Raw genomic sequence first — 71,281 nt, forward strand, 5'->3', positions numbered from 1 at the left:
TGAGGAGGAAGGAGAGGGGGATGAGGAGGAAGGAAAGGGGGTATGTGGAGGAAGGAGAGAGGGGATGAAGAGGAAGGAGGGGGGATGAGGAGGAGGGGGGGATGAGGAGGAAGGAGGGGAGATGAAGAGGAAGGAGGGGGGATGAGGAAGGAGGGGGGGATGAGGAAGAAGGTGGGATGAGGAAAAAGGGGGGATGAGGAGGAAGGAGACGGGGGATGAGGAGGAAGGAGGGGAGATGAGGAGGAAGGAGAGGGAGGGATGAGAAAGAAGGAGGGGGGAATAGGAGGAAGGAGGGGGCAATCAGGAGGAAGGAGACAGGGGATGAGGAAGATGGAGAGGGGGATGAGGAGGAAGGAGGGGGTGATGAGGAGGAAGGAGAGGGAGGATGAGGAGGAAGGAGATCGGGGGATGAGTAGGAAGGAGAGGGGGGATGAGTAGGAAGGAGAGGGGGGATGAGGAGGAAGGAGGGGGGATGAGAAGGAAGGAGATGGGGGATTAGGAGGAAGGAGAGGGGGGATCAGGAGGAAGGAGACAGGGGATCAGGAGGAAGGAGACAGGGAATGAGGAAGAAGGAGAGGGGGATGAGGAGGAAGGAGAAGGAGGATGAGGAGGAAGGAGAGGGAAGATGAGGAGGAAGGAGAGGGGAATGAGGAGGAAGAAAAGGGGGGATGCGGAGGAAGGAGAGAGGGGATGAGGAAGAAGGAGAGGGTGGATGAGGAGGAAGGAGGGGGGATGAGGAGGAAGGAGGGGGGATGAGCAGGAAGGAGGGGGGATGAGCAGGAAGGAGGGGGGATGAGTAGGAAGGAAAGGGGTTATGAGGAGGAAGAGGGGGATGAGTAGGAAGGAGATGGGCGGATGAGGAGGAAGGAGGGGGGAATGAGGAGGAAGGAGAGGGGAATTAGGAGGAAGGAGAGGGGAATTAGGAGGAAGGAGAGGGGGAATCAGAAGGAAGGAGACAGGGTATGAGGAAGAAGGAGAGGGGGACATGAGGAAGACAGAGAGCGAGGATGAGGAGGAAGGAGAGGGTCACTTCCAAGAGCAAGGTCTCCACTTTCCTGTTGCCCCACACGGACTGCCAGCCTCTTGGCTGGAACACACTTGCTGCCCTTTCCCCACACACACACATTCTGTATACACACATACCGCCTGCACACACTCTGGGCATGTCATTATACACACCTGTGTCGTCTGCTCACATCAGCTGTCACTCGTCTAGCCAGCAGACATTATTTGTGTGTGTGCACGCACACACACACACACACAGGGGACACCCCATCTGCACACACACTCTGTCTGCACACAATAGGCATGCCATCCACACACGGGTATACTGTCCGTATACAAGTGTGTGCACACACATACACATCCTCTCTGCATACCTGCTGTCTGTGTCCTGAGGTCACACGGCTGGGACCCCAGCACCTAGAAGAAAGAGTTAGGGGACATATAGTCATGGGAAAGGGTGGTGCTTGAGGCTGAGACCCAGGGGTGGCCAACCTCTGGGTCCCTCCCCAGGCCCAGAGACAGGGAGGCAGGTGAGGGGGAACTATGCCCCTACCGACCCTCCAGGCGCACTCCAGGTGTGGGGGAACTCTAGCCTCTACCAACCCTCCAGGCGCACTCCAGGTGCGGGGGAACTCTAGCCCCTACCGATCCCCCAGGTGCACTCCAGGTGTGGGGGAACTCTAGCCCCTGCCAACTCTCCAGTTGCACTTGCCGTTCCCTTTCTCACCAGGCCTCCCCCAGCTCTGTCACTCATCCCCTGCTCCTCTGTCCCCTCAGCCTGGTCACCCTAGTATCTGTCTGCCCATCCCCCAGCCAAACGGGCTCTGGAAGCCACGGTGTAGACCGATGGCACCACTGCAATCACACGGGACCAACCCTTCCACAGCAAAGAAGAGAGAGTTCTGAGACCAGCAAGGCCTGGTCCTCCGTCCAGGTGTGCCCCCCACCACCCACCTCCAAACCAGCACTAGGCCGTTCACACAACAAGCACTCCCTAGAGACTCGCCAAGCTGGGTAAAACCTCTAGATACCACTTGTCTAAAGTGGCATGGGACCAGCTCAAAACTTAAAGAATCTTGCACCCATTATCCCCCCTCACCAGCCTCCGGTCCTGGAAGGAGCCGGACAGTGAGTGGCACTTGCTGGTGAGTACAGAGAGCCCAGCCAGAGAGAGAAGGACGGGAGCACAAGCCAGTATGGCCCAGCGCCGGGGCTCTCCCCAGACAGAGAATCTCAATCAATATGGCTTTTTATTTTTATTTTGAAATGGAAAAATGACATTTTGCAACATTACTGTGAAAAATTAAGCTAGATCTGAAGCATCACAGATGTTTTGCAAATAAAACCAGAGCTTTCTGTGGCTGGTAATTGCTGAGTTTAAACCCGGAGGTACCCTGGCCTGGCCAGCAGGCCCCAGGGGGAGCAGTCTGTGTCCACCTGACCCTGTGCTTCTGGGGAAGCGTGGCCTGCCTCCAGAGCCTGGGGGGACAGTAGCCACATGTACACGAGGCCAGGCAGCCTCAGCTCCCCAGGCACGGTGACCTTTTGTCAACTTCGGACAGGAACACAAATCTACCGTCACTCTATACTGGCTTTGATTGGATCAAAATCCCATCGGAAAACAGGGGGAAAGGCAATAAAACCGCCAGAATTGATATTAAACCACTGACATTTCACAAACCGCGTAGTGCTGGCAGCTGCCAGTCTATCAGCAGGAGGGACTCGAAGGGGACAAGTCAGGCATGAAGGTCATGGCAGTACCAGAGAGCTCCACTCAGGCCCCACATCAGCACCAAGGGGAGAAGGGGCCTAGACGGCCACAGCCCCCGCAGGACCACCCCAACCCTCTGGACCTGGTCGGTCCATTTGCCACATGTGCTCTCTGCAGTGGGGGAATGAACTGACCTCAAGCCAAAGATGATGTCAAATCCGGAGCTTGTGACTGTCCTCAAACCCCAGTACTGTGCCTAACACAGTCCCACAGTGCAGAGAGGCCACCACCTAGGATGAGACCAGGACAGACCAAGGTTCCTCTGAGAGAACAGCCTGGGCCTGAGGACCCACCAGAAGATGTGAAATGGCCTCAGCTTCCTGCAGCCCAGCACCCACTGACCCCTGCCGTGTGCCAGGCAAGGTGACTAGGCAGGTACAAGGATGACCAGAGCACAGCTCCTGCCCTAGAAGGGCTCAGAGCAGGCATCCTTTTTTCCAGGTAACCCCACCTGGGCAGAAGCTGGGAGTGGGCTGAAAAGAGACCCTGCCAGGGCCCAGCCCCCTCCCCGAGCACACCGCCTCTCACACGGACATCGGGCCTCCCAGAGCCTATCAACTCTGGCACAGACCTGCATGCACATAGAGCCAGCCCTGTGCTGGCCTTCGAGGGGCAGTGCAAGAAAGCGTTAGCTCCCTCCAGTACTCAGGGAGACCCAGAAAGCCACTCTAGAGGTGGTGAATCCTGCCACCTCCCCCAGCCCCCAAGCCCTCAGCAGACATCGCAACACAGTACGCTCTCCTGCTAAGCCCAGGTACAGCCTCAGACTCCAGGAGCTGGCCTGAGATGAAAGCAGGTCTGGGGCCTTCCTGAAATAGGAGCTTAAAGCCAGACACGAAGGCAGTTCTTAGTGTAGAGACAAAAACAAGGGCAGTCCAACATGTTAGGAGGAAGCAAGCAGGAGGAAGGCTTCCTGGAGGAGGAGAGACTGCAGCTGGCCAGGGTGCCAGGAGAGCTGTGTGAACAGGCAGGCGAGCAGGTGCAGGCCCGAGCCAGGCTGGCAATCGGGGGGGTGTGAAGTGGGACGGAGTCCACATCCTGTGCCCTACCATGGAGCCCCAGGTGAGGCCCTAGACCTTCAGGGGCCACTCAGCCCAGGAGAATGTCAGTGGGATGGAGGATCCTCTGCTTCCCCCACCCTTCAGAGCCACCCCTAGGGCACAAAGGTGAGCCACCAAGAGCCAGGAAACTCCTGTGGCCACAGTGTCACCAGCTGGCCCCAGGACCCATTCTCAGGGATGCTCTGGTCAGAAGCCTCTAGATGGTGGCCCAGGAAGATGGAGAAGGGATGCCGAACCTTGGGGTTTTGGATCAGAAGCCACCCTTTAGTGTGACTGGCATTTCCCGAGCCACTCGGGATCCGGAAATTCAGGGGACACAGAAACATGAACATTGACCTGAGTGAACCCCATGACAATTTGCAAAGCTACTTCTTGGGCATCTGCTGGTGGACCTCACACCAGCCCTGGGAGCAGGGAAGGAACCCAGTGCCCTCTGAGCAGAGGGTCCAAGGCTTGGTGTGGTGGAGAGACTCAGCACAGATCCGACAGTGGCAGTGTCTGCATCCAGGCTTTGACTACCCCTTCACTGCCTCCATTGCACCGTGCTCCCTGCCGTGTGCTCCAGCTTCCCTGACGACATCAGACCAACCCTGCAGGAGGCTAGTCAGTCACAGGGGACCAAGGCTGGCAGGACCCAGCACTGGGAGGCCGCCACAAATGCCCCAGGCCCCCATAGCATCTCCACTGGAACCATTAAACGGCATCCTGCCAGCAGGGATCCTTCTCCATGGGTCTGGAGAGCACAAGAGAGCCAGAGCCCTGACCCTCCGGCCGACCCTTGGTCATGATGAGCCGGCTCCATGATTTCTAATCACCAGCCTTGCCATTAAGGTGAAGGAAGCGCACGGGGAAATAGCAGAGTTTATCTCCAACAGATCGATCTGCTGAGATCCGTCTGGCCCCAGCCTCTTAATTCTCCACAATGTCAAAGCAATTTTTGGTTAAGTATACAGTCTGTCCTCTACCAAATTAAACCAATAGATCTAGTGGGAGATAAAACCCCAAGTGTATTGAGAATATTAAAAATAAAAAAATAAACTCTCCATGGGTCTTGGCAAATGATTAAATAACACACACACACACACACACACACACACACAGAGGCTGTAATAAAATCAATTTGGGGGTGCTCAGCTCTACCAGTCACCTCCAAGTTTTGGCCATTCCTCTCCTCTTAGTAACACCACCCCTCCTAAGCACCTGGGTTCAAGAGTGGCTGGGCAATGCCCTCAAATACCCCATGCTGCATCCTCACAACACCAAAGCTAGCAATGCTTATGCATCAACATGTGGACTGTTGTTGTTAGGGCCACACCCCAGGTGCTCAGTGACTGGCTCTCAAAACCAATCCTCCCATTCACCCACTGCAGGCAGCAATGCCAGTACACCCATTTTACAGATGAGAAAAAAGAGGCTCTGCAAGACCAAGGCAAGGCCAGGATCTGAGCCAACATCCATCAGACTCCATAGCCCTGGACCCCACTCTGCTTCGTTCTGCTTTGCTTTGTTTTGCTTTTTACTTAATTGTCCATTTGGCCATACATGGCCCAGGCCGTGAGGCAGGATCTTGCTTTGATGACACTCATCAGAGACAGCGTCTGGGCTTTCCCTGTAGAATACAGAGGCTGGCACCCCAGGGAGGGCAGAGGAACCAGGAAGGGTGGGGCAAGGCAGGCTGGCCCCAGGACTTGGGCACGGGGGCCCGCTCTGAAACCCTCCCACCTTCACTGCACCAGATGCACTGCTATTTGCTGGGGCCAGCTGTGCAGGCAAAGGGGGTGGCCAGCAGAGGAAGGTGGGAGGTAAGGACACATTGAGTGGTCTCTCCTCAGAGCCAGGACCCAATAAGGAGGGGTCTGTGGCAACCACCTGGCTTCTGCCCTCATCTCCCAGCCACCGCACCTCTAGGGGATGGCAGTTTCCCAGCTCCCATCGCCCCCTATGCTGCCATCAGGGTCAGAACTCCTCCTTGTCACCAAGCCCAAAGCCTTACCCTGTCCTGTCCCCCAACACCACTGCTGCTGATCCTGTTATCTTGGAATTTTCTCTTTGTCCCAGCGAAGTCCCCAGATCTCCTGCCTCCACCCCCTTGCATAGGCAGCTACTTGTCTGGGATGCCGATGTACCCTAACCCCTTCCCACCTATCTCGGCCAGATTCTACTCTGCACTTAGGCGGAGCTCAGGAAGCCTCCCCAGGCAGGACCCACTGCTCACCTCTTCAGGTGGCCCCTGCTAGGGCTGAGATCACTATGTGCTTAGCTTGATTCCCCATGAGGCTCTGAGCCTCATAGCCAGGGCCACGTCTTGTTTAGCTCTGAGACCCGCTCTTCTAGGTACAGGAATCCTTGATGTGGCTGCAAAGCCCCAGCGTCCCTTGCCCTGCCTCCTATCCCACCGAGCCCCCCTTGCTCACACGCCATGCTCTACCCCCACGTCTCCTCCCATGGGCTTGGCGCTCATGTGTCCTCTGCCAAAAGCACTCTTCCTTCCCCAGGTCTGCTTGGCTGACGGCCCCAGACCTTCCCCCACCACCAAAATTCCCACTACGTGCAGGTGTGCACCGAGCACTGGGTGAAATATCATACTTAGTTTTTGTTTCTTCTCTGGGGGTCTGTCCCCACCCACTCCTGGGTGCAAATATGAATTCCCTGCAGGCAGGAAGCCCGTCTGTCTTGCTTATGGCAGCATCCCCTGCACCAGCATATCGTGGGACACGTGCTAGATAAATGATCAGTCTTCAGGACATGTTGGCTAGAAAAATGTCTGGGGTGAAACAGGCCCTGACTGGAGTTTCTCCCATTGGGTTCCCCTTCTCTAGACCATCCCCAAACCCAACTGATCCTGCCTGTGACAAGGAAGCAAACAGCCCAAGGCTCTGAAGATGCAGTGTGATGGCACTGATGCAGCGATGTCAGGCCAGACGCTGGGGCCTGGCAGCTGTGAGTCCTCTTGCTGCTGCTGGCCAACCCCTGGCTGACCACGAGCAGGCCTGCTTTGCCGAGTGTGAGTGCACATGGGAAAGGGCAGGCTGCCTCCCTGATGGCCGTGGTGACAGCAGGGGGCCCTCTCTTGTCTCCGTGCAATGCAAGGGCTGGCACCTGCTACCCTCCTCCTGGAACTCAGCACTCCAAGTTGCTGAGGACGTGGGGCAGGCAAGGGCCACAGGAACCCAAAATGTGAGCCATTTTACTTGCTCCTCCTTCCGTCTTAGGGGCATCAATCACTGCTTCCCTCTCCAGCAGTACCCAGCAGTCCCCGTCAGGGTCCAGGCAGGGCCAGGCCTCCACCCCTCGATGACCTGATGTGTGCCCTTGGAGGGGCGTCTTCCTGGGACCGGACTTCAGGCCATTATCCCTGACACTGGTGGCGTGTGAATGACTAAACTGGCCAAAAATAAAAGCCCCCATAAATCTCCTATTTTCCTATAAGCTGTCGGGTACACAGAGTATGCTAGGATTATTGATTGAAAAGTTTATGGATGGGCTGCATCTTAAAATACATTACCCAAAATCAATGTTGCCGTACATGGTACAGGGAGGACAAGAAAGGTCAGCCGAGACAAGAATACTGAAACCCCAACTCCAAGAGGACCTGAGCATTAAAATTAATAAATTTGGAAAGTGAGTTCCAGGAAAAACACTCACTTAGGGCTGTAATTTAAGGGTGCTTTCACAAGAGGCTGGGCAGTCTTTTTAAATAGCGCTTTTTAAAGTGCCTCTGAGAGTCCAGTGAATCCATCCACAAAATGGTATTGACAAGCACCCCAGCTCACAGCCCTATAATAACAGCTCATAATAGGTAATGAGTGAGAGCCCCGAGGCTGGGCACACAGTAGCCAGGCCCTGGCAGACACAAGCCCCCCGGGCACAGCCAACTGGGCAGGGCAGCCAACCCATGGCCCCATCAACCACATTACAAAAGGATCTGCCTCCAGGTCCCTGTGCACAGCAACCCCACAGGCATTTTATAGCTGTGGATGGAGGGAGGGGAAAACCGTGTTAATTCCCATTGATGACTAATCAGGACTAGAAACAAAGTGATCATGAAATACTCTCAAGTCCATCGCTTCACATAACCACAATTCACTGCAAACAGGTCATCTTTGTAGGAGCCGGAGAGATACCACAGTAGGTAGAGCTGAATGGCTGTGTCCGCAGAGCTTAGTGTCCCTTTGGGAGAAGTGACACGCATGTTCCATCCCAGCCACCTTCTTTAGAGTCTCCAACTGAGAGACCACATCCCACCAGGACATAGTGAGAAGGAACTGGCTCCCCTGCAGGGAGCGGGAAGCCAGGCTTGGCAGAGACTGGCAGAGAAGGAACCCAGTGCCCTCTGACTGGCAGGAGCCACAGTCTGTTCTTAGCTCACTAATCCTCCAACTAGCCAAAGGGCTAGTCGAAGAGACAAAATCCCTGCCCTGCCCACAGAAAACCCACAGCAAAAGGGAGGCAAAGTGCCCCTTCCCCAATGCTCCTAGCAGGGTTCCCAGTCCGAACATTTACTAGGCTCTAACTATGGGCAGGCCCAGCTGGGAGTTAAAGACACAGAGAAAGCCAGTGTAGTGGCTCACTCCTATAATCCCTGTGCTTTGGGAGGCAGAGGCAGGAGGACTGTTTGAGGCCAGGAGTTTCAGACCAGCCTGCACAACAGAGCAAGACCCCATCTCTACAAAAAATATTAAAAATAAAACATTAGCTGGGTATGGTGGTGCATGCCTGTAGTCCTAGCTACTTAGAAGGCTGAGACAGGAAGATGGCTTGAGCCCAGGGGTTCAAGACCAACCTGGGAAACACAGCAAGACCTCACTTCTACAAAAAAATTTAAACAAAATTAGCCAGGTGTAGTGGGGCATGGCTATAGTCCTAGCCACTTGGAAGGCTGAGGCAGAAGGATCGTTTGAGCCCAGGCATTCAAGACCAGCCTGGGCAACAGCAAGACCCCATCTCTACAAAAAAACATTTAAAAAATTAGCTGGGTATGGTTGTGCATGCCTGTAGTCTCAGCTACTTAGAAGGCTGAAACAGGAAGATGGCTTGAGCCCAGGGGTTCAAGACCAACCTGGGCAACAGAGCAAGACCTCACCTCTACAAAAATTTTAAACACAAAATTAGCCAAGTGTGGTGGTGCATGCCTGTAGTCCTAGCTACTTGGAAGGCTGAGACAGAAGGATCACTTGAGCCCAGGGGTTCAAGACCAGCCTAGGCAACATAGCAACACCCCATCTCTACAAAAAAAATATATATTAGCAAGGCATGGTGGGCTAATCCTCCTGGTGTCAGCATGATAACTCTGGAGGCTGAGGTGCTTGAGCTCAGGATGTTGAGGTGCAGTGAGCTAAGATCATGCCACTGCACTCCAGCCTGGACAACAGAACAAGACCCTGTCAAAAAAAAAAAGCCACAGTGAAGGTGGGTCAGCTGCTGTCATCATAGTCTACAAGGCAGGGCAGAAAACAGATAGACCAAGCTGAACAGACAGGAAAGAGACTACAAGTCTAGCTCAGGCTGCTCCTTTCTACCATCAGTCAGGGGCAGGGCCTTGCTTGCTCTCCACACCAACTCAAGGCATCAGGACCAGAGGCTCACCTGGAGTAGGGAAGAGCTTAGTGTTTTGGTTAAGATCCAGGACCCCAGAGTAAGACAGGCTTTGGGTTGATGCGTCACTCGGCTACTTACTAACTATGTGACCTTGGGCAAGTTCCATAAGCTTCTGAGCTTCATCCATAAAATGGGGTGAAATCACAATGTCTACCCCTGGAGTTGTGATTGAGATAAAACGAGCTCATTCATTCATTCCACAAGTATTTACTGAGCTCCTACTCTGTGCCCGACCCTGTTCTAGGCGCTAGAGATACATCAGTGAACAAGGCAGGCAGAGTCTTAGACACCTGCAACAAGACACTCAATAAATAAGGATGTGGTCCCATGTGTTGGAAGATGGCTGGTGAAATGGAAAAAATAAAGGAAGCAGAGTGAGGGCCTGGGAGTGCTGGGTGGTGGGAGGAGAGGCAGTGTAGACTGCAGTGTTAAATATGGTGGTCCAGGTGAGCCTCATGGAGAAGGTGACTGCTTGACAAAAACCAGAGCACACGGAGTTAGCCAAGCAGGTATCTGTGGGAGAAGCGTGTCAACCAGATGGCACGACTGGTGCAAGGGCCCTGGGGTAGAAGCATGCCCAGTGTCCTGCATTGTAGGAAGGAGAACAGTGCGGCTAGGGGAGTGTGAGCTATGCAGAAGACAGAAAAGATGAGGAGATGAAGGAAAAGGGTGAGCAGGAAGCAGAAAGGCAGATGGCTTGACCTTGGCAGCCACTGCAAGGCCACTGGTGTTTATGCCCAGTGAAATGGAAGCCACTGCGGGGTTTTTCAGCAGTGGAAGAGGGATCTGATTTCCCTGAGAAGGATCTCTTTGTCATGTTGAGAACTGATGCCTGGAAAGTGTCTAGTACATGGAAAGCATGTGAAAACATGTATCTGTCACTCTTAGAGCAATACCAACTCATGCAGTGGGCAAGAAACACCCAACCCCACAAGGCGGTACAGGGATAAATTACTTCCAGATAATTCCCTCTAGCTACAGGGATTCTCCCACGGGCATCGCTGGTCTCTAGCATTAGCCTCTGCTTGTATCTGGCATCAGGAAAGAAGACTGCTGCCTCTCCAGGTGGGCCACTCTGCAGTGGGCTAGCTCTTTCTTCAGAACCCTGCTTGGAATCAGTCCCCAAATGAGCCTGCTTTCCTGGAACGCCACCGTGGTCCTGAATCTGCATAGAGCGGTGCAAGTCTGCCCTCTCCCTTCAGAAGCTGAGGACAGCAATGGGGCCTGGCAGGGTCTTACATTCGGGGGTCCAAAGTGGTTTCTAAGGGCACATGGGATTTCCTAGGAAAAGCTCCTGCCATGACAGAAGGAGCTGGCAACTGCCTCTGTGGAGCCCCTAGGGAGGAACTTGAGGGAAAGGAGGGAAGTCCTACAGGACCCCCTTCTTCCCTCTGCCCCCAGCAGGAGACCTTAGAAAGCAACGGCTTGATAGATGAGCCACAGTGAGCCAGGGGGTGGGAGTGACTCCTGGGCCATAGACGAGGAAACTGAAAGGCAGGCACTGGAGGCACGAAGGGCTGGCCCGGGGCACCCGCTGGCGAGGACAGCCTTGGAGAGGGCCTGCAGCTCCTCCCCTCTGAGCTGTGCTGCGCTGGCCGCCTGGACCAGGGTGGCTGCTGGAAAGTGTTTTCCCTCTGGGTTTCCTTCTCCTTGGCTCCCAGGGAATCCTCTGGTGGTGCCTCCGGGAGGCTGGTAGCCGGGGACGCAGGCACGTGAATCCACCGGGCTGCCCCACCCCAACCTGAGGTCAGAGCTGAGGCGTAGGGGCCGGGGTAAGGGCAGAGGTGCCGAAATGCACTAGTTGGGGACTCCCGGGGGAAGGAGAGAGGAGAGACCCAAGGCGAGCCTTAGGACTCGCCCCTATGACTATGACTACGCGCTGCGTCCGAACCACATGTCCACCCCGCATTTGCCTTCGGGGACCAGACCGCGCTCCCTCAGATGGCTGGGGAGGGGGCAGGCTCCGGGTGAAGGCTGGGGGAGGTACCGGGATGCCGAGTACGCCAGAGCAGGCGGGGGATGGGTTCCGGCCTCCTGCCGCCTCGGCATCTCGCTTTGCACCGGGAAAAGAAGGGGCCACGACCCGCGAAGAGCGCGTGGAGACGCAGGGACCCGCGATCCAGGGGCAGGAACCCCGCCCCCTCCCGGAAACCTCCCGGGCCCTGAGTCGTGCCCGGCGCTCCCCACCCCACCCCCGCGGCCCCTGCCGTCACTCACGGCCGCTGCCGGCTGGCAAGCGTGTGCGCTCTCCGCGCCACAGGCACTTGCTCGCTGGGCGCTGTGCGCTCACTTCTCCCTCGCGCACTGCAGACTCCCGGCGCTGCCGACGCCACCCAGCCTAGTCTCCGGCTGGGCACAGCGTTCTGCCCTTCTCGCGGCCCCGGGCGCCCACCCACACGTCATGGCCCAGGCCTGGGCCAAACAGCGGGGCAGCTGGTTGCCCAAACTGGGGTAAGGAATTGAGGGCTGGGAGCTGCAGAGAGGACCGCGGGACACACGGGGAGCAGGGATGAGCGGCCGTCTCGAGCAGTGGAGACTGGGAAGAAGCCAGGGAGAGTTTGGGTGGGAGGACTCCCAACCCAAGCGGGTGCGGGGCGGGGCTGTACTCCAACCAGAAAGACAGTGGTCCCTCCGAGCGACCCCCGAGGAGAGAGGGGGCGCGCTCTGGGGAGGGGGCGGGGCGGGCTGTGGCAGGAGAGGGGAGGGCGGGGGCGATGCAGCAGTGGAGGCGGCTTGGCGCCCAGCCACTGACCGCCCCCTCCATTCCCCTCCCCTCCCCCTCTCCCCGCCTCTCTCCGGCTCCGGGTCCGCCACGCCGGACCCGCTCTCCCCGCGCTGCGCTGGGTCGGACGCCAGGTCTGCGCGCCGCGGCTGAGCGCCCACTCGCCCTGAGGAAAGAGCCGCGGAGGAACCGGCGGGGGCGGCGGCGGGAGCCGAAGGAGGTGGCAGTCGGGAGCAGAACCAGAAGGAGACAGGGAGGCAGAAGCTCGCGGCTCCGTGGCGCGCACTCCCTCGGCCAGGGATGGGTCCCGGCGCGGCCCAGCCCCTGCCCGGCCCGCCGGGCAGAGACTGAACCGCGGATCCCCACCGTCCTGTGGACGACCGGACAGAGAGAGGCACTGGACCGATCGCCAGCAGCCTCCCGGTGGGACCGCGTCTCCCGCACACCCCGCGCAGCGCCCCCCGCCGGAGCCGCACCGGGCAAGCCGGCGAGGGAGCGGGGCTGATTGGCGGCCGCCGGCGGCCAGGGGAGGGGGCGCCGCGCGGGGCCATGGCAGGCTCGGAGGCGTCCTAGCCCAAGCCGGAGCCGATCCGAGCCCACGCGGCCGCCGCCTCTCAGCTCCCGGGCCCCCGCCGCCACCGCGCCCCCCGCGGGAGATGGAACAGCGGAACCGGCTCGGTGCCCTCGGATACCTGCCGCCTCTGCTGCTGCATGCCCTGCTGCTCTTCGTGGCCGACGGTGAGCGCGGGAACTTTGCTGCCGCGGTGGGCTCGGGGGGGTCTTTGCTGGGGCCGCCACCGAGAAGAAGAAAGAGAACGAACCGGGAAGCTTCGCGGTCTCCTGCAATCCCGCTGTGCAGCCCGGGCCTGGAGGGGTAGGGGGAAACGAACGGCGAAGGGTCGCCGCAGCAGCAGCGCCGCGCCCGAGTCGTTCCCAGTCCCGCCGGGGCCCCGGCTGCGGAAAGGATGCCTGCGGGGAGCGGGAGTTGGCGCGCCCCAGCCAGGCTCTGGCGGTGCGGCCAGGCGCCGGGGAGAAGCACGAGTCGCCCCTGCCGCCCTGCCCCATCCGGAGGGAAGCAGCAGGCAGCCGATGGCCGGTCCCTGCCTCGGCCCTGCAGCCGTTTCCCCTAACTTTGCTAGCCCCTCCGGCCGTGCGCCACGGAGCAGCTGCGGGGTGGGGGGCACAAGGCCAGCGAGCCAGAGACTGACTCGCTTTTGGGTTGCCCCAGGCCCCCGCCCTACAGCTGGTCACGCCTCTCTCTCTCCCCACCCCCAGCTACATTCACAGAAGTCCCCAAAGATGTGACAGTACGGGAGGGAGACGACATCGAAATGCCCTGCGCGTTCCGGGCCAGCGGAGCCACCTCGTATTCGCTGGAGATTCAGTGGTGGTACCTCAAGGAGCCACCCCGGGAGCTGCTGCACGAGCTGGCGCTCAGCGTGCCGGGCGCCCGGAGCAAGGTAACCCGCCGCCCACGCGGTCCCGGCGCGCGCCCGGCTCGCGCCCGGGGCGGCGAGGGCTAACCCGGGGAGGGAAGCAGCCGGCTTCACTCGCGCAGGGCGCCGCCCTGTGGCGCGGCCCATCTTCCGCCTTCGCATCCCAAAGCATCTTCAAAGTCAGCAGTGGTTACCCCCAAACCTGTCAATTATTTTGACAGCATCGCTGTTCCCGCCACCTCCCAGAACTCCATTCACGCCCAGCCCCTAAAGAGCCACACCTCAGCCAGGTCGCTTGCTCGTGCTTGCTGGCTGCGGCCCTCTGATGGGTGCTGGGTAGTGAAGGAAGCCCCCTTGGTCCCATCAGGCTCTCCCCGCCCTCTGCCACTTTGAGGACCCCAGGGCTCCCACGGCTGCGTTCCAGAGGCCAGCAGAAAACCGAGTACCAGAAGCCGGCAGGACCTCCAGCCCTCAGGGGCACAGAGGGGCCACTTCTCTGTAGCCGAAAACAGGCCCACGCTGCCTGTCTGCCTCAAAACCCACACTCTCTTACACACTCTAGTGTGCATGCGTGCACACACACACCTACATTCTCCCAGGGTCCCACCCAGAGTTTCTGCCACTGAGATTCCCGCTGGGTCCTGTCCAGACACAGCGCCCCTCCCTCCAGTTCTTCACGGTTCCCAGTGAGCTGGGGGAGGATTTTGAGCCACGCGGCAGGGCCTAAGGATGCCCAGAGGGAAGGAGAGGGGCTTTCCTTCCCACCCTGGTGTCCATCCAGTCTCCCCAGTTCAACCGGCAGGTGTGCACCAGGGCAGCCACCCGTTGGTCAGGCACCATGCTAGCTTCAAAGCCCGCTTCCTCCTGGGAAACTCCTGGAAAGCCGGACGTCCTTCGTGCCCTCAACCCCCACCCCCCGGGCGGTTTCGGTCCTAGCCTGCCGGAAGAGGGTGCCCTTGCCTAAAGGCGGATCCGAGTTCCCCCAGCCAGCAGGCCGCGAGCCTCATGTCTCTCTCTCTCTCCCTCTTTGCGTTTTAGGTAACAAATAAGGATGCAACTAAAATCAGCGTAAGTGTGGAGCCCAGCGAGGGCCGCGGGAGACCCCTTCTGGCCGCCTCGCGTTCCGCAGCTCCCTCCCCTTAGCAAGCTGCGGCGGCCGCGCATGTGGGGCCGCGCAAGTAGGGCCGCGATCGCAGCCTTGCATTGGTGGCTGCTCGGCGTGTCCGGGCGCCATCTGTCGCCAGTTGCAGGGTCTGGTTCTCTTTTGTGTAAATCAAGGGTCCAAGGCTTGAGTCCCCTTATTCGGCTCGGCGCTGACCTGTAAAACTCCCCTTGGTCCGGTCTGCGCACTTAGGCCCTCTCGCGCCTGCCAGCCTCAGCTCTGCGGGCATTCCTCCCAACACCGGGAGCGCGCGGCTGCTCGCCCTCGCCGCGACCGTGGCGCCAGCTTCCCGCCCCCTCTGCCCCGCCCTGAACATCCGCTCTGCGCCCTCCGCTGCAACCGTTTATCCTCCGCCTGGATTGCGGGTCTGGGTGCGGGGTGTTGCAGGCTTGCAGGGGACGGGGTAGGGGGTGGTTGTGCCGGGCTGCGAGGGGCCCGGGTCATGGGGTTGGTAACTCTGGGAGGAGATGCGCCCAAGCTTCCCAGCTGGAGCGTAGAAAGGCCTGGAGATGACGAAGCCTCCTCGTGGGCTGGGTTCAGAGGTGAGGGCTCCCTGGGTGTTTGTTGAGAGCCATAGAGCAGTACTTCCCCAAGTCCCCACTGGGGCGCAGGGGAAGAGCACTTCGGTGGGGGGCTTCTGGAGATCCCGCGGAAAGGCGGGTTGGTAGCAGGTGGCCAGGGAGCCGGGCAGCAGCCTCAGCGTTGCTTGCCTTCTTGGGAAAGCGGAGTGTTAGCTGTAAAGGGCGGGGTCCGGTGACAGGGTAGCTTTCCTTAGGACGCGATTCAGGCAGGCCCTCCGTGCTCCGGGAGGTGTGGAGGGCCTGCTGGGGCGGGACTGTCGGTTGGAGCGCGTCGGGGCGGGAAAGACGTGGGGCAGTTAGGGAACAAGGTATCCAGCCTGGGGTTTCCTGAAGGTGCGGGAGGAAGGAGAGGTGGGCTCTGCCCTTCTAAAGCGCCAGCTACGGGAAGACAAACAGTGTTCGTTTGTATGGGCGGGGCAGATGCAAGGCGGGCGTTTGGTTAACATGATGGGGACGTGGGGACACAGTCCAAAGAGCTGGCTGCCCGGCGTCCACGCAGAGTTGGAAGCCCTATGCCACGGGGTAGACGCGGGTGAAAGGGAAGCTGGATCGTGGTGGTGGGCAAACCAGGATCCGGGAAGTGTTGGGGTGCGCGGACGAGGGGGCGCGACGGCCAGGGCGGCCAGAAGAGCAAGTTTGGGAGCTGCCCAGCCCGGCCTCTAACCCTGCTCTCTTGCAGACCGTGCGCGTCCAGGGCAATGACATCTCACACCGGCTTCGGCTGTCTGCCGTGCGGCTGCAGGACGAGGGCGTGTACGAGTGCCGCGTGTCGGACTACAGCGACGACGACACGCAGGAGCACAAGGCCCAGGCACTGCTGCGTGTGCTCTCGCGCTTCGCGCCGCCCAACATGCAGGCCGCCGAGGCAGTGTCCCACATCCAGAGCAGCGGCCCGCGTCGCCACGGCCCAGCCAGCTCCGCCAACGCCAACAACGCGGGCGCCGCTAGCCGCACCACCTCCGAGCCCGGCCGCGGCGACAAGAGCCCGCCGCCCGGGAATCCTCCCGCCGCCATCGATCCCGCAGTCCCCGAGGCCGCGGCAACCTCCGCGGCCCACACGCCCACCACCACAATCGCGGCAGCTGCTGCTGCCTCGTCAGCGTCGCCGCCATCGGGACAGGCGGTCCTGCTGCGCCAGAGGCACGGCTCGGGTAAGGGCGCGCGGAGAGGGGGCGCACGCGCGGGGATGGCGCAGGGCTAGGGCTGCGCAGGGACGACCCGGGGGGTCTCCGGACCCGGGACCCGCGCCCTCGGCGCATTTGCATATGCATACTCCTTCCTACTAAGGTCGGGAGCGCACTCCCCTAGGGCTCTCTTCCCGCGGTTTCTGTCTTTACTCCTGGCCTCTGGAAGCGTTTATGATGTCCATTTATGAATGGGGGAGGGGGCTGCCCTGCCAGCGACCTCAGGGTACGCTGGAGGCTGTAGTGTGGGGAGGCGACCTCTTTTGGGTTTGGAGAACTGGACCCTGAGGGCTGAGCTCCGATGGCGGCAAGGGGCCAGTACTCTGCCAGCACCGGTGGTGGAAATGAGCTATCGCCAGATGGGGGCACTGGCACCTGGTGGAGAGCGGGAGGCGGTTAAAACTTGAGTTGCGTTGGTTTCTATTTTGTGTGCTCGATTGAACAGACTTTGTCCAAGGGCGTGGAGGGGCCTGGCTGTGTAACCTACGCTCTCTTTGGCTAAATGCAAGATGGCCCTAGGCACCAGCTCTGCACTCTGCTGTAAATCACAGATCCCCTCTCTTTGGCTTTGGGTGGGGGCAGTAAGGACTGAGCCCTAAGCCACTGTTAGGAAGGCACCCAGAGGGGAAGGCTTGCTTTCTTAGGGAGCTGAGAGGCTGGGAGAAGGGATTGGGGGTGGGGGCAGGATGTGGGAAGGCAGAAGGAGGAGAAAATGATGGCTTGACTACCCCCTGGTAGGCAGCTCTGGGGCGGTAGGAGCCATTGGCAGAGGCAGGGGTGGGGGCGGTGGGGGGCGGTTATGGAGGGTAGAAAGGCTTGCCCAGTGTGCCCCTCCTCCCAAGGCATCCCCCACTCTCTCCCCCTGCTCCAAGCTGGGCCTCAGAGCCCACAGGGAGCATCTCTCCTGGCCACATGGCCCTGCGAGCCTGGCTTTGGGTACAGGTGCATGTGAAACCTCCCAGATGTGACAGAGCACATTGTCACACTCCTACGGTGGTAGTTCTCAAAGAGTGGTCTGCCTGCAGGCTCCTGGACTACCTGCAGAATCCGCGGGGGCAGGTCTTCATGTCCTTAGTGTCACCATCTCATCCTGCCTCCCTGGCTAACCCTCCAGCCCTCCGACAGTTGAGCCTGCAGTCTGCCTGCCACATCAGTTCAGTTCTGCTTCTCATTCAGCTCTATCCACTGTAGCAGCCTCCTCAGTGCGCCTCAGGCTATTGGCTTGATCTGAAGGCCTCATCCCTCTTGGATGCCACACAGGGCCTCACAAGACTGTCCCTCAGGCTATTGGGGAAGGTAGGGACCTGCAGAGGGCCTCCACAGCCCAGCTGGGAACTTTCCACCCTCTGCACTAAGATATCACTAGGTGCTGTGACAAATAAACCCCAAAAGGCCAGTGGCTTGACACAATTCAAATTTAATATTCCTCGTTCATATCTAGTCCTGCCCTGGAGTGCCCCGGGGCATGTGGTGGCTCTGTTCCATGCAGTCATCCAGGGACCCAGGCTGAGAGTACCAGCCTCAGCAGGAGGCTTCCAAAGTCACTCTGGGCATGACATAGAGCCAGAAGACCAGGGAGGAGAGACAGAAGCAGTCCTTGTCAGCTCACTGCCCTAAGAGAATGAAGCCCTAATGCTCTCAGGCGTGCATTGTGTATAATGAATCAACTTGTTTCATATGCATTTAGGACGGCCCTGAGTATGTATCATTCTTGGGAGACTGAGAAAATAGCCACTCAGATCATTCTGGCAGCGCTTAACTCTCTCAGAGAAAAGCTGGTTTAGAAAAATGGCAAGGTGTTTTTTAAGGGCTAGGTCTAGAAGTGGTAAATATTACTTCTACTCTCTTCCATAGGCCAGAACTCAGTCACATGGTCCAACATGGATGTAGGGCCCGCTGGGAAATGTAGTCCTTGGCATGGCGGCTGCTTTCGGGCCTCATCTCTTCACAGTGCAAGGGAGCGTGACTCTTCGAGGAGTTAGCCATCTCTGTTCAGCATACAGGCAGTGCTCAGGGAGAGTTCCTATTGACTTACAGAGCCATTGGCTTAACTGATGCTTGTTGGTGAAGAGAACATCCTTCTTCCCCCTCCCCTTGGGCCCCAGCAAGGAAAGGTGTGCATTACAGGCTGGGACGTACCTCTAGGATATTCCTGGAGAATTTGAAAGGCAGAAGTCCAGAAGTAGGTTTTGCCTCCACCACTTACTGGCTGTGTGATTTTAGGCAAGTGACTTACCATCTCTGAGTCATCTGTAAAATGAACAGGATAATCTCTCTGACCTCAGAGGGACCTTGGTATGGAAATTGCTGCACATATATGCTCATTATTATCACCCTGGTCATTAGTTGCACTAGCTGGAGAGGAGGGGATGGGCAGATAAAGCTAAAAGGTTGGCAGTTGGAAGCCAGGCTATGGAGGGCCTTGAATGCCAAGTAGAACCAGCAGTTGGTTAAAGACTTTGGTCAAGACCGTGTGAAAGAGAACTTTGAGAGTGAACTTGGTTGTGCTCACAAAATGATAATGAGACCAAGGTCATGAGCGCACACCTGCTTGAATCTCCCTCTTCCCTTGGCCTTCAGCCTGAGTCCCAGGCCCAGCCACAGATGACCTGACTGTCTGCCATAGCCAGTCCGATCTCCAGTCTCTGTGCTGGCCATGGAGGCTGAATGAGAGAGTGAAGATGCTCCAGGACATCTCATCCAGGGAAGGTGAGCCAGACAGTGCCCTTCTTCCCAGAAGATACGGAGGTCCTCAGGTCAGCTCAATGCTGATGGAACAGTGCCCAGTGCCATCCCAGCAGATAGGACCTTGGGCACCCACCAGCCATGGGGCCATATATTAATGCCCATGTGGGTCACTCTGCCTTCCCTGGAGGGGTTGATGTCCACTTCCATCTAGAAAGCACAGCTTGCCTGGATCCCAGCAGGGCTGACAGCAGCACCCCTGGGATAGAAGTACAGTGGCCTCTGAGGTCTCTGTCACCCCCTAACCCTTGCCAGCTCCTGAACAGGCCAGGAACTGTGTAGACACATCTCAGAAAGAACCTCCAGTCTCTCTCCAAGTCTCCTTTGGGGTGCCCAGAAGGTGGGCCTTCAGCTGGGAGGTCAGAAAACCTGTGTCCCTCACTCTCCAGGTGAAGCTCTTATGAGAGTGGTTCTGCTCCAAGCACTCTATGTCCCACTCTGGGCACGGAAAATGGATGGCAGACCTGTCATTCACAAACACATCCAAACAGCCTTGATGCCAAGGAGGGAGCCATGCTCAGTCTTGTGTCCCACCTCACCCCGGTCACCCAAGGCCACCCAGGCTGTGTGCTGTCAATGTGAAGCCTGTAGACGGTGTTTTAGAGGATAGGCATTAGTAAACTTTCTGTAGGTCTGCATCACCAGCCAGTGCCCCGAGCTCGGCTGCTGGCACCAGGTCCTGCTGAGCGCCCTGAGAGGCAGCAAGCCAGCCGCTTTGCTCAGAACCACAACAGCCTGAGCTGCAGAGGGAGCTCGGGACAGACGACCTTGGGCCTGGCCTCCCAGCCATGCAATTCTAGGCAGCTTGATGGGGAGGGGTCCAGAAAGGACCGCTGCCTCTTGGTTAATAGTCAAGAGTGTTTGCAGAGGATATCAACCAGGGTGCTGGCAGAGGCACATGGAACATTCAAACAGGGTCACCGGGGGGATGGAAAGAGCATATGTATCAAGGTGTGGACAGGGTTAGGGCAGCCAACAAAGGATGGGTGCAGGTCCCCGGGGCTGGCATCAGTGGGAGCCATCAGCAGACCTAGCCTAAAGGAGCCAAGACGGGGGCAGCTGGTAGCACCCAGATAGTAGGAGGGGAGGCACACTGCCAACCCACAGTCACCCAGCAAGGATCTCACTCTCCTCCCACCCTCCATTCCCTGTCCGGGCCTCCCATTGGCCAAACCCTCCTGGAACCTGAAGGCAGGGGCACCCAGGTGGTGCAGGCTATAGAAGTCAGCCCTCAGGGGCTCACAGCAGAGTGGAGAAGGGTGGGCTGAGGACCTGGGGGCACTGAAGAGGCTCAGTGCCAGGCACAGTGGCTCACGTGCTGGGCGCAGTGGCTCACGCCTGTAATCCCAGCACTTTGGAAGGCTGAGGTGGGTGGATCACCTGAGGACAGAAGTTTGAGACCAGCCTGGCCAACATGACGAGATCCTGTCTCTACTAAAAACACAAAAAATTAGCTGGGTGTGATGGCAGGCACCTGTAATCCCAGATACTTGGGAGGCTGAGGCAGGATAATGACTTGAACCTGGGAGGCGGAGTTTGAAGTGAGCCGAGATCACGCCATTGCACTCCAGCCTGGGCAACAAGAGTGAAACTCTGTCTCAAAAAAAAAAAAGAAAGAAAGAAAGAAAAGAAAAGAAAGAGGCTCAGGACACTGGCCATTTCAGATTGGCGACTGCAAGGGCAGTCCCAGCACATCTCCCCAAATAGTCCCCCATTAAGTGATCTTTCCTGGAAGGAAGTCAGAAAAAAAAGTCCCTATTTTTTAAGTGAGCCACTTTGGTAATGCCACGAAGGAGAGAGGAGGGACTTCCTCTAGCCCTCATCCGTTAGCTACTGCACAGCCAGGCAAGAAAGCCCTTCCCGTGCCGCATGTGTACCTAATACAGCCAAATACATATTTGCATTAAAAGTTGATGTGCGAAAACTCATTCATTTCACGTCTCATTTGTCAAGAGACATTTTGGTATTTGTGCTTAAAAATAAACATGGACTGGATTAGCAGAGCAGAGCAGGCACAGGAGGCCGGGCCCCGTCTTAGCTGTGTTCATAAATCTGGCTCCTAATTAATCTGAATGCTGACCCATTTTTCGTGAACACTTTGTTGCTGGTTGCCATTTCTAGAAAAGAGAGAGAGAGACCAAACAGAGTATCTTCCAGACAAACACTTCTAAATGGAAAAGGCACCGCAGTGAAGTCTAGTGCAGCCTCAAAAGAATCCAGTTTGCAACTGAATGGCTGGTGTGTTGGCCAGAGGTTCCCCTCTGCAGGGACCTTGGGATCAGAGCAGTGGCATGTGAACCTGTAATTAGCCTCAGGGCTCTGGCTCCAAGGGAAGGCACCATGGCCCCCACAGAGAGCCGGCTGGATGTGGCAAGCTGCTGCTGGGTGCCCACACGGAGAACTGGCTCTCAATATTTCAATTAATAATGAGAGAAAGATAGCCAAGGCCATGGGTATGACGGCTGTAGAGAGGCTGTGGCTGCTGGGAGCCGTCAAGGGGGAGCATCCTTGGATGTCGCCATGGCAACCGTAAACCGTGACCAAAGGGGGCCGTGGGCAAGGTGGAGACAGTCACTACATCTCGACCCATGCCCCGGTGATGATAGAGCTGAAGGAATGGCACACACGTGGCCCAGGAGAATCGCAATGCAGCAGAGTCACCAGCAGTACCAGCAGGCCCAGGACCTATGGGCCCTGAGCAAGCCATGGAGGCAGCCACCTGGTTTTCCCATCTCCCCGGACCCAAGAGGACCCAAAGGCCCTCACCTTAAATGAACAGTCCACTCTTCCCCCAAGGTCTGATGTGACATGAGAATTATAATTAAGAAGAAAACAAATCTGGCAAGGGATGTCCCAGAGAAGAGAGGGCGAGGCTCTCTGAGCATCCTGAAAGAGAAAATTAAAGGATTTCATAAAGGAAATGGCTGAGCCTTACAGCTGGCAAGCAATGCCTGTTTCATCCCTAACAGCAGCAATCTTACACCATTATCAGCGACATGGCATCCTCTCCCCCAGCAGCCAGTCACTGGGAGCCTGCTGGGCCCAGCCCCACGCTTACCATGAGGGAGAACCAGAGATGGCAGCATGGACCCAAACTTAGAGGAGCCAGGGCACCCAAGTAATTCCAGGACAAAGCAGTCTGTGCTGTGCCAGCATTAATCCAGCTGAGGCAATCAGGAGAGGCTTCCTGTAGGTGGTATGTGACTTACAGCTTGAAAGAAGCACCTGGGGCTGAAGTCCTCCCAATTAGGTCAGACCTTGGAAAGCTTTCAGTTGCGCCCTCTCTCCTTCCCAAGGTTGGAGAAGTCCACACCAAATGGAATGGCCTTTGTGTATCAGTCAGCTCACTGGGCAACCATCCTCTCAGCATCAGCAAGACCCTAAATTCAGGATAAAACAGCTGCTCTTGGATTATAATAATGATAAATAATAACATTTGCCTTTTACTGAGCACTTACTATATGCCACGCTCTCCTCTCACCGGCTTTCCTCCTTCCCTCAGTTCTCTCTAATGCCTCCTGCTTCAGGCCATTCCCAAGAAGACACAGCGCTCTCTCTGTGCTCATAGCCAGAGCCCAGACTCTCTCCCCAGCTGGAGTGGCAGCCCCCAAGAAAAGAGCTGGGAGCCAGCCTTGTTAAATGTCGCCGGGAACTAACCCCCACAACAAGGAACTGCTCATTAAACACGCCAGGTGCATATCCTTAAGGCTCTGAATATTAAGGATTCCCCAAGCATCCGTGGGGATAAATGAGGTCAAGTGCTTTTGTAATATGATATTGATTAGTTCTGCTGTGTGGACAGAGCAAGGCCCTGGCTGTGGTCTAAACCCCTGAGCTTTCTGGGAGACGCCAGCATGGTTTTAAGATATTTTTGCAGCACAGGAGAAAAATAAAAGCATTATCTTTTTTATTCCCCCATGCTTTGCTGACTATCACCAGGCATCTCTTGGAAACTTGTATCCAGAGTGGTGAGAAGGTTTCGCTTTGCCTTACGTAAGGGCTGCAGGGAAGTTTGAGATGAGAAGTCAACAGGCTCAGCCCCTGTAACTCTTGATTCCTGACTATTCCTGATGAAGAATGACACACCCCCTTCCCCGGGGTGGTTCTTCTAGGGAAATTAGCCTGCTTGTCAGTGGCTTTGGTGCTCTCAGAGAAGATGTGCTATAAATACCAAGATGGAGGATCCAATCTGGCCTCCTATGGGTTAGGGTGTAGCTGCTGTTAAGCAGCCAGCGGTGGAGGTGGCTGGGGGGGGCTGCTTGCAGACAGCAGCGCCCTCAGTGACCGCAAAGTATGAGCATAGCCCAGGCCCCTTCTCCTGCCTTCATCCTCCACAGGACGGCCCTTGAGAGATAGACCTTGTGCGAAGCCTGTCCCTGCCAGCAATCCTGTTTCTGGAAGTTATTGGTTGTTCTGTTCTGTCGTTACTGCTCTCCGGGCTAAAATATCAAAGCTACTTTGGACAGGCTTTAGTTGGCTCTGGTTCTTGCAGTTCAAGAGGAACGTTGAGGGGTCCTGGTGTTGGCATGAAATAAGGAGCCAAAGTGGACATTTCGGAAGCTTTTCCCCGCACCCACCCGCCCCCCCACACCCACCTACTCTCCCGCACCCATGGGCCCTACTCCATCCAGCTCAGAAGTAACCAGCTTGCCAGAAGGGCCACTGAGAGGGACAGGGCACCCCCTAAAAGTCCCAGCTGAGCACCCGATGACTGTTAGAGACCGAGGCCAGGAAAATTACCTAGGCAGATCAGTCCTCCACGCAGCTGCCCAGGCTGGTGGGAGAAACAAAGCATCACCCGAGGGAGACCGAATATGGTTCCAGAGGAAGTTACACTCACCACCGCTTCCAACCATTGCATTCTCTCCTGACATTTCAAATGTTCCTCACTGTTCAGCCTGCTGGCTCACAGGTAAGCCAGGATTTCAATGCCAACAAATTTGCCCCATTTCTGGGACTTTACAGGGCTCTGGCCCTGCAAAAGTCACAGCATGTGCTTCTCACTCCTGCCCTTCATACCCTAAGTATTATAGTTGTTTTCCAGATACATCCAACCATTTGATTGGAATCTTGAGTCCGTCACTTCCCACTCTCTGTGTGCGAGTTCCGTCATCTGTTATCATCAGCACGACACCAATTCCTATGCCAGAGAGTGGTTGGCAGGATCGGGGGGGATAATCCATGGAAAGATGTTAGCTTAGCACAGGGCCTGGCACCTAGAATACACTCAGTGGATGTTGGCTTTGGTAACCAGCGTTATTCATGGGAATGGTGTTAACCATCCAGGATCACTTACTAAGCTGGACAGGGTGCTCCGATCTGAGACTTCCTTCATGAGACCGCCCTCCCTCCTGCACATGCTGTGAGCATGATGGAGATAATGGTGATTGTATTCGTCCATTTTGCATTGCTATCAGGGAATACCTGAGTCTGGTCATTTATAGAGAAAAGAGGTTTATTTGGCTCACAGTTCCACAGGCTGTGCGAGCAAGGCACCAGCATCTACTTGGCTTCTGGTGAGGCTTCAAGGAGCTTTAACTCAAGGTGGGGGAGTAGACGTGTCACATGGTGAGAGAGGAAGCAGGGGAGAGAGAGGGAGGATGTGCCAGGCTCTTTAAACAACCAGCTCTCATGTGAAGTAACAGAGTAGGAACTCACCCATTACCTCATTACCATGAGGAGGACACCAGGCCATTTGTGGGGGATCCACCCCATGACCCAGTTGCCTCCCACCGGGACCCACCTCCAACACTGGGGATCACATTTCAACATAAAGTTGGAGGGGACGAACATCCAAACCATCTCAATGATGGGGCTGATGGAGCTCAGAAACAGAAAGGGCCATCAGATTGCAAATGGCTCGGAGAGTTGCTGTTTTTGTATGTTCTCTGGCTGCACCATTTCAAGGGGGGAAGGTAGAAAGATGGGGATGGTGCCACATCCTCATCCTAGTCTGGTTGGGGCTGTTTGTCGTGAGTCAGGAGCTCCTTGGTGAACAAGGACAGCTTCATCATGGTTTCGTGTGGTCCATCAGCAAATTAAACCCCCAGGTTTGCCCACATGCTGAGTCCTGGCTGTGCTAACAGGGCTCCTGGGGAAAGCTGCTCCATGTCATGCCTGGGCTTGCTTCTTTGTCATATAGGCTGCTGCCAGTGGCGCGGGCACTGTGATGGGAGGGGGTAGGGCCTTTCAGGTGGCAAGGAGAAGCTCAGAGGAGAGGCTGGTGTTTGCAGCACCGGACAGCTGTGTCTCCATGGGAGAAGTGGGGAGAAGGTAGAAAGCTCTCTCACCATGTCATATAGCCAGAGAGCCTCCTGGGGTAGGTCTAGACTGAGAGGAGGTGCCCGGAGTCCCCGTCACTGGGGCCTTTACAGAGATAGAGTGAGAGAGAGAGTGAGAGCCATCTGTGTCAGGGAGTGCCCCACAGGGATGGGCCTTCTGGGGACTCAGGCCACCGTTACAGGCTCAGGACGTGTGCTGGTTCTTCTGCTTGTGTTCCTGCATTTTGCTTTTCATGTTCACATCCACCCCAGCTTCCCTTTCTGTGGCTCACTGTGCCCAGAGATTGCTAATGAAGGTGCCACTTGGCACCAAGGCTAGTGAGAAGAATGCAGGACAGAGATACCACCTCTGGGATGTGCTGGGAGTATGAGCAGGCTGCAGGCTGGGCCAGGAAGCCAGGACCCCTCCTGCCTGTCTCCACCCCTCATGCCCATGTGAGCCTGCCTCCCTCCCAGCAGAGACAGCCCACTGCAGACTCCTGCTGGAGGCCCACCCACCTGTAATCAGATAGCTCTAGAGACAGAGAGCCCTCCCTCTGCTGACCCTGGCCTGCTGCCCATCAGCTGCCCTCAGGGAGGACGGCACAGTTTTCTTTAAGCCAGGAAAGCCCAGCTGCAATGTCAGTCCCCTTAGAGTGACTTTTATTACAACTGATTCTCATACAACTGCCGCTTGGCCCAGAGGAAGGATCTTTAATAAACCCATGGAAGGGGGAGCTGACATCACATCAGGCTCAGTCTGAGTGGGGGGGGTGGGGATTCCTGGTCTGCTGTATCTGGTCTGGCCAAGGGGCAGGGAGCTACCCAGAGCATCAGGCAGACCCAGCCCCTGCCCCAGGAAGGAGCTCATGGTCTAGTTATGGTGGCCATGCAGGAGGATGAACCCAGGGCTCAGCTCAGGCACAAGAGGGGCTCAGAAATGGTGGGCTACCAGGATGGACTAGTAGTTGGGAAGAACTAAGAAAGGCCAGGGTGGGCTGGTAGTTGGGAGAAGGCTTCCTGACCCTGAAGCCAAAGGAGTTTCTTTCATTCTGAGCACCTAGATGTGCCTTGCTGCTGCCTCGGGGCTCCCGGCACTTCTTTCCCTGTCCCGCAGTCAACACCTGGCTGAGTGCCCCATCCAGACTGATGCCCATGGACAACAGGCCTGGTTCATTTTCACTGCTGTTTCCCCACTGTCCTATATTCATCGGACTTAGTACATTCAATCATTCATCCAGCAAATATCCATGGAGCATTTTTTTATGTGCAGGAACTTTTCTAGTCACTGAGGGCACAATGTGATTAAGACTAATGAGGTCCTGAGAAAGTGACAGAGGAAGAGACAGACATTGATCTAATAGTCACATAGCAAGTGGAAATTAGCAGCCATGGCTGGTACTGTAAAGGAGAGGCCCATGGGCTATGGGAGCTAAAATAAGGAGATTTGAACCAGTCAAGGAAGAGCCACCAAGAAAGTGACATTTGAGCCATAATCAGGAAAACAATTAAGAGTTGGCCAGGTAAAGACAGAAGGTAGAGCTTTCCAGGAAGAGGGACTCACATGTGCAAAAGTCCTGTGGCAAAAGGGATCTGGGGAAATGCAAAAGCCTCACAGAAGCTTACTGTGGTGGGTGCAGAGAAAGCAAGGTGGGGAAGCAAAGGAGAAATTAAGTCAAGAGTCAGAGTTTACTGGTCAAACAGGGTCAAACTGTAAGGCCTTTTGAAGAGATCAGGAAGCTTTGGCTTTATCCTAAGGGCAGTGGGATGGGGTTTGAGTGGCTAGGGCATGATGCTTTCAGAAATGGTCACTCTAGTTGCAATGTGGAGATTGGAGAGGTGGGATGAATTTGATAGATGGGGGAGACCACTTTGGAGGCAGTGATCCAGTCAAGAGATGATGGGGTTTGGACTCATTGGATGGATGGGTGATGGATGTCTGAATGGGGTGATAAAAACAAGTAGCTGGTGGGTGAGTGAAAGGAAGGATGTGTGAATGGATGGGGGATGAATGGGAGGAAGGATGAATAGATGGGTGGATGATGGAAGAATGAATGGATGGGTAGAAGGAAGAATGAGTGGATGAGTGGATGAATTGGAGAATTAATAGATGGGCGGAAGGAAGGATGAATGGATGGGATAATAAATGGATGGGTAGATGGAAAATGAGTGGATGGGTAGATGGGTAGATAGAAGGGAAAATAAATGGGTGGGTAGATGGGTGGATGGGTAGAAGGGTGGATGGGTAGATGGGTGGATGGGTAGAAGGAAGGATGAGTGAATAGGTAGATAGGTGGATAGAGGGAGAATTATTGGATGGGTGGAAGGAAGGATAAGGGAATGGGTGAATGAGTGGGAGAATGAATGGATGGGTAGAAGGAGAATGAGTGGATGGGTAGATGGGTGGGCAGATGGGAGAATGAATGGATGGATTCAAGAATGATGAGTGGATGGGTAGATGGGTGGGTGGATGGGAGAATGAATGGATAGATACAAGGATGATGAGTGGATGGGTAGATGGGTTGATGGATGGGAGAATGAATGGGTAGGTAGAAGGATGGTGAGTAGATGGTAGATGGGTGAATGGATGGGAGAATCAATGGGTGAGCAGAAGGATGATGAGTAGATGGGTAGATGGGTGGATGGATTGGAGAATGAGTGGATGGGTAGAAGAATGATAAGTAGATGGGTAGATGGGTGAATGGATGGGAGAATGAATGCATAGACACAAGGATGATGAGTGGATGGGTAGATGGGTGGATGGATGAGAGAATGAATAGGTGGGTAAGAAGAAGGATGAATTAATGTGTGAATGGGTGGATGGATGGGAGAACAAATGGGTGGGTAAGAAGAAGGGTGAATCAATGTGTGAATGGGTGGATGGATGGGAGAATGAATGGATGGATAGAAGAATGATGCGTAGATGGGTAGATGGGTTGATGGTTGGGAGAATGAATGGGTGGGTAGAAGGAAGATGAGTGGATGGGTAGATAGGTAGATGGATGGGAGAATGAATGGGTGGGTGGAGGGATGATGAGTGGATGGATAGATGGGTGAATGGATGGGAGAATAAATGGATGGATGGATGGATTGATGGATGAGTAGATTGGGAATGAGTGGAAAAATAAATAGCTGATGGATAGGTGGAAAGAAGATATGAGTGGGTGGATGGGTGAATGGAGAGTAGAAAGTAGGAGAAATGGGTAAGTAGGTAAAACGTGGATGGAGAGATGGGTAGATTTGGGATACAAGTTGAGGCTTGCAGGATGGGTGGGACTGGGATTGCAGGCATGCCTAAGGTTGGAGTTTCCAGCAACTGAACACTGCACACTCATGTCTTCCAGGAAGGAGGCCATAGGAAAAAAGTCTCCAGGTGGTCGTAGGGCCCAGAATTCCATGCCATTCCATGCTTCTGCCTGCAGTCCCTAGGCCACTGAACATAGACAGAAGGGAAGGGCGGAGTGAGTGGACACAGCCAATCCCAGCCTGCTTCCGGCTCCCCTAACCCCTCAGCCTTCAGGGACAGGAGCAGCGGACCTCCTCCCTCTGCTGGGTACTGGGTACTCTGGTGGATGCAGCCTGGCCCAGATTTGCTGATTCTTGTCCATGTACAAATTAATGTAGATATGTTTTTTCAGGCATTTAAGAAATCCCATCTCCAGGTGGGCAGATAAATAACTGTATTCACATTAAAGACTAATGTAACAAAAAAACACCAGGCAATAATTCATAATGCCTTCTATTCTACAGAGTCATATTTTAATGTGTGACATATCCCAGGCAGCTGCTCTGTGCTAATTTCATTTAATGAGCACATGTAATAGAATTTTCAGAGCACTATCCCTGGGCAATTAAAGTATGTAAACCTTTTTGGTTAAATTGTTTCTAAAGAAAAGTCCTCACTGTGAAACAGAAAGAAATATCCAGGTGTCACTGAGGTGGAACCCAAAGGTGAGTTGTAATGGGAAAGGACTGCTGTTAGGTCCTGCATGTGCTGGCTGGAGGGACCTACAGCCTCCTCCCGGACCTCAGGCCATGCTGCACCATCCCTGCCCTTGCATGGCCAGGCCCAGTTCCACTGTGCAGGACAAGGAGCTGAAGCCTAGACCCATACAGTGAGCAGCCTTCCTTGAGCAGGCATTAATTGACTACCCACTATTTGCCTGACCCAGGAGATCCAAGGTACACCCTGGCTCCAAGGTTGGGAAGATTGTAGTGGGGAGGTGAGGTACCCCTAGACAATTGGGGTTTAAATGAAGCTAGTATAGGAGACTTCAAGGAGGGGCAGGCTCCACTCATTCAAAATACGGACAAGTCCCAGAGTTTCAGATCTGGAAGGGGCTCTTAGAGAGCCTAGGGTGAATGATTCCCAAACTGTGCTCCTTGGAACCCCAGGAGCCCCACCAACTTCAACCAGAGCCATTCTGCTTCTAATGGTTTTACATATTGGGGTCCCATGCAGCCATTAGTTGAAAATAGGGTTCTACTGCTTTAAAAGATTTAAAAGCAGCTTATATAGTTCTTATGTGTGTATATATATATACATATATATGCACATTATATTAAATATATATGCACTTTATATTAAATATACAAATAATTTTCATATATATGCTACCTTCTAAGGGAAGAATTTGAAATGGCTTATAAAACTGAATGCGGCATAATTGAAGGAAAAGTTTTTAATGAACAAATTGGAATAAAAGGAAAATGAAGGTGAATTTGTGAAATTATCTTGAGAAAAAGTTAGACAAAGACGTGTGCTGGCAGTGCTGGGAAGCTGGAAGGTGAGGTCAAGGTCACTGTTGCAGCCCTGGGCTCCCCAGAGGGAACTCGAGACAGGCCTCTCAGCCCCAGCTTTTATCTGAAGGTTAAAAATGCGAGGCCACCTTTGAAGGACCTGGCCCATGTCTGGTGCATTATGGATGGTTAGACCAGCTGGGATGTCTAAGAAAGACTTTCATTCATTCATTCAACAAACATTTTGTGAGCCTCTCAGGGTTTGGGCAGTGTGCTGGGTGATGAGGACATATGCAGCTGAGACAGCCGTGGTCTCCACTCTCTCAGGCACACCCTCTAGCAGAGAAGACAGGGGTCAGACGGTAACACACTACGGCCATCCACATACAGCCCCGAAGAAACGGAACTTGCCTTGGAGCCTGTAGGACAAAGGGAGCCTCCAGACTGGGTCAGGGAGGGCCCAATGTCTGAAGGAGACCCATGGTCTGAGGAGGACGGAAATGAGTGAATGGGAGGTCTCTGGGGGTTAGCAAGGTGGATTCATGATGGCACTGGGAGGCAGGCAGGGGTGCGGGGAGAGGGGTAGCCAGGCGAGAGGAGTTAGGTCTTCAACCTGAGACAGAGACTCCTGGGAACTTGGGGAGCAGGAGGAAATTGTGCTTTGCATGTGAAAAGAGTACTCTGGGTTGGGCACAGTGGCTCACACCTGCAATCCCAGCACTTTGGGAGGCCGAGGCGGTTAGATCACCTGAGGTCAGGAGTTTGAGACCAGCCTGGCCAACATGGTGAAACCCCGTCTCTACTAAAAATACAAAAAGTAGCTGGGCATGTTGGCGCATGCCTGTAACCCCAGCTACTCAGGAGGCTGAGGCAGGAGAATGACTTGAACCCAGGAGGTGGAGGTTGCAGTGAGCCCAAATCATGCCATTGCATGCCAGCCTGGGCAACAAGAGTGAAACTCTATCTCAAAAAAAGAAAACAGCACTCTGTTTCTGCAAAGGACATGGTTTGGTTCTTTTTTATGGCTGCATAGTATTCCAGGGTATGTATGCACCACATTTTCTTTATCCAACCCACCGTTGATGGGCATCTGGGTTGGTTCCATGTGTTTGCTATTGTGAATAGTGAGTGCTGTGATGAACATACAGTTGCAGGTGTCTTTTTGGTAGAACCAACCTGCACATGTACCCCCTGATTCTAAAATAAAAGTTGAAAAAAGAAAGAAAAGAAAAGAAAAACGGCACTCCGGGCAGCCATGTTAGAGTGCTGGGCTATCGGTGACTGGCTTGCGGGGGCTCGGTGGATGCAGGGAAGCCAGTCAGGAGCTGCTGCCCCCGCCCAGGTGAGAGCTGATGCAGTGAAGGCGAGGGTTGGAGGGCCAGGACAGGGTGGGTGTGGGGTAATGGCAGGGGCAGGAAGTAGATGGATTCAGAGCTGTGTTGGAGTCAATTTGTGGGGGCCTCTGGGATGGGCCAGAGAGGATGATGGGTGAGCTCGACAGAGCCAGAGAGGAACAGGAAGGGAATCTAGCAAAGGGAACAGACTGAGCAAAGGCCTGAAGGCAGGAGAGCCTGGGTGCATGCAGCCCCCAGTGCAGGAGCCCCATTTACCTGGAGCTCAAGGCACTCAAAGGAGTGTGGAGACAGGCAAGGCGGCACTGTCCACTGGGTGAAAGGGCTTCCAGCTGGCTAAGGAACTTGGACTCATTCACAGGTACCAGGGAGTCACTGGAGATAACCTTCTACCACCTACCCACTGTGTGACTTTAGTCAGGTCACTCAACCTCTCTGGACCTCACCTATGAAAGTGGAAAGTGGTTTCTACCTCCTAAGGCTGCTGAGAGGGATAAAGGGGAAAATTCTCTTGCAGGGGCCGAGTGCAGCTGCTGGCACTGAGAATTGTGTGCCTTTTAGCAGCCCACAGCCTCGAAGGTTAGCAATCCAGATGGGGCAGGGGCCCCCCAGGTGAGGAATGGGCCCCACGCTGAGGGAGGCAGCCTTGCCATCCCCGCTGGGGAGCCCTCCCCCCCACCCCGGTGCTCACTGCAGTCGGGCCACCAGTGGCCCCCCCGACAGCAGCTGCCCGACCACAGAGAAAAGGCCTGTTTGCCATTCACATTAAGTGACATCATTAAAGGGCCATTGGGGGCAAGATGTTATCTCAAAAGAGATGGAAAACTGGAAAGGAGGTGGCGGCAAAGTTGGCCACATTAAAAAGCCACCATGAATGTTAACATTCAGGGAAAAATCTCATCCCCCATTCTCCTTCCCTTGCAAGTAGCCAGGGGCCGGGGTCAGGCTGAGGCATTCGTGGGGAAGGAGAGTTCCAACTCTTTGGGCCCGAGAGGTGGTGTGTGTGGCGGTGGTTAGGTGTGCACAGGGGCCAGACTGCCTGGGTGCAAGTCCCAGCCCTGCTGTTTATCTCAGTGTGGCCTTGGTTGGGCTGCCAGATTTAGCAAATAAAAATATAGGACACCCCGTTAAATTTGAATTTCAGACAAACCACCAGTAACATCTTACGAATGTAAGTATGTTCCATGCAATATTTGGGACATACTTGTACTAAAAAGTATCTATTGTTTTTCTGAAATTCAAATTCAATGGAGTGTCCTGTTTTTTATCTGGCAACCCCAGGCCTGGGGCAAATCACTTCATCTCCCTGGACTTCAGTTTCCCCAACTATAACATAGGGGTAAAAGTAACTCCTGCCGTTACAAGGATTGAATTTAACGTAGGTCACGTACTTGCTGCAGTACCTGGCCCTAATAAGCGCTGGCAACCTTTGCCTCATTATCCTAAAGGTGCTGGGTTCTGTCTGCTTGACTGGTCTGGTCGCTGCCATCTGCTCTTGGCTAGAGGTCGTCAGTTGCAACACCAGGCAATTGCCATGTCCTGGCTGTGCGTGGGACTGCTTGCTGAGGGCTGAGGAGAGAGGGAGGCCCTAGGCCAGCCCTCTGACACATGGGCTTCCTCCATGACCAGAGAGGTAGGACATGTGAGGAAGACACTTAGGGGGTAGCAAAAGACAAGAAGGCGGAGGCAAGGGGCACCTAAACAAACAGCATAGACATTTGTACCAAGCCCTCTGTGTCTGGGTGCTCAGGGAGGGCTGCCTGGAGGAGGCAGTATCTAGACAAAGGAAAAGTAGGGGACTAGTCATTCTTCGGGGTCAGCCTGGAGATGCTTGCAGGGAACCAGAGCACATGGCTGCAGCAGGGGAGTGGCCAGAGTGAAGTGGGGGGATAGGGGATTATGGAGAAACCCCAACTGTGGCACTCAGGCAGTGGCTCTTTCTCCTGTGGGCAGAGGGCAGTCATCAAAGGTTCTGCATCTCAGGGAGAGTGTCCAGATGCGTCTGAAGGATGGAGTGGATATGAAGGCAGGAGAATGCTTTAGGGGCCACTGCTGTCATTGGGCATGGTGGAGGTCTGAACTGGGGCTGCGGCAGGGGAGAGAGGGCACAGCAGGGAATGGCCAAAACAGGCGGGGAACAGGCAGCCCAGCCACATTCGCCCAGGAGTGCTCAGGCTCCTTCCACTTCCTGGACACGGAGGCAGCCATCTGGGCATCATCCTCAAGGGATATGACGTCACCCCCAGGAGGAGAGCTTGTCTGCAAACACAGGAGCTGACTACCCAGGGCCTGGAAGCGAGGGACGGGGCAGGAGGACCTGTGCACACCTCGTCTGCTCTCACAGGTCCGCACCCCACACTGGACTTTTCTTTAAAATATCTCGATTTCCTTTAAAGCCCAACTGCATCAGTGGCCCCTCGCTTCTGCCCCAGTTACAGTACACATTAATTTTATGGCAGAAACTAATTCTACCCAAACTCCGTTAGTGTTCAATTATTCCTCGCTGACTGCCTTTGAATAAATATCCATGAAGAGGCTTTCAATAAAACATCAACAAGGGAGGCAACCTCCTTGCAAGGTGGCAGAGGTTCTCACCCTGCAGCGGGCTGGGCCAGTGCTGCGTCCAGGGGAGAGCTGGGAGCCAGGTTCTCAGCATGGCCTGGGAAATCACGCCAGATGCTCCCAGGGTGGGGCAGGCTCAAGGAGCCCCATCAGGAAGCCAGGAATGTGGGAGCTAGGAGAGCCAGCCCCCCGCATGAAGGAAGGGGCGTGTCTGGCCACACAACTGCATAGGGACAAAGATAGGATGCATGCCAGGCCTCCTGGGTCCTGCGCCAGGCCTGGCACATAGAGTGCAAATTCAGGCAGCCACAAAGGGCCAGGTTGACTGAGCAAAAGGGACCAAACTGCGCAGGAGGCGGGGGCGGGACTGACAGCTCACCCTGGGCCCAGGCTGGGGGCTAGCAGGGAGGGATGAGGAGAAGGATTTCTGCTGGGAAGAGCAGCCAGCCCCCACCCACCCCAGCGTCCTGTAGCTTGGTGGAAAAGCAGGCCTGGGGTTGCTGATTCTGGGGCCTTTCTAGGAAATACCTGAATCTCTGCTTTTATGTAGAAGTCTCCCAATTTTTACATGCCGGATTATAATTTACAATTTGTAAGACTCTGTGTGCACCAAACTAGACCCTTCTGCAAACCAGACAGCCCTCAGGTGGCCACTTTGTGCCTTTACCTTGTCCCTGGGCTCTGTAGAAGACAGCAGTTTGTAACCAGGAAATCAGGGAGTGGGGCAGGCAGGGAAATAAGAAGAGTGAAAGGCCAGTCTCCAGGGGAGCCCTGACGCTGTCCCCAGTGCTGCGCCCATGCTGCCCCAGGGGAGCTCTGGCACTGGCCCCAGTGCTGCCCGAGGACAGCCTGATACTTCCCCCAGTGCTGCCCCAACACTGCCCCAGGAGAGCCCCAATGCTGCCCCCAATGCTGCCCCAGGAGACCCCCGACTCTGGCCCCAGTGCTGCCCCAGGAGACCCCTGATGCTGGCTCCAGTGCTGTCCCAGGAGAACCCTGATGCTGGCCCCAAGGCTGCCCTAGGAGACCCCAGACGCTGGCCCCAGTGCTGCCCCAGGAGACCTCTGATGCTGGCCTCAGTGCTGGCCCTGACCCTGGCCTTGGCATCTGGACCATATATGTCTCCCCACAGGGAAAATGATGGGGTTTGACTGTAGCCAGGATGGCTACTAGATGCCCTCTCCTACTGTCACTCCACAAGCCCCTGCAAACCCAGAGAAACTCGTTGTACACTGGCCCCAGGAAGCTCGGAGACGGATTGGAGACAGAGCACCCTCCTTCAGCTGGGGCATAGCCTTCTGCTGCACTCCGGAGCAGGCCCCAGGGAAGATGATGGGGAATCGGGAAGAGCAGGTCTTCTCCCAGCTGCCCCAGGCAGACAGCCATCCCCATGGCTAAATGGATGTTCAAGTCCAGCCCATCAAGGCCATGGTTGCCCCTTGGGGGCAGTCCTCTTGTTTCATTCTCAGATGACAGCAAAAGAGACTAGAAATAGGCTTGAACATCAGAGCTGAGGGGCCCCTATCCAGGACCCTCAGCTTGGTTCTCTAACCTTTCTAGCCAAGAAGCCCTTGTTCTGACTAAAGACCTGTTATAAGCCAGGGGTGGTGGTTCTCACCTATAATCCCAACAGTTTGGGAGGCCAAGGCAGGAGGATCACTTGAGGCCAGGAGTTGAAGAGCAGCCTGGGCAACATAGCAAGACTCTATTATTACCAAAAAATTTTAAAATTATCTGGGCATGGTGGCAGCCTCCTACTCAGGAGGCTGAGGCAGGAGAATCACTTGAGCCTGGGAGTTGGAGGCTGAAGTGAGCTATGATTGCACCACTGTACTCCAGCCTGGGTGACAGAATGAGACCCTGTCAGTCAATCAGTCAATCAATCAATGTGCTATGACAGCACAAAATGCAGAACGGACGCAAGAGGGCTTGATCTGCTTGACACAGAAGAGGGACCTGTCTGTGAGACCTCCATGGTTGTCCTCATGGTAGAATATCCAAGCTTGCTGTTGGAATGGCTTTGTCTGAAGATGACAATGTCTTCCCTTGAACTAGCTCTTCTCTAGTGGCTGCCTGTACTCAGTGTGTGAATATTCTGTGCAATACTGGACAAAGCAAGTGAAAGACAGGAGAAGTATTACAGCGTCGGCCTACGAAATGAGTCTCCACTTAGCCAGGCTGCAAGAGCCAGACCAGCCTGTTGTCCATTTTTGTGTGTAGAGCCAGGCCTCAAATGTGTCTTCATTTTACTTACTCTTCTCAAACCTGAAAAAAAAAAAAAAAAAAAAAACAAAAGGAAAAAAACAGCACTGTTTGCAAACCCCTGACCCCAGGTGCAGCTCCCAGGCCACCAGCAGGTTTGCAGGGGCAAGGGACCTGGCCAGGCCCAGAGGCTCTCAGCCCCAGTGGAGAGGGCTGCAGCTCTCTTCTAAGCCACAGCCAGAGGACAAGGGCCACAGACTACAGCCGGGGCCCAGAGTACCCCAAAGGCAGAGGGAAGACATCCATACTTCTAGAAACATGGGCAGCAGTGGCTGACCTGGCTAGCTGTGCAGGCTGGTAAGCTGGGAGCCCCCTACTGTGATCCCAATGCCCACAGGGTAGGAGTGGCCCATCTGCACTCCATTCCACAGCATAGAAACAGATACTCCATGCCTATGGAAGTCCCAGCCCATATGGGGCTTCCCAGCCCTTCTCCCCACTCTCCAGGAAGCTAACTCACAGGCTTGGGCAGAGCTTGGGTCAGACGATGGCCTGGAGGAACCTTCACCTTTACTTTTAGCACAAGGCGTCAAATGGCTTGAGAGCTGCCATATTGCTTTCTGGCAGGGATGTGGAATTCCGCTTTTGCTTGATAAATTGAAATGAGGAATTTCCCAGACAAGCTGCTGGGCTGGCACCTTTAGTGCTTATGGTGGGGTGGGAGGCAGGGGGAAGTAGAGATGCCCATTGTGTTCTTTGAGGGTCTCTTTCAAATGGCTCCAGCGTCTCTCTTATTCTGCTCACTATCTGAATGATAAAAATTAATATCTTAATTGATATCTTAATCTTGAGCCAAAGAAGCTTTGATTCCTTTAAGAAGAGTGATTAGCAAAATGATGATACTTGCTTAATATAAGGAATGAATCAGCTACTGTTCCATCAGAGGGCTTCCCTCACCTCTCAAGCAGCCTGATTTTGCAGCTTAATCATGACAAATAAACTTCCGCGTGCTCCAGCGCTATTCCTGGTACTCCTTAGGACAGGAGGGAATAGATAAAGAAACCATTAGCATCCAATCAATGCATCAGCCTGCGTGCCAGCCAGCCCCCTCAGCACACAGCCCCCAGGAACACAGATGTCTCCACACCATGTAAAAAAAGAGGCTACAGGGATGGGAATGAGATCCTACCTCAGCTGAGCAGAATGCACCCTCTGGGCCTTGCCTTGTAGGGTCAATTTGGGCCTAGGACCTGTCATTCTGGAGAGCAATGGACAGCAGAGGCCAGGTGCTAGACAGTGGAACAGACAATGTGATCCTGAGCAACATCCTTCACCTCTGTGGGTCTTGTGTCACATTTGGAAAAGGAGGCAATGCCTGGGGAGCAGGTGGACACACGGCTGCAAGCCTCCTGAGCTCTGAACCATTGCTGATGAACAGACCCCACTTACTCAGGGCCAGCCTGGAAGCCAGTCTTCCTTGGTCTGCCCAGATTCATTTGGGAAACCTAGATTGTTTATATGTCTGATGAATCAGGTAGTAAAAGGTTGCAAATCCTAAGTCCTTCTTTTGCCGAAGATCCAGGGATGTCTCAAAATAAGTGGTTGAGGAATCCTGCACCGGCAACTGGGGTATCCAGGTTCTCTTACTGGGATTGACTGGGTCATTGGCAAGACCCATGGAGAGCGAGGAAAAGCAGGGTGGTGCGGTGGCCCACCTGAGAGCCGCATGGGGCAAGGGGAGCACCTACCACCAGCCAAGGGAGGCAGTGAGTGATCATGCTACCTTACCCAGGAAACCATGCTATTTCCACAGATCTGTGCAACCCGTGGGTCAGGGGATCTCCCTCATGAGCCCATGCCACCAGGGCCTTGGGTCCCAAGCACGCCACTCGGCTAGAGACTGCCTAAGACTACTGAGTTCCGGGGAGAGGGGCAGCTGTCATCACTGAGGCTGCCTGCTGCCTAAGATGGCTGAGCTCCCAGGGGGAAGGGCAGCAGCCATCACTGCAGTTCCAGTCTGCTGCTTTTCCCCTGCCAGTACTGGGGAGACTAGGTGGTTTGGACCCAGGAGGAATTCCCCACAATGCAGCACAGCAGCTGTGGCAGATCATGGTCAGACTGCCCCTTTAGGCCCGACCCTGACCCATCCCTCCTCACCTGGTGGGGCCTCCCTGCAGGAATTTCAGCAACTACAGCCAGAGGTATAGGGACAGAGCTCTGATCTCCCTGGGACTGAGCCCCTAGGGGGAGGGGCGGCCGCGGTCTTCACAGATCAGCAGACTTAGTCTTTTCCCCTGCTGGCTCTGAGGAATCTGGGCAGTCTGGACAAGTGGGATCCCCCCCAGCATAGTACACCCCCTCTGCCAAGGGGTAGCCAAAGTGTTTCATTAAGCAGTACCAGATCCCATGCCAGCCAACCAAGACCCCCCCCACAACAGGGGTCACCATACACTTCATACAGGAGTATTCATGCTGGCATCAGGTTGGTGCCTCTCCAGGATGGAGATCCCAGAGGAAGGAGCAGGCAGCCATCTTTGCTATTTTGCAGCCTCCACTGATGACACCTCCAGGTGTGGGAGAAACCCAGGTGAATAGGGTCTGGAGTGGACCCCCAGCAAACCACGGAAGCCCTACAGAAGTGGGGCCTGACTGTTAAAACAAAAACAAACAAACAGAAAGCAACAACAACAGCATCAACAAAAAAAGTCCCTGCAAGAAAACCCCATCCAAAGGCCAGCAGCCTCAAAGGTTGAAGCTACATAAACTCACAAAGATGAGAATCAATGAAAAAACACTGAAAACTCAGAATGCCAGAGTGACTTTTCTCCTCCAAATGATTGCAACACCTCTCCAACAAGAGCACAGAATGGGGCAGAGGCTGAGATGGATGAATTGACAGAAGTAGGCTTCAGAAAGTGGATAATAACAAACTTTGCTGCACTAAAAAACATGAGAAAACATTACAGGAGCTGTTAACTAGAATAACCAGTTTAGAGAGGAACCAAACTGACCTGATGGAGCTGAGAAACACAAGAACTTGACAATACAATCACAATAGCTGAATTGACCAAGCGGGGGAAAGAATTTCAGAGCTTGAAGACTATCTCACTGAAATAAGACAGGCAGACCAGATTAGAGGAAAAAAGAATGAAAAGGAATGAACAAAACCTCCAAGAACTAGGGGATTATGTAGAAAGACCAAACGTACAACTGATTGAAGTGCCTGAAAGAGGTGGGGAGAACAGAACCAAGTTGGAAAACACACTTCACGATATCATCCAGGAGAACTTCCCCAACCTAGAAAAACAGGCCAACATTCAAATTCAGTAAACCCAGAGAACCCCAGAAAGATACTCCATGAGAAGATCAACCCCAAGACACATAATCATCAGATTCTCCAAGGTTGAAATGAAGGAAAAAAATGTTAAGGGCAGCCAGAGAGATAGGCCAGATCACCTACAAAGGGAAGCCCATTATACTAATGGTGGACCTCTCAGCAGAAACCCTACAAGCCAGAAGAAATTGGGGGCCAATATTCAACATTCTTAAAAGAATTTCCAACACAGAATATCATATCCAGCCAAACTAAAATTTATAAGCGAAGAAGAAATAAAATCCTTTTCAGACAAGCAAATGCTAAGGGAATTTGTCACCACCAGGCCTGCCTTGCAAGAGCTCCTGAAGGAAGCACTAAATATGGAAAGGAAAAACTGTTGCCAACCACTGCAAAAACACACTGAAGTACAAAGACCAATGACACTATGAAGCAACTATGTCAACAAGTCTGCAAAATAACCAACTAGCATCATGATGACAGGATCAAATGCACACATAACAAAATTAACCTTAAATGTAAAAGCTCTAAATGCCCCCAATTAAAAGACACAGAATGGCAAACTGATAAAGAGTCAGGACCCATTAGTGTGCTGTACTCAAGAGACCCATCTCACATGCGAAGACACACAGAAGCTCAAAATAAAGGGATGGAGGAAAATTTACCAAGAAAATGGAAAGCAGAAAAAAGCAAGGGTTGCAATTCTAGTTTCTGACAAAACAGACTTTAAGCCAACACAGATCAAAAAAGACAAAGAAGGGCATTACATAACGATGAAAAGGATCGATTCCACAAGAAGAGCTAAATATCCTAAATATACATGCACCCAATACAGGAGTACCCAGATTCATAAAACAAGTTCTTAGAGACCTACAAGGAGACTTAGACTCCCACACAATAATAGTGGGAGACTTTAACACCCCATTGTCAATATTAGATCATTGAGACTGAAAATTAACAAGGATATTTAGGACTTGAACTCAGCTCTGGATTAAGTGGACCTGATATATAGCTACAGAAGTCTCCACCCAAAAACAATGGAATATATATTCTTCTTGGTGACACATGGCACTTACTCTAAAATCGATCACAAAATTGGAAGTAAAACACTCCTCAGCAAATGCAAAAGAACTGAGATCATAACATTCTCTCAGACCACAGAGCAATCAAATTAGAACTCAAAATTAAGAAACTCACTCAAAACCACACAACTATATGGAAATTGAACAACTAGCTCCTGAATGACTCCTGAGTAGATAATGAAATTAAGGCAGAAATCAAGCAGTTATTTGAAATCGATGAGAACAGGGACAATGTACCAAAATTTCTGGAACACAACTGAAGCAGTGTCAAGAGGGAAAATTATAGTACTAAATGCCCACATCAAAAAGCTAGAAAGATCTCAAATTGACACCCTAGCATCACAACTAAAAGAACTAGAGAACCAAGAGAAAACAAACTCCAAAACTAGTAAAAGAAAAGAAATAGTTAACCAAGATCAGAGTAGAACTAAAGGAAATAGAGACATGAAAAATCCTTCAAAAAATTAATGAATCCAGGAGCTAGTTTTTTGAAAAAATTAATAAAATAGATAGACTGCTAGCTAGACTAATAAAGATGAAGAGAAAGAAGAATCAAATAGAAAATAAAAAATGATAAAGGGGATATCACTACTGACCCCACAGAAATACAAACAACCATCAGAGAATACTATAAACTCCTCTATGCAAATAAACTAAAAACTCTAGAAGAAACGAAAAAATTCCTGGATACATATAACCTCCCAAGACTGAACCAGGGAAGAAGTTGAATCCCTGAATAGACCAGTAATAAGTTTTGAAATTGAGGCAGTAATAAATAGCCTACCAACCAACAAAAGCCTGGGAACAGATGGATTTACAGCTGAATTCTACCAGAGGTACAAAGAGGAGCTGTTACCATTTCTTCCTAAACTATTCGAAACAATTGAAAAGGAAGGACTTCTCCCTAACTCATTTTATGAGGCCAGCATCATCCTGATACCAAAATCAGGCAGAGATACAAAAAAAAAAAAAAAGAAAACTTTAAGCCAATATCCCTGATGAACATCGATGCAAAAATACTCAATAAAATACTGGCACACCAAATCTAGAGGCACATCAAAAAGCTTATTCACCACAATCAAGTCAGCTTCATCCCTGGGATGCACAAAACATAATTCTAAACAGAATAAAAGACCAAAACCACATGATTATCTCAATAGATATAGAAAAGGCCTTTGATAAAATTCAACATCCCTTCATGTTAAAAACTCTCAATTAACTAGGTATTGATGGAACAGACCTCAAAATAATGAAAGCCATTTATGACAAACCTACAGCCAATATCTACAGAATGGGCAAAAGCTGAAAGTATTCCCCTTGAAAACCAGCACAGGAAAAGAATGCCCTCTCTCACCACTCCTATTCACCATAGTATTGGAAGTTCTGGCCAGGACAATCAGGCAAGAGAAAGAAATAAAGGGTATTCAAATAGGAAGACAGGAAGTTGAACTGTCTCTGTTTGCAGATGACATGATCCTATATCTAGAAAACCCCATTGTCTCAGCCAAACAGCGACTTAAGCTGATAAGCAACTTCAACAGTCTCAGGATACAAAATCATTGTGCAAAAATCACGAGTATTCCTGTGATAGACAAGCAACAACAGACAAAAAGAGAGCCAAATCTCAAATGAACTCCCATTCACAATTGCTTCAAAAGGAATCAAATATCTAGGAATACAGCTGACAAGGGAAGTGAAGGATCTCTTCAAAGAGAACTACAAACCACTGCTCAAGGAAATCAGAGAGGACACAAACAAATGGAAAAACATTCCATGCTCTTGGATAGGAAGAATCAATGTTGTGAAAATGGCCATACTACCCAAAGCTATTTATAGATTCAATGTCATTCCCATTAAACTACCATTGACATGCTTCACAGAATTATAAAAAAAACTATTTTAAAATTCATATGGAGCCCAAAAAGAGTCCATATAGCCAAGAAAATCCTAAGCAAAAAGAACAAAGCTGGAGGCATCATGCTACCTGACTTCAAACTATACTACAGGGCTACAGTAACCAAACAGCATGGTACAAAAACTGCTACAAAAACAGCCACATAGACCAATGGGACAGAATGGAGAACTCAGAAATAAATAAGATGCACATCTGCAACCATCTGATCTTTGACAAACCTGACAAAAACAAGCAATGGGAAAAGGATTCCCTATTTAATAAATGGTGCTGGGGAAACTGTCTAGCCATATGCAGAAAATTGAAACTGGACCTCTTCCTTACACCTTATACAATAATTAACTCAAGATGGATTAAAGACTTAAATGTAAGCTGGGCGCGGTGGCTTATGCCTGTAATCCAGCACTTTAGGAGACTGAGGTGGGTGGATCACCTGAGGTCAGGAGTTCAAGACCAGCCTGACCAACATGGTGAAACCCCATCTCCACTGAAAATGCAAAAAATCAGCTGGGTGTGGTGGTGGATGCCTGTAATTCCAGCTACTCAGGGCACTGAGGCAGGAGAATTGCTTGAACCCAGGAGGTAGAGGTTGTAGTGAACAGAGATGGTGCCATTGCACTCCAGCCTGGGCAACAAGAGCAAAACACTATCTCAAAAAAACAAAAAAGACTTAAATGCAAAACCCAAAACTATAAAAACCCTAGAAGAAAATCTAGGCAATACCATTTGGGACAGAGGCACAGGCAAAGATTTCATGATGAAAACATCAAAAGCAATTGCAACAAAAGCAAAAATTGACAAATGGGATCTAATTAAACTAAAGAGCTTCTGTGCAGCAAAAGAAACTATCATCAGAGTGAACAGACAACCTATAGAATGGGAGAAAATTTTTGCAATCTATCCATCTGACAAAGGTCTGATATCCAGAAACTACAAGGAACTTAAACAAATTTACAAGAAAAAAACAACCTCATTAAAGACTGGGCAAAGGACATGAACAGACACTTCTCAAAAGAAAACATTTATGCAGCCAACAAACGTATATGTATATATATATATAAAGCTCAACATCACTGGTCATTAGAGAATGCAAATCAAAACCTCAATGAGATACTATCTCACGCCAATCAGAATGGTGATTATTAAAAAGTCAAGAAACAACAGATGCTGGAAAGGCTGTGGGGAAATAGGAGTGTTTTTACAGTATTGGTGGGAATGTAAATTAGTTCAACCATTTTGGAAAACAGTGTGGTGATTCCTCAAAGACCTAGAACAAGAAATATCATTTGACCCAGCAATCCCATTACTGGGTATTTACCCAAAGGAATATAAATCATTCTATTATAAAGATACATGCACACATGTGTTCACTGCAGCACTATTCACAATAGCAAAGACATGGAATCAACCCAAACACCCCTCAATCATAGACTGGATAAAGAAAACGTGGTGTGTATACACCATAGAATACTAGGCACCCATAAAAAGGAATGAGATCATGTCCTTTACAGGGACATGGATGGAGCTGGAAGCCATTATCCTCAGGAAACTAATGCAAGAACAGAAAACCAAACACCACATGTTCTCATTAATAAGTAGCAGCTGAACAATGAGAACACATGGACACAGGGAGAGGAATGACACACACTGGGGCCTGTCAGTGGGGAGGTTAGGAGGGAGAGCATCAGGATAAATAGCTAATGCATGTGGGGCTTAATACCTAGGTGATGAGTTGATAGGTGCAGCAAACCACCATGGCACATGTTTACCTATGTAACAAACCTGCACGTCATGCACAAGTGTCCCAGTACTTGAAATAAAATAAAAAAAATTTTTTAAAGAAACATAAAAATAAAACTAAAATGAGATACCATCTCACACCAGTTAGAATGGCAATCATTAAAAAGTCAGGAAACAACAGATGCTGGAGAGGATGTGGAGAAATAGGAATGCTTTTACACTGTTGGTGGGAGTGTAAATTAGCTCAACCATTGTGGAAGACAATGTGGCTATTCCTCAAGGATCTAGAACCAGAAATACGATTTGACCCAGCAATCTTATTACTGGGTATACACCCAAAGGATTATAAATCATTCTACTATAAAGACACATGCACACATATGTTTATTGCAGCACTGTTCACAATAGCAAAGACTTGGAACCAACCCAAATCCCCATCAATGATGGACTGGATAAAGAAAATGTGGCACATATACACCATGGAATACTATGCAGGCGTAAAAAAGATGAGTTCATGTCCTTTGCAGGGACATGGATGAAGCTGGAAATCACCATTCTCAGCAAACTAACACAGGAACAGAAAACCAAACACCACATGTTCTCATTCATAAGTGGGAGTTGAACAATGAGAACACATGGACACAGGAAGGGGAACATCACACACTAGGGCCTGTTGGAGGTTGAGAGGCTAGGGGAGGGATAGCATTAGGAGAAATACTTAATGTAGGTGACCGGTTGATGGGTGCAGCAAACCACCATGGTACGTGTATACCTATGTAACAAAGCTGCACATTCTGCACATGTATCCCAGAACCTAAAGTATAATAATATTTTAAATAAATAAGTAGGTGGTTGAAGAGATAGTTTGCCCTGCTGGTTCTAGCTTGGAAAATTTTCCTCTTGAGAGAAGGAAATCCACAACCTGAGAAAGATTATTCTCCAGCCCTTTTAGAGAAGAAGCTGTGTCACCCTTTTCTGTAACATCTATTTGCATGGCACTTGATTCTGTTTGAGGCGCTGTTGTTTACATGTTTGTATTGTTAGCTTTTGATACATAATGAAGGACCCCAAAACTCAATGGCTTTGGCAGAACACCACAGCCGTTTTTGACTCAGGATTCTGTGGCTCAGCAATTTGGGCTGGGCTTAGTTGGGCGATTCTTCTGCTGGTCTGTTGGGCTCATTCATGTGTCTATGATCGGCTGCTAATTCAATTGAGGCCAGGTTGGTCTAGAGGGATGTCCACTAGGACATCTCATGGCTCTTATCCTGCAGCAGGCTGGCCCAGGCTTGTTCATGTGACAATGGGTTCTAGGAGGCACGAGAGAGGGCAAACCTCAGTGCACAAGCACCTTTCAGGCCTTTGCTCACTTCACACTCAATAATGTTCCATCAGCAAAAGCAAGTCATGTGGCCAAGCCCAGAGTCAGTGTGGGAGGGCACTATGATAGGGATGCTGGGATGGGGAAGGGGGACTTGTAGCCATTTTTGCAATCAACCACTATGATATTGCTTAATCTGGACCCCTGCCCAGTGAGACATGCCATGCACATATTAATTTTATGGAGCCATGCACATCCCATTTTATGAGGTGAAGAATGTTGCCCCGGGTCACATAGCAAGCTGGAAACAGGACTAGGCTTGGAAGCCCATCTCTCTAGTGCCAGCCCACTGCACCATCCCACTTCTCTTGGTTCCCTCCCACCCCAACATCAGTGCCAGGCCAGGGAGAGAATGAAGTGTCATCCAGGAGCCAAACCCTGGCCACCCATATAGACATCCACCAGCAGAGACACAGCAGACCCTGGGTGAACCCTCCCCAGGCATCAGCCTCCAGGAGCCAATGCTGCAGCCCCACTGCCACCGTAGCCCCCACCCTGGCCCAGCACAGAGTGGCAGGCTGGTTATTTCAATCAACGGTGTTTTGAAAATCTTGCAATTTAAAACCTTTTAAACATGAGTAGGTGAGGCTGTGATAGTGCCAATGACTAGTTGGGAGTACTTAGAGGCAATTTTAAATGTCTCCTGAAATCTCCATGCCAATGGTCCCATGGGGCACCAGGCAAGGTTCATGTTGCCAGGCTCACCCTCCTGTTAGCCATTTCCCCTGCTGCTGCATACCCTGAGGGCCTGGAGTTCCATGCACAAGTGCATCCACCTTTAAACACCTCATGCAGATTATTTCTGTCTCACCTGCACCTGCCTTCGTGTCAGGATTTGCAGAAGCCTAAATATCAGAGCCAGGGGCCAGGCACGATGGCTCATACCTGTAATCCCAGCACTTTGGGAGGTCGAGGTGGGCAGATCACTTGAGGTCAGAAGTTTGAGACCAGCCTGGGCAACATGATGAAATTCCATCTCTACTAAAAATACAAAAATTAGCCAAGCATGGTGGCCAGCACCTGTAATCCCAGCTGCTCGAGAGGCTGAGGCAGGAGAATCACTTGAACCTGGGAGGCGGAGGTTGCAGTGAGCTGAGGTCACGCCACTGCACTCCAACTTGGGTGACAGAGTGAGACTCCATCTCAAAAAAATAAAAATTAAAAAACAAATTAAAAAGGCCAGGCGTGGTGGCTCACGCCTGTAATCCCAGCACTTTGGGAGGCCGAGGCAGGTGGATCACCTGAGGTCAGGAGTTCGAGACAAGCCTGGCCAACATGGTGAAACCCCATAAAATACAAAAAATTAGCTGGGTGTGGTGTGGGGCACCTGTAATCCCAGCTACCTGGGAGGCTGAGGCAGGAGAATCGCTTGAACCCAGGAGATGGAGGTTGCAGTGAGCTGAGATTGCACCATTGCACTCCAGCCTGGGCAACAAGGGCGAAACTCCATCTCAATTAATTAATTAAATAAATCAGAGCCAGGAGATCTTTGAGGCCCATGGGACCAGTCTGGCTGTGGGTGAAGTACCCAGGAGGCAGTACCCTGCTCTCCTGGCTGGATCCCCACTTTCCACACACCCGAGCCTCAGTGAACTCCACCCAGGCACCTGGGCATCCATCAGCTTGTCCATCACATCCGCCCACCGTCCTTCCCAGTAATGCCCGACAGCAAGCAATGAGAGCAGATTGGAGTCTTCGCAGTGACAACCGCAGGACGATTCTTCCCACAAAAGGGGCCCAGAGGCAGAGCACCAGCCTGAGCTGTACTGCAGGAGGGCCAGGAGGGACGACTGCCTGAAGCATAAAGATCTGGAGAGGAAGGTCTGCACACCTGGAGTTTTGCTGTCCTAACGCTTCTCAGCCGGGGCTCAGAACTGTGTGCAGAAGCGATGGTCTATGGACAATTCACCTGCCCCTCGGATAGCACCACCCACTTTGCATTTGGATGTTTGAACACAGCCTGTGTTTCCCACAGTGGTCAGGTGGAATCCTGGACTTTCAGGCCAGATGATTTGTACAACCTCCTCCTTCTACAAAAAGAGGATGATGGGGACCAGGACATGAACTCCATGACACAGACAGCTATGGCCAGAGCAGGGAGAATTAAGGAGCAGGAGACGCCTTGGATAGGAAGGATTAAGTGTGCTGCTACCTGGAGAGAGGAGAGCTGTGCATTCAGGCCCAGCTTTGTCAGGGAAGCCTCAAGTGTCTGTTTATTAAGGCTGGAGGGAACCAGCCGTCCTGGCTGCAGTAGCGGAGTGAAAGCAGTCGAGCCCTCTGCACTACTGAAAATTGACACAGCGTGGGGTCTCCCACACCCCTCCTCACAGGCATGGGGCTGCAGCCCAGCTGGTGGGGTCAAGAGAAGGGAAGAGAGAGGCCTCCGGATGGTGCAGGTGAGCAGGGCGGGGCTGGAAACAACATCCACTCATGCTGCTGACTAAGCAAGTAGCAGTGATGTCCCCCAGGGGTTTTGGCAGCACCAAGGATTGTGCAGGGCGCTTCCACACTTGCTCCTCTCATAACCCTGGAGGGAGCATCCCACTTTCCAGGTGAGAAGCCCAGGGTTTATGGATGGGCTTTCCCCAGTTGCATGGGAGGCCTTAAAACAGATGAAGACCCTAAGGACCAACGGGGAGCCAGGCAGGGGACCAAGGTGAAGCAGGGTGAGGCACAGGTGTTACGGCATCCATGGCAGGCCAGGGGCCAGGTTATGATCACATTGGAGTGACAGGTGGGAGTGACCCAGACGTTGCTGGGGTCATTCCTCAAAGACCCCAGCCCACTCATCTCCACCAACGTGCAATTTCTCAGCTCCACACTGCAACCCAAAGGGTGGACAGACAAGGTTGCTGTGGAAAAAAGACTTACACACAGCAACATCAGGATGCCTGAGACAGGGTGTGTGGGAGTGCGAAGCTATGCAGTTTAGGCAGGGTCATGGAGGGGATGCCGGGAGGCACAAGGGACAGAATTGTGTGCGATCCTGTAGCCTTCATGGAAGAAGAGGACAAGCAGGGCCAGAAATGATGAGGACATTTTGCAGCATGTATCTGGGGAGAAGGAAGCATATTATCTTTTTTTTTTTCTTTTTTTGAGACAGAGTGTTACTCTGTCTCCCAGGCTGGAGTGCAGTGGTGCGATCACAGCTCTCTGTAGTCTCCAACTCTCGGTCTCAAGCGATCCAGCCTTCTGAGCAGCTGGGAATACAGGTGCATGCCACCACACACAGCTAATTTTTTATTTTTTGTTGTGATGGGGTCTCACTATGTTGCCCAGGCTGGTCTCAAGCTCCTGGGCTCAAATGATCCTCCAGCCTCAGCCTCCCAAAGTGTTGGGATTACAGGCATAATCCACCACGCCCAGCTTATATCATCTTTTTATTAAAATAAGGTAATGACTTGGACATTAGAGCTGTCACTCCCCACTTCAGGCCAGGCGCTTGTGTCTGATCTCACTAGGATCCTAAAGTGTATGGTCTGTAAATTACAAACTGCAGCAACAAAATGCTTTATCATTAAACCAAGGCAGCCACCGTGCACCAGCCTCCAGCTGGGTGCTAAGCGTGAGTGGCCCCAGCCTGGGGAAGACTCACTATTCCTGGTCTGCTGTGAGCTCCTAGGTTCTAGTGACTCAGGTGTTAACCTTGCCTGTTTTCTCATCCCCTGCAGGCACCGGCCGTAGCTACACCACAGACCCGCTCTTGTCCCTGCTTCTGTTAGCTCTGCATAAGTTCCTGCGTCTGCTCGTGGGACATTGACAGACAAGGCCAACCCGAGCATATCAGAGGCCGCACATGACCTGCCCAGGGCCCTTGGTGAGGACCACATCGCTGGATGGACACAGAGAGACTGAGAGACGCATGAAAAAGTCCACATGGAAAATAAATAAATCATATTTTTGGGGAAGTTACACAAATGTAGAACACCTAAAATAATGCATCTAGTTTCCAAATAATTTGGAGTTTGGCCCATGCAGTCTGCATGGGAATCAATGATTTCTCTACTTCAATGTAGTTTTCTTTTCTACACTTTCCCTCCAAGTCTTCATTTTGCACGAACTGTTGAGCAGTTATCTTTAGGATAATATGTACAAATGTTGGGGTCAAAGCCTTTTGACAAAGCAAAATATTTTTAGTAGATTATTGTGTTTAGGATTTTTTTTTAATTTACTTTTTTTCTTTGGGGGCTTTTCTTTTTTATTAAATTATTTCTTTTAAGGCATTTTGATTAAAAAAGACACATCTTATCATAATTAAAATTCACTGTCAATAATATTTATTTTTAAATAAAGATTGGAAACAAGGTCAGACACTTGTTTATAAACTGTATTGTATATTGCTGAAGAACAGTTGAATAAAAAACAACTTTGAAATAACCTTTCTACAGCCATGTATGAATGTCAAGCGTTGGTACCCACTGCAGCCTGGCTGCCTGCCGTCCCCTCCTGTGCTCTGATGCCAGCTGCACTTTTGGCTGGGTGTCACCCGGCGTGGAGGACAGCCCAGGGCACCTGGCTGAGACCACGCTGAACAGATGGGAGCACCTGCCCAGCCTCCCCTAGGGACAGGGCACCTCATGGAGGTGGCAGTGAGACGAGCCCCCAGCCTGGGTCCTGAAGGAAAGGAGATCGCTAGGAGGAGTTGTGAAATAAGTCAAGAACCACTCCTCCCCCACTTCGTTTCAATGAATCATGCAATTCATTCGCCCACTTGGAGATTGTATGTCAAGGTGTATTTACTGTGGTTAGCTTTGCTGCTAGTTTGAAGGGGAAATTTGGAGAGAAAGTAGGGCTTGCCACACTCCTTCCCGTGCATCCGAAGATTGCTTTGAGCCTCTGAAACTCATAGGTTTGGGGCAGGTTACACATGTCCTAAGGAAACGGGCATGCCCTGGGTGGGGGCTACTATTTATACTTCATTCTAAGACAGCATCTCATTAGATAGCTGGAGCCCATGGATTTGTTTAAAACCCAGCCAGATTTTAACACCTGCAGTTTCAATAAGTGTGGTTGTCATTGATGTTGCTCACCAAATACTTCCGTTCTCCGCTGGCCAGGCCCGCGGCAGGATAGCGCTTCCTGGCCTCCTGTGGCGGGTGGGGCCACAGCTCTGGCGCATGAGCTGGGAACAGAAGGGATCCGCATTGCTTCTAGTCCAAGGCACAGGATTGCTAGTGCGACGCCCTCCGAAGCACTTGTCCTCTAACATGACGACTCGCAGCGTTCACATCAGCAAGTGTTCTTCCAGCCTAGGTCCCTGAGTGACTGCGATGAACACAGCCTTCCCTGTGGCCAGCGCTGGATCCTGCGGCCCCATGACGAGTCCGCCATTGCCGCTTCACCCACTCATCTTCGGGCGTTATCGCAGCATAACCCAGCCTGTCCTGATTGGCTCAGTGTGTAGTTGATCGACTGTATTTAGCTCAGGGGAGGAGTAGTTGTGCATTTGGACAGTCCCACGTGTACAGAGACCCCCAGGATGGAGCTGATGTCGGGGACCCCCAGGATGGAGCTGATGTCGGGGGAGGCCTGTGTGGAGAGAACGTCGGGACAGCTGTTTTTGATGGGTACATTAACTTGTTTCACATTTCCTTTATATTGATCAGCACCAATCGAGCTGTAAGTTTAATCACTCTGTCTGGTGGATAGTGATTCTGTCCAGAAGGATCATCTCCTTTTATAGTTAACTCAATACTGCAGCAGCTAATGTCACGTTAAATACTGGCCCAGTGTGCTGGAGAGCAAACCGTACTTCCCGGATACCAGTGGAACGGGGACAGTGTGTCAGTAAGGGTGACGTTGTACCAGATCGTTCCAGGGGATGGAGGGCTGGGGAGTCATTCCCCATCACCAAAACCAGATGCCTCTGTACAAACACAGGTGGTCAGGTCCCAGCCTGGAAGCTCCTAACCTTTAGCATGATATGCACAGGGGAGGGGCTGGTGTGATGGGCACAGGGGAGGGGCTGGTGTGATGGGCACAGGGGAGAATCTGGTGTGATGGGCACAGGGGAGGGGCTGGTGTGATGGGCACAGGGGAGGGGCTGGTGTGATGGGCACAGGGGAGGGGCTGGTGTGATGGGCACAGGGGAGGGGCTGGTGTGATGGGCACAGGGGAGAATCTGGTGTGATGAGCACAGAGGAGAATCTGGTGTGATGGGCACAGGGGAGGGGCAGGTGTGATGGGCACAGGGGAGGGGCTGGTGTGATGGGCACAGGGGAGGGGCTGGTGTGATGGGCACAGGGGAGGGGCTGGTGTGATGGGCACAGGGGAGGGGCTGGTGTGATGGGCACAGGGGAGGGGCAGGTGTGATGGGCCTTGGTGAGAGGAACAGGTATGCTTTGGAGAAACCAGCTTTTTCAGCACTAAGAGGATTCACCTCAAACACAGAAAATTATTCCTCATATCTGCCTCCTGGGCACAGAGCACTTCCAGGTGGGAAGCCGAGCATGAGGCTGAGCAAGTTCCCTGAAGGGGAGGCTGAACCCGGCCTCCAGCAGAAGTTAATGGAACTGAGATGGGCTGTCGTGGGGCTGGAAGCCAAGGCAAATCTCTGGACCCAGGCTCCCATGGAGAGGCTGCCAGCATTCCCGCTGGTCCAGGGCCCCGGACACAAAGAAAGGAGAAGTTAAGTGCACCCCTAAGTGTCCGCAGTGCCGATCCATGGGGTCTGGGCTCGTGCTTTCTGGGGTCTCATGCACTCCAAGAATGAGGACAAAGAACGCTCAGCCTGCACTGTGTTTTATGGAATGCATACAAACCAGAAGAGAGAAGCGCTCTCCAGAAACGAAAACCGTGGCATGGTGCTCACTCCCAAAACTGCCTTTCCCTTTGGAGTCTGCTTTCAGCCTCGGCAGACATGGGCTGGGGTTGGAGAACAAGACAATTGATTTCGGTTTGGGAAGAATGCACTGTGGGCGGCCTCGGGAGCTCGGGTGCAGGCTGAGAGGACCCCCGCCTGCTTGAAGGGACTGTGGAGCTGTGGGTCTGTGTAGCAACTATCTCCAAAGCGAGGGACAGGAGTGCAGAGGGAGTGCAAACTCCACCCCAGCCCGGGGCTAAGTGACAGCAGGGAAGAGAAGGAGGGCAGCCAGGGTGGGGGCAGGGGGAGACCGAGCCAAGCCCAGACCCCCGTGGAGGAGCCCTGCTCTGCCTGGTGATGAGGATTGTCCCTGATTCTAGCACCTCATGTGGTGCTGACCCACCTGCACCCTCCAGGCAGCGGCCAACATTTAGGGGCATAGCCTGGAAGGAAGGACAGGAATTCCCAGAATTTGATGGGAGGTGGTATGAGCAGAGCTGCAGCATCCTGAGTTTCAGTTCTGTTTCAACCCCACATTCCTGGTTACAGCTCTGGCTCAGAAAACAACAGCTCTGTCAGATCCAAGCCTGCCGTTGGTTGGAATACAGCAAACAGCCATTTGTGAGCTGCTGAGCTCATGGCTAAAGGGACTTCTGCCCCTGCCAGCCAAGGCAACAGTTCTTGCTTTTTTTTTTTTTTTTTTTCTATTTGAGATGGAGTCTCACTCTGTCGCCCAGGTTGGAGTACAGTGGCGTGATCTCGGCTCACTGCAACCTCTGCGTCTGGGTTCAAGCAATTCTCTTGCCTGGGCCTCCCAAGTAACTGGGACTACAGGCACCCGCCAACACACCCAGCTAAATTTTTTTGTATTTTTAGTAGAGACAGTGTTTCACCATGTTGGCCAGGCTGGTCTCAAACTCCTGACCTCAGGTCATCCACCCACGTCGGCCTCCCAGAGTTGGGATTACAGGTGTGAGGCACTGCACCCGGCGAGTTCTTGCCTATTTTTGCACTGCTTCTTCCAGTGGGCGCATCCCCACTTTGGGTGACACTGGGCATTCATTTTGCCTGCATTTCAGAGGATGCAACTCCTGCTTTTCCTGGGGGACAGGTGGCCAGAGGCTTTGGTGCATTTGCCCCTACATGCATGCACACACCTGTATGTAGCAGCCTGCTGCTTTAGAACACCATTTCTTTCCTTCTCACTAAGGCTGCGGCAGCAGGAATAGTGCAGCACTGGTGAAACCTCAGCCAACTGGGGCGCCCGGTCTCCCAAGAATGGAGCTGCTGCCCCTCGGGGCTCGCTGCCTTCATCAGCCAAGAAGAGCCTGCACACCCTACCACAGCATAAATGCACCTTTTACCTCATGCCAGGGGCCCTAGAAACACGTGGAAAACCCACGACTTTATGAGGGACCTGCCCCACTTTGTGGCTTCAGACACAACATGAGGCAGAGACTGGAAACACCACCAGGGGTGACCCCTTCTAAATGACAAAGACCCAAGGAGCACCAAAAATATATTTCAAGTCATAGAAAACATGTCTTCACACCAAGCCTAACTTGCCACCAACTAGCAAAGACCCAACAAAGATCACATGTGTTCCCTGCACCTGATTGTTTAAAAGGGAGAAATGGTAAGTGGACTTTTAGTAGAAAGCATATGTGGTCTCGTTTAGATTTTGAAGTTAGAAATGACTTTTTAAATGAGACCGAAAAAGCGGTAATTATAAAAGAAAATATGGACTGGGCACGGTGGCTCATGCCTGTAATCCTAGCACTTTGGGAGGCCGAGGTGGGTGGATCATGAGGTCAGGAGTTCAAGACCAGCCTGGCCAACATGGTAAAACCCCATCTCTACTGAAAATACAAAAATTAGCCCAGTGTGGTGGTGTGCACCTGTAGTCCTAGCTACTCCAGAGGCTGAGGCAGGAGAATTGCTTGAACCCGGGAGCCAGAGGTTGCAGTGAGCTGAGACTGTGCCACTGCACTCCAGCCTGGGTGACAGAGCAAGACTCTGTCTCAAAAAAAAAAAAAAAAGAAAGAAAGAAAGAAAATATGGACAATTTTGACTACATTATAACAAAGAGCATTTGTTTATCAAAAACCATCACAAAGAAAGTGAAAAGAGACTTACAAAATACACCCAAGAAAGGATTACTATCAAACATGTACAAAGAATTCCTAGAAATCAATAAGAAAAGCAAAAACAGGCTGGGCATGGTGGTTCACACAGGCGAGGCAGGCGGATCACCTGAGGTCAGGAGTTCGAGACCATCCTGGCAAAGATGGTGAAACCCCATCTCTACTAAAAATACAAAAATTAGCCAGGCTTGGTGGCACATGCCTGTAATCCCAGCTACTCGGGAGGTGGAGGCAGGAGAATCACTTGAACCCAGGAGACAGAGGTTGCAGTGAGCTGAGATCGTGCCACTGCACTCCAGCCTGGGCTACAGAGCAAGCTGACTCCATCTCAAAAAAAAAAAAAAAAAGAAATGCACAAAAAGTACAATAGGAAGATGGACAAAGGATGTGAACCACCATATCATGGGAGAGAAAATATGGCCAGAAAAAAATATAAAAGGTTTTCAGCCTCAATAGTTATGAGAGAAATGCAAATCAAGGCCACAATGATTATGCCCACTTAATTATCAAAAATTTAAGTCTGACAAAAGCTGGGTGCCGTGGTTCATGCCTGTGATCTCAGCACTGTGGGAGACCAAGGCAGGAGGATCACGTGAAGCCAGGAGTTCCAGGCCCTGTCTTGGCATGATAGCAAGACCTCATCTGTGTTAGTCCATTGTTACTGCATTGCTGTAAAGAAATACCTGAGACTGGGTAAATTATAAAGCAAAGAGGTTTATTTGGCTCATGGTTCTGCAAGCTTTACAGGAAGCATGATTCTGGCATCTGCTTGGCTTCTGGTGAGGTCTCAGGAAGATTTCACTTGTGGTGGAAGGTGAAGTGACAGCCAAGGAGGGGAGAGCCGTGAGGAGAGAGACAAGGAGGGGATGGGTGCCACACTCTTAAAACAACCAGATCTCAAGCGAAGTAACTGAAAGAGAGCTCACTCATCACCAAAGGGATGGCACAAAACCATTCATGAGGGATCCGCCCCATGACCCAAACACCTCCCACCGGGCCCCAACTCTAACACTGGGGATCACATTTCAACATGAGATTTGGAGATTCGGAGGGGACCAACATCCAAACCATATTACTGTCTTTGCAAAAAAAAAATTAAAGATAGCCATGCATGATGGCAAGCCTGTAGTCCCAGCTACTCAGGAAGGTGAGACAGGAGGATCGCTTGAGCCCAGGAGTTCAAGTTAGCAGTGAGCTATGGTCACGCCACTGCACTCCAGCCTGAGTGACAGAGTTAGACCGTATCTCTAAAAAAGTGAAAATAAATAATAGTCTGACATACCAAGTGTTAGAGAAGTTGTCCATCTCCAAGATCACCTAAGCATTGACTGTGGTTGACTGTGGGAGTGTAAATTGATACAACCTCACTGGAAAACACTTTGGCACTAACTGTTAAAAGTGAACATTCACGTACTGTGACCCAGAGATTCCAATCCTTAGTGGCAAAATCTCTTTCTCTTGTGCTCTGGGGAACATTAAAAAAAAAAAAAAAAAAAAAAAAAACCTTCAAGGCAGCCCCATTCAATACCCTGGAAACAGATGAGTTCCCATCTACAGGAGAGAGGCTGCAGATGCTGTAGAAAGTTCTCACGATGATATGAACACAACACCAGCTACTCCATCAAGGGTCAATGTGAATGAACTGCAAGGAACATGCAACGAAACACTGAGTCTTAGCATCTATTAGTGGGGAAAACCCCCAAAAAGGGCAGGGTTCTCACATCTGTAATCCCAGCACTTTGGGAGGCTGAGGTGGGAGGATCGCTTGAGCCCAGGAGTTCAAGACCAGCCTGGGCAACATAGCGAGACTCTGTCTCTATTAAAAATTTTTAAAATGTAGCCAGATGTGGTAGCACATGGGAGGCTGAAGTGGGAGGATCACTTAAGCCAGGGAAGTCAAGGCTGCCGTGAGCTTTGACTTGATAGCACCACTGCACTCCAGCCTGAGTGACCTAGTGAGACCATGTCTCAAAAAAAAAAAGAAAAGAAAAAAGAAAAAAGCCTTGAAGATTACATACAGTATAATACCTTTGTCATAAAGTTAAATCCAAACTAAAACCAACAGATACAGGGAGGATGGATGGATGGATGGATGGATGGATGGATGGATGGATGGACAGATAGACTTCTTAAGAAAACACGTAGCTAAGATAAAACTGTCTTCAAAGGAAAGCAATGGAAAGGTGAAGATGGATACAGGACTGTGGTTACCTTGGTGTGGGGAAGCAGAGGTGTAAGGAGCCCACAAGTGGATGAAGGTCGTCATCAAACTCTTAGTTTTCAAACTGAGTGATGGGTTAGGGTACATCTCGTGTTATCAAAAATGAATGAATGGCCAGGTGCGGTGGCTCATTCCTGTAATCCCAGCACTTTGAGAGGCCAAGGTGGGTGGATCACTTGAGGCCAGGAGTTCAAGACCAGCTTAGCCAACATGTTGAAACCCTGTCTCTACCAAAAATACAAAAATTAGCTGGATGTGGTGGTGGGTGCCTGTAATCCCAGCTACTCAGAAGGCTGAGGCAGGAGAATCACTTGAACCCAGGAGGCGGAGGTTACAGTGAGCCAAGATCACATCATTGCACTCCAGCCAGGGGTCTAAGAGCGAAACTCGGTCTCAAAAAAAAAAAGGGGGGGGGAGAGGAAAAAATGATACAGTCCTATCCAGGACTTATATTGAAACAAAAACAAAGTACCAACTTTTCCTTTCCACAGTCCCCAAGACAAATTCACATCTAACTCCATCTCCCACCCAGAGGTTGCAAACTGGCACTTCTCAAGCTGCATCTGGCTGCAGACATGCTATGTTTGACGTTCACAGGGATGTTTCTTGTTATTTTACAACATCAGAAAGTCTCATGTAAACATCCAAATTTCTCCTGTCCTTTGCAGCAACATGGATGGAGCTAGGGACCATTACTCTAACTGAACTAATTCAGAAACAGAAAATACTGATTAGAGAGCTAAACAGTGGGTACATACATATGGACATGATGAGAATGACAGACACTGGGGACTCCAAAAGTTAGGAGAGTGGGAGGCAAGTGAGGGTTGAAAAATTACCTATCAGGTAGAGTGTTCACTGTTTGGGAGGTGGGTTTGCTAGAAGCTCAATCCCAATCATTACTCTATGTGCCTATGTAACAAACACACATATATACTTAAAATTCGTTTTAAAAACCCAAATTTCTGGCTTCTCCTGAAAAAAATATAATATGCAGCCACACGGGGCCCATATTCCTATGTGGTGACAATTGGTGGGTGCCAAGTAACAGCTGCCCCCATGATACTCCAGGAGGTCCTTCCCCTGGCTCTACCCTGCCTTCACCCTCTGCAGCCTCGGCCAGCTGTGGTCACTGTACTGGCCTCACAGGGCCAGAGAACATTGTCGCCATTCAGAGTGTTTCTCAAAGAGCGCTGAAGCAAAAGAAGTTTTAGGGTTAACCAGAATCCCATTCCTGAAGCAGGTAATTGATGTTTTCGAATAACATGTATCCAGTTTTTTATTTAAGAACACAGCAAAGAAGTTAAATTAGATTGCAGATAACCTGCGCTTTCTTTTTCTGTGCAAGACTTTTCTGTGCTTTTTTATTTTGGTAAATTATAGTATACAAAACGTTCTGGTTTTGCTTTGAAAGAAGGTCTGCTGTGTGTCTAAAACACAGTCTACTAACATACTCTTATCTGCATAACCGATTAACTCCCTGTTTGCGACCAGACATCTTTCTGCTCCCTAAATACCAAAAGACGCGGCCATTATTGTTTAAGCCTCCTTCACGGACTCATTTCTAAGACTTTGATGGTAAAATTTTGCTCCCTGCCCCCCCACCTCCACCTGCCATGGATTCTCCAAACTGTGCCCTAATGAATTAGTGCTTTTAACTAAGACAGACAATGGTCACTTTTCAAAACGTTAATTCCCATAAAATGGGATGTCAGTTTTACAAGGAAGGCTCTCCTTTATCAGCAAAAACTGATTCCATTTGACTGATTAATTGTCCTTAGAACTGTCAAAGGCTTCCAGACTAGGGATGACGGCTTGGGAGGAGGCAGCCATGCAGCCTTGCGATGTGGGGCACTCCTGGGCTGGGGAAACCAGGAGATTACAAATGCACAAATAATTCAAATCAATACAGTGAGGGGTTCAGGCTGAGAGACATTCAATTACGTTGCTCAAAGAGAAGATGCTGATCTTCAGCTAGTCCACTCCATGCTGCAAATAATAGAGCATTTTTAATTTGTGCAGCAGGGATGTTAATCTTTTGCCATGTAATCCAGTCTTTGGGGAATGCCATAAATATGTGGCGCTGCACATGTGAGGCTCCCTGTGGAGGGCACTCAATCAACCCAGCCCTGGCTTTCCTGCCTGTCTGTATGTCAATCTCTCAACACTCAATTAGGAAATATATGATAGGCTAATAGAGGATGGATGAATGGATGGATGGATGGATGGATGGATGGACGAATGGATGGACGGATAAATGGATATAGAGGCAGAGACAGACAAATGTTCAAAGATTATCAGACATCCCTTACCTCCCCACCCATAAACACTTTATGACTTCTGGATTTTGCCTGAACCAACAGCACAAATAAATCCCAAAGAATTATTCACATTTCAAAAGCATTCACTTCAGAATGCCTTTAAATAGCAAGCTCCTGTAGCATGTTTAAAATAGGATCTGAATCCCAATTTTATTATACAGAGAAAGAGAAGCACACACATACATATGAATAACGATTTAGAAGGTTAGACATCAAGGTGTTAAAAGTTTATGTTTCTATGTAAGTGGGATTGTAGATACTTTAATGCCTGACTGAGGTCTGGCTTCTCTGTAATGAACATTTATTACTTCCATAATAAGATAAAAGCAGTAAAATATTTTTAATTTAACAAAAGACAATTCCACCCCCCAAAAATGTAAGATTCAATTTATAAAGATGTAACTCTCCACCTGTTTTCAGAAGAACATTTGCTGTGTAAAAAGAGGCTCTCCAGGAACATGCTATTTAGTCCTCATTCTTTGATAACTGAGCACGGACGCTCTGAGCACATTACTTGGGTGGGGAGCTTGAGGCACCTCTGGGTGGGTGGTCCCCTACCACACCCACTACACCAAGAGATGGCTCACCAAGAGTTGTCCTGGTGGCAACCAGGACTCAGGGGAAGGAGAGGCTGGAAATGTGGGGTACCTCTGGGACCATGGACCCCCAAAGCTCTGCAGCACCTGGACATTAACTACGTTTATTCATTCAGCAAACACACATTGATCACTACTCCATAAACAGCCCTGTACAGGAGAAACAGATAAAGTATGCAAGGATCACCCCCTAACCCCCCGGTAAGGGAGCTGGTGGTCTGGTAAGAAGAATCAACACCTCCACAGCTAAGTGGAATTCAAGCTGGACTGTGAGACCCACAGTAGGGAGCTTAGCAAGGGACTCAGGAAGGGAAACAATTCATTGTGCTGGGTGGGGGTGGGGGAGATAGCAGGGACTTATCAAATGTTTGTGGAAATGAGCTCAAGTAGCATTTGAGCTGGGTCTTAAGAGGCCTCCTCGTCTCTCCCTGAGGCTTGGAGAGTCTTATTGGACACAGACAGCTGGATCTCCCCTACAACCAGAGCCACTGTCATTTGGGCAAAAGTCAATCCTTTCTCACCAGCGGCTGTCACCAGAAGTGGCAGCCTCATTGCATCTCTTTCTGAGGCGTGTTGAGATGTGGAAACAAGAGTCAGTGAGTCTTGGGGTATCTGAGCCACAGGCAGCCCGTGTGGGAGTCTCAGAACCCACTCAAGAGCGTGGATAAATCTCGGGACAGGATTGTGACAGGCAGCACATGCAGAAGGTTGAGTCAGCCCTGGAGAGTGGTGCATCCTGAGCAGCTCCAGCAGGCGGTGCCTGGGAGAGATGGGCTGCACCCCGTGAATCAGAGGGCACCTGTCTTGATGGAGACAGATGTGTGGGGTAAGCCAGCCACACCACAAATCAAAAATAACAAGGAAAACTCTGGGCAAATGAAACTAGAGAAACGTCAGCTCTTAGCCTTGCCAAAGCCGGGCTGCTCTGTGCACAGAGACTCACCGGAGACAACAGAAACAGGGCTGGGTGGACGTTTTGCAAATGAATAGTCAGAGACAGCCATGGGATGTATTTGTTGACGGTGTCGGAAAACTAAAATCAGTCAAATAAATGAGAAATTTGCCATTTCTCCCCTAAATTTTATGAGGTGGGGACTAAGAAAATGATCCATCAAGCAGGAAATATTTTAGCTATTGGTTTTTATGTATTAGAGAGGTGTACAGAGTCTGGCATGCTATAGTGTACATTTTCTGCAAAATAGAAATCCATAAAAACCAGAGAGAAAGTTGAGATTTTGTCCCTGCTTGTTGCTATGAAGTTCTTCGTTTCCCAATGTATGTCACTGGTAAAGATGAAAAGGGGAATTTTCGCTGTAAGATCATATGCAAATGACCCTCGAGATGATTCAGCCATTCCAATGTGGGGGCGCCTACTATCTTCCCACAGCCTGGCTTACTCAGGCACTCAGGGCTAGAGATGTGACCTTTAGCTGTATCCTGACTATAGCAGAATCTTTTTGTGCCATGCATGACATTCTCTCAGCCCTCTCCGACTTCAGCCCCAGCTGGGGTGGAAGCTTCCAGGACAGACCCAGGCTCCTGTAGAGGAGAAAGAGGTTACTCAAGGGGGAACCCCGAGCCTCTCTGATTTTCTCTCCTGGGCTTCCTCTAAGCCATATAGCCTGTTTGGCTCAAGATCAGGCTCTGCAGAAGCACACTGCAGTTGGATGGCTCCTGGAGGGTCCCACAGGTGAATGTCTGCATCTCCCTGTCCGCAGGCAGGTCCTTCCGAAAGGCATTGTGCCTGCTCCTCAGTGTACAGCCACACCCCTGTTGCCCAAGCAGCGAGCTCCATAGCACATCTTTTCTTGGCTTTTTCTTCTTCCAGACTCACACTCTCTGCTTCTTCTCTCCCACTTGCTAGACTGACCCCCAAATAAATGACTTCCCCCTCTGTCCTTGCCCCAGGCTCTAATGAGAACACAGACTGTGCAGCTGTGTGATACCAGCATCCATTTCCCTCACTGGGGCATAGACTGGGTGTTTCCTTGGGGAATTACCATGCTCTTGGTGTGCACAGATTTGAGGGAGGCAGATCCAGGAGGGAACCAAAGTGGCCAGATGCTCGCTTCCCCATCCCCGAGGCCACCTTTGGGACAAGCACTGACTCATGCCTGAGCCACCAGATTCCCCTGGAGGGGAGCAAGGATGAGGGGAGCAGCTCGCCGCCGGTCCCCAGGGGCAGGGGCTTAGTTTGCTGAACTGTCTCTGCTCTATGGCCCTGGCTGTGGCTTCTCCTGCCTGGCCCACCCAGCTCCCTTGGTACCACCCAGCTCCCTTGGTACCACCCAGCTCCCTTGGTGCCGCCTACCTCCCCTGAGCTCCTGACACCCCTTTCCACTACCACCACCAAGAGATTCTCCCCAGTGGAAGGGAACGGGGTAGGTTCTGTGGGTGCCACCCAGATCCCCAGCTTACATGGTTAGCTGCAGTGACAGAGCCAGCCCAAGCCAGCCTAGGCTAGCCAGGGTAGTATATCAGGATATGAGGGAGCTTCATGGAACCCAAGTATGGAATTTCACCTGCGCGTCAGGGTGGGGTTATGATCTGAATGTTTATGTCCTCCCAATATTCATATGTTGAAATCCTAACCCTCAAAATGATGGTACAAGAAGGTGAGGGCCTTTGGGAGGTCATTACGTCATGAAGTCTCTATGGGATTAGTGTCCTTATAAAAGAGACCCCAGAGGGACCCTCACTCTTTCCACCAAGGACACGAAATGCACTGTCCATGAACCAGGAAGCCCTCACCAGACATCAAATCTGCTGGTGCCTCCATCTTGGACTTCCCAGCCTCCAGAATGGTGAGAAATAAATTTCTGTTGTTTTTAAGCCATCCAGCCTATGGGATTTTGTTATAGCAGCCTGGATGGACTAAGACACCATCACTACCCAGTGTCCAACACATCTGCTTCATGCCCCTCTCTCTACCTACTGGCTTCCTTCACTCAGGGCCTTGCAGCTGGTGAAAAATGACCCACTCCCAAATATTCGTGATACATGCAGCTACCCAAAGAAAGGGTGTTCACCACTTTCTCCCACTTTCTCTCTCTCTCTCTCTCGTCCTCCCTCCCTCTCTCCCTCCCTTCCTTTCCTCCCTCCATTTCTCTCTCTCTCTCTCTCTCTCTCTCTCTCTCTCTCTCTCATGCATACACACACACACACAGAGAGAGAGAGAGAGTCCTAATTCAAATTCCCAGAGAAGCACTCAGATTGGCACAGCTTGGGTCAGACAACCAACCCTAATTCATTCAGCCAACGATGACAAGGCATGAGGAGTTATCCAGTAGGACTGCCAGCTCCACACCCCTAGGACTGTCAGCCCCAACCCCTAGGATGACCAACCTCACCCCTGCTGCTGGAGGGAACAGAGAGCCACCGGGATCTGAGAAGATGCTCTAAAGGATGTTCACCACAGCAACACTTTTCAACAGTCTCCATGCATACGAATCATAGGAAGACCTTATTAAAAAGCAGGTCTTGCTTCACTGGGCCTAGGGTAAGGCCTGAGGGTCTGCATTTCTAGCAAACTGTCGGAGGCTGCTGATGTGGCTGTACAGGACCCATACGTTGAGTAGCAGAGCATTCCAGATTGGGTAAGGAGGACATACTCACCCCTCTTCATCTCACCAAGGAAGCCACCCACCCCTCCTTCCTTCCAATGAGAGAAATCTGTTTGCTTAACTGCAAAGATTAAAAGGAAGCATTCTTGCTTGTTGAGATATGATAAGGGGTGAGCTGTCACTGACATTTTGATGAGGCTTTTTTTACACAGGGACATTTAACAAAGCCTACAAACCAAACCATTAAATGTTCAGCCAAGCAATTACTTTCACCAAGTAGTGAGCAAATCAGATCAAATCAGACCCCAGCCCTAAGCCTCACCCCATCATCTGCCAGGGATGGTGATGGGAATATCACTGATAAATTATAAATGGCAATTCTACATCTGGACACAGCACTTTTGTCTGGACCACATCAACTGGCCACGTCAAAGTGGTCTGTCATCTGTCCCACTTGCCCAGTCCCCAGAGTCCTCAGCTGTTTACCTGGGCCCCCAGCCTCCTGTAAATCTCACCCCCTGCAGTCGTGGTGTCTCCTGCCTTCTTTCAAGATGGATCCTGATCTGCAGAGACCCTGATCTGCACCCATCATAATGTGCCTTCCCCTCCCTGGTCTTCATCTGCTCTTGTCCTGTCGTGTTTGTGATCTCGATTGCCACAGGTACTAGCCTTCCCTATTCCAACTGCTTTTTGTGGCTGTAGCCAGTGTGGCCCTTCAGAGACCTTCCCTTCTTGCTATCAGTCTGCAGGTGACCAAGGTCTCTGCACAAGGCAACCCAGGTATGGGTCAGGGACCATTTAGGGCAGCAGCACCATCTTACCAGTGACCCTACAAACTGAATGCTACAGTGCCTGCCATGAGGCTGCCAGATGGTGGAGGTCCATATGTCCCTTTACTCAGAGCCTCAGAAACAGGCATATGGGGGCTCTGGGGGGCCACATGGCACTGTGTTCCAGGGACTGCCTTCCAAGGGGAATCCCACCGATGCGGAAGCAACACAGCCATGCATCAGGTACTCAGCACTTCACACAGCCACCGTACCCTATGTTTTGGCCCACCCTCTGCACAGCTGCCTTCTGGAAAAGCAAGTTTCCCAACACTATCCAGAGCCAGAATTGGGACCCAGAATGTGCCTGTGGTCTTCATGGAGGTTAATCTTGGATGTAGGCCTGGCCCCAGAGCCAAGAGTCTTTTTCTGGGCATCCATGCTCGCAAAGTAGCTTGCAACCCTCATTAGGGAAGCAACTTCTGAGAAGAGAATTCTGCATCCCTGACCCCCACCCAGAGAACCCCCCTCCTCAGTTCAGCAGCATGGTCAGGACTGGTTCAATCGCGAGTAACAGAAAAACAACTCACGTGACTGCAAAGTGCAGGCATGGCTGGATCCAGGGTGCAAGCATTATCAGGACCAATTCTCCCTCCGTCTCTTGGTTCTGCCTTCCTTGGGCTGACCTGGCTGCAAGGCAGGCTCCTCTCCATGTCTTGACTCCAAGGGCTCCTGCCTCACATCTTCCTAATTTAGCAGCTAGTGGAATGGGCCCATTGGTCTGGCTTGGGTTGTGTCCCACACAGAGCCATTCACGGTGGTCAGGGAGACATGGTGCTCTTCTTGGCCAGGCATGAGTCATAAGCCTAACACTAGAGCTAAGGACTGAGGGTGGGAGGTGGGGCTCCCCAGAGAGAAGTTGAGGAGCTGCTAGCAAAAGAAGGCAAGCAAATCACAATTTGGCTAAAATAACTAAATCTTTGGAAACAACACATAGCACTTTGACTTGCAATTACTACAAATAATATTACATTAAGCAGTTAACCAACAGACTCAAGAAATAGCATGTCCTGGATAATTCCATATTTCCACACACACCATACTCTTAGATTGCTGAAATTCTTAATTTGGGTTGACCCAGATGCAGATCCTGAGATTAGGATTTGAGCAAAAGTAGTCTCTTTGGGAAGTCATGAAATACCTGCAGGGTAGAGGGAAAGTGAGACAGGGAAGGGAAGACACCCTAAACAGGGTGTGCTATCAGGCTAGTTACCACTATGGGAGATTAGAACTAATCCAACAGGGGAACTAATACCATTGGGGAACTGTATTCACCTGTTCCCATGCTGCTAATAAAGACATACCAGAGACTGGGTAATTTATAAAGGAAAGAGGTTTAATGGACTCATGGTTCCACATGGCTCAGGAGGCCTCACAATCATGGGGGAAGACAAGGAGAAGAAAAGTTATCTCTTACATGGTGGCAGTCAAGAGAGTGTGTGCAGGGGAACTCCTATTTATGTAACCATCAGATATTGTGAGACTTATTCACTACCACAAGAACAGTATGGGGGATCGCCCCCATGATTCAATTATCTCCACCTGGCCTGCCCTTGACATGTGGGGATTATTACAATTCAAGGGGATATTTGAGGGGGGACACAGCCAAACCATATCAGGAACACTGGGAAGACTGGAACTAATCCTACTGGGGAATCCCGCTGGGGAACTCCAATCCTGGGGGAGATTGAAAAACACACCTCAGAGCTGTCCCACCCAAGGGATGAGGGAGGTGGGGTATTGATACTCCCACTGCTGTCTGTCATTACTGAAAGCTGTTCTTGGGGCTGCTGACTTCCTGGCACTTCTTGCTTGCTGCTCCCATTGATGAAGGAGCCCTAGGCAAAGAGATGCAGGTTCTGGCCATTGGAAGTGGGATTGACATGCACAAAAGTGGGAAGGGTGAGAGGATACAGACAGGGAGCCAACCACATCTGCTACACCAATTTCCAAAGAATAACTATGCTGAATTACATTGCCATGGAGGCCCAACAGTCACTGGAGAATCATGTAACTCCTCTAGGGCTATCACAGGAATATCATTGTCTGCTGTGTCAAGCCCTTTACAAAAATATAGTTAATAGAGATTTTTGATAGACCATTGAGTGAAATCTCTTTATGGTGTTTAAATGTTAGAAATGTCTGCTTGGAGAGTGATACTTTATTTCACTTTGGTATTATTCTCACTAAGAATTTCAAAACATTTTATAAATAACATGGTCTCTAAGTCATCCTGAGAAAAGAAAACTGAATTTCAAGTGGGGTTTTTTTTTTTTAGAGTCAATTTCTTTTTTAAAAAGATCCAAACCAGTTGCATAACCTTCTGGAGACAAAGTCACTGACAGATTGATTTTTGCACATTTCACTCAATTCTTCTGACTTTTGACTAGAAACCGCCACAGCAAATGCAAACACCAGCCTCTGGTGGGTTACTGTGGCCAGTCCACAGAGCTTGTCCCCACTTGTTTTCATCCCAAAGAAATAAAAACAGAGGTTAAAGAAGGAACACTTTGCTCTGGGAGAGCCCAAGCTGAAGATTTGATCATTACACATAAGAGTCATCCCAACTGCAGGCCATAAACCTGACGTTCACAGGGCACTTTACCATTTAAGAGGCAATTTAATGTCCATCATTTCATGTGACCCTGTAAGATGGGAAGGACGTGGGTTATGAGTTCCACTCCACAGGTGAGGGAACCAGGCCTCACCAGGCGGGGAGTTCCTGAGGTTGTTGGAAGAGGTAGAAGCCAAACAAATCTCTAAACTCACCACGTTCTATGGTAAAGGTCTTTCTGCTACACTGTTGGTCCCAGATGTTAAGTTTCTCATGAATTAGTAAAAGTATTAGATTGAACCATCTGACATTGCCATTTTTATGGGTCACAATGATCAAATACAGCAAATTTGCCATTTTATGGGTCAAAAACAGTCAAATGTTAGCAATTTCACATGGTCTGACCTAATATGAAACAATTGGAAAGCTGGTTTTGGTGAGCAAGAACACTGAGAAAAACTTCATTATTAATGCCATTTCAGATGGGAAGGACATTTTAACCAAAAAGATAGGAAGTTTGCATCTTGGCACACAGGACCTTGTGCTTTTGTGCTTGCTGTGCTGTCCACGTTGTGCTCATTGGACCAGGTTTGGGAGCCAGAGAGCCACGTCACTCTGGAGTCTTCCGGGCTTTCTCCCTCATGAAAAGAAAATGCCAGAGGAGCCCCTCTTGGGGCGACTGTCTTGGAAACTCTGTGCTCCAGGGATAGGGCTCTGATTCTGGCCCCCTCCTTCATCCCATTGACCTGCCAGCCAGCCCCACTGGCCCCAAGAAAGGAAAGAGGGTGGCAGGTAGGAGGCAGCTGTCATCTGATCCTCAGGTAAGGCATGGCAAAGCATAGGAGGGCTGCAAAAGTGGCAAGCAATGTCATCTGCCTGCGGAACCACCCCCACCAAATAGTAAAGATTAGATACACAAGGGAGCAACTCCTCCGATGGCATCTCACAGCAGAAAGCTGCAGGCTGAGTAAGCATGATGACTCATAATGCACAACTGTTTTAAAACAATACCTGTTTATGTTTTTAAAAAAAAAAATTGTGTGTTTAGTCTTCCCCTGCACCAAGCTCAATATTCAAGTCAAGCATTTTCAAGAATGGGCCCCACAGATCATCATCTTCACTGCATTATTTCTAATTGTATTATTGCTTAATTGCAGAGCAATAGAGTGTGTAATTTGACAGTTGTGATGCCTGGGGGGGCCAGGGATGATTTAACTTTCCATGCAAAGCCCAGAGCTGGGGAAAACTGGCCTGAAGACAGCAGCAGGGGTACAGCTTCCTTTTCCAGCTGACTTATTGAATATCTCACCTCTGCCACCTCAGAGAGGCAGCAGAGAGCAAAGACCCCTTGCTTGGATCACACCTCATGCTACCCTTGCAGCAGAACAGCCTCATGAAGAGACTTGAAGTTCAGAAATGATGCATCCAACAGTCATTCTTTGCCTGCCACTGGGCTGCATGAGCACCAGGAATGCAAAGAAAAATAGAGCTTGGTTCCTGGCAACTGGAGAGCCAGAGTCTAGCAAAGGGGCAACAGAGCTGACAACAGAGCCACTCGATGATGGAGACAAGCTGAGGAGGCTTCCTTGAGAAGGGGAGCCTAGACCTAGTCTCTATTTAAAAAAAAAAAAGAAAGAAAGAAAGAAAAAAGTTAGGTAAATAAGGGACTGTGAGACTAGGTGCCAACCAGACCTGCTTCTCTTGGATGCCATCGATTGGTTGAGTGCTGCCAGAAGGAGCCAGTAAGTGGGGCGGGGTCGGTGGGGGGGGTGCAGATATAGAGAAGGGGAGAAGGAAAACAAGGGTGTGATTTTGGATGAAGTCCCAGACCCAGCCTAACCCCGTGGGAATCTCTGGAGTATAATTGCACCTCAGAGTTTGACCTGCACCAAGGCAATGATGCTGGGCTTTTTTTTTTTTTTTTTTTTGGAGACGGAGTTTCACTCTTGTCACCCAGTCTGGAGTGCAATGGCGCTATCTCGGCTCATTGCAACCACCGCCTCCCAGGTTCAAGCGATTCTCTTGCCTCAGCCTCCCGAGTAGCTGGGATTACAGGCACCCACCACCACTCTCGGCTAATTTTTGTATCATTAGTAGAGACAGGGTTTCATCATGTTGGCCAGGCTGGTCTCAAACGATGCTGGGCTCTTCTTCTCCCAACCAGTCATTGACTATGGGCTGCTCTGAGATACACAGGTACTTCTCTGCATGCGTGGGAGGAGGCTCTAGTGCCCAAGAGCAGCCTACAGGAGGTTGCAGGTTGCAGGTGCAGTCTATTAGCAGAAAGCACACAGATGCTTGGGGTTAGCTGCATGGAGTTGATAAAAGTGATCCAAGAGGATCAAGGTGGATACAGCCTCCAATCTGTAAATGCCATGTGACTTGACCCTGACCATAAGATGTGGATGGAACGAGATTTGCCAAATTCAGGTCTGCACATATAAACCCCAGCACAATTAGCCACTTGACCTGCTCTCTTTCCAGTTAGTGTAAGTCCTCTTAGTTCTTCCTTTTCAAAATCATTTTAGCTATTCTAGATTATTTTACTGCACATAAAATTTTTAATTAGCTATTTTCAATTCTTTTAGTTCCACATAAATTTTTAAACTAGCAGATCAGTTTCTACAGAAAAAAAACTTTTTGAATTTTGATTGGGATCATGTTGAATCTGTAGATCAAGTTGGAGACAATTGACATCTTAATAAAACTGAGTCTTCTGATCCATGAACATGGTATATTTCTCCCCATTTTTTTAGATCTGTTTAATTTCTCTCAACAATGTTTTGTAGGTTTTAGTCCACAAGTCAGGTATATCTTTTGCCAAATTTATCTCTAGGTATTTCAAATATCTGATGCTATTTCATTATTCTAAATTTAAATTTCTTATTGTTGATCATATATAGAAAGATAATGTACTTGTTCATATTAATCTTTTTCTTACAACATTACTGAACTTATTTATAAGTTCCATAGGTTTTTTTAGATTAATTCCTTAGGATTTTTTCCATAGGTGAAGATGCTATCAGCACTATCAGCAAACAAAAATGGTTTTTCTTCTTCCTTTTTTAACTGTATGCTTGTTTTTTTTTTTTTTCTTTTCATGCCTTATTCCACTAACTAGAGACTCTGGAATAATGTTGAACAGATGTGCTAAGAGTGAACATCTTGTCTTGTTACTGGTCTTATGGGAAAAGCATTTTGTTTTTACTGTTAAGTATGATGTTAGCAGACTTTTCATAGAAACGTTTTATCAGCCTAAGAAAATTTCTCTCTATTGCTAGTTTACTTAGGATTTTTTTCATGATTGGATATTGGATTTTGTCAAGTGATTTTTCTGTATCTGTTGAGATAAGCATATGATTTTCCTTTTTAGCCTGGTAAAAGTGAATCACACTGATTTATCATCAAGTCTCTCCTTGGTCATGATTTTTTAAGTTCTGTTGGAACCAACTTGCTAAAATTTTGCTAAGAATTTTTTCATCTGTGTTTATGAGGAATCTCTGTAGTTTTCTTTTCTTATAGTGCCTTTTTCTGGTTTTGAGATTAGTGGTAATGCTGACCTCATAGAATGAATTAGGAAGTATTGCCTCATCTTCAATATTCTGGAAGAGTTTGGGTAGAATTGGCATTATTTCTTTCTCAAATGACTCAAGCCACCTGGGCCTGGAATTTTCTTTGGAGGAAGATTTCTAACTCTAAATTTAATGTCATTAATAGATACAGGGCTATTTGGGTAATCTATCTTTTTTTTAATAAGCTTTAGTCATTTGTGTCTTTCAACAACTTTGCCCACTTCATCTAAATCGTGGGGTGCTGAGTGTTTTTCCTGATTACCTGTGTATTACAAGGTCTCTCCATTCCTACTATTGGGAATATGACCCAGCCCAGCCCTTGTGATTTCCAGAAATTGTTCTACCTTTTTCTTTCCAGCGTTTTTTCACTGGCCTCAAGCAGCTTCCTCATATGCGGGCATTGATGGGTACTCAGCAGAAGACCTGAGTGGGACCAGCAGATCTCTGAGCACTCTCCACACCACACTGTCTCTGCAACTCAAAGAAACCACTAGACTCTGTCTGGACACCCAGGCACACTCCCATCCCTGTCTTGGAATCTCGCTCCAGACAGTGAGCTCAGGCAATCCAGGCCTCATCCCATTTGTTTCGTTTCTCTCATGAGTCACTGCCTTATGCTGCCTTTTGATCAATGTCTAAAAACAGTTGTTTCAAATATTGTATCTGCTTTTTTAGTTATTTATGATGGGCAGGTAAATCCAATGCCTGTTACCTTATCACAGCCAGAAGCAGAAGGCTACTCTGGACATTTTGAATTTGAGGTTCCTGCAGAATACCAAACTGCAGATATCTAGCAAACAGTTGTAAGTAATGAGAGAGGTTGTGACCAGAGATAAATTTTGGAAGCAAAT

The 71,281-nt window shown here is 51.0% G+C and overlaps 1 protein-coding gene across 5 annotated transcripts; it reads left to right on the forward strand.

Annotated features, from left to right (window-relative positions):
- The first annotated feature begins 11,754 nt into the window (after positions 1-11,754).
- Positions 11,755-50,207, forward strand: VSTM2B (V-set and transmembrane domain containing 2B). 5 transcript variants are annotated; one of them, XM_063657480.1, is made up of 6 exons: positions 11,755-11,886; positions 12,292-12,895; positions 13,433-13,617; positions 14,632-14,661; positions 16,016-16,487; positions 49,502-50,207. In XM_063657480.1, exons 2-6 carry the CDS (start codon positions 12,814-12,816, stop codon positions 49,588-49,590), a joined length of 858 nt encoding a protein of 285 aa, XP_063513550.1. In that variant the 5' UTR covers positions 11,755-11,886; positions 12,292-12,813; the 3' UTR covers positions 49,591-50,207. The 5 variants fall into 5 exon arrangements, with proteins under 5 accessions (XP_063513550.1, XP_063513551.1, XP_054321706.1 ...); XM_063657481.1 differs by lacking the exon at positions 14,632-14,661; XM_054465731.1 differs by lacking the exon at positions 12,292-12,895 and having other exon boundaries at positions 49,502-50,167.
- Positions 50,208-71,281: the final 21,074 nt, after the last annotated feature.

The sequence above is a fragment of the Pongo pygmaeus genome, chromosome 20 (genome assembly GCF_028885625.2).
Source record: "Pongo pygmaeus isolate AG05252 chromosome 20, NHGRI_mPonPyg2-v2.0_pri, whole genome shotgun sequence".
Classification (NCBI taxonomy): domain Eukaryota; kingdom Metazoa; phylum Chordata; class Mammalia; order Primates; family Hominidae; genus Pongo; species Pongo pygmaeus.

Coding starts and splice junctions, on each gene's coding strand:
- VSTM2B (XM_063657480.1), top strand. CDS start 12,814: ATGGAACAGCGGAACCGGCTCGGTGCCCTCGGATACCTGCCGCCTCTG. Junction 13,618..14,631: donor TGCCGGGCGCCCGGAGCAAG/GTAACCCGCCGC, acceptor TTTGCGTTTTAG/GTAACAAATAAGGATGCAAC. Junction 16,488..49,501: donor GCGCCAGAGGCACGGCTCGG/GTAAGGGCGCGC, acceptor CATCCCCTGCAG/GCACCGGCCGTAGCTACACC.